The sequence below is a fragment of the Paroedura picta genome, chromosome 10, assembly GCF_049243985.1.
Source record: "Paroedura picta isolate Pp20150507F chromosome 10, Ppicta_v3.0, whole genome shotgun sequence".
Lineage (NCBI taxonomy): Eukaryota > Metazoa > Chordata > Lepidosauria > Squamata > Gekkonidae > Paroedura > Paroedura picta.
Genome location: NC_135378.1, coordinates 62,778,941 through 62,840,952, shown reverse-complemented (window position 1 = coordinate 62,840,952; position 62,012 = coordinate 62,778,941). Strand labels below are relative to the sequence as shown.

Sequence of the window (62,012 nt, the reverse complement as noted above, 5' to 3'; positions counted from 1 at the left end):
TGCCTTCAGCGCATCAAGGAACTAGAGTTATTCCTTTTATATACAGTTTTCCTTTAAAAATAGTTTGAAAAATTAAAAGTACTGGAACACTTAAAAAAAAAACAATGAGTTCTAAAGACAAAGTGAATTTTTGTGAACATTTTGCAGGGTACCCTTTCCATTTTCTTTTACTCAATACACTCGCTGTATCAAGAAAGTGAGTGCTGCCATGAGAGAAACAATAAGCCCTGCACCATTCTGTAACAGTTTTTAATAGAATATTTGTTTACCCAGTGGACGTTGATGTGTTTATTGCAGAACATCTACCATTTGGAAATCATACAATGGCCAAACAAAACTCCACAAAATAGCAAGCAAGGCAAGCTCACCATCTTTTTGGGTAGAAAGGAAAAGGTGCTCAGCTTACACACTGCTTTTAACCAGCTGGGTTCCCACCTCTCTCCAAGCAGCCTGCGTCTACACTGAGAAACATTGTTTGCTTTGGCCAGAAGACCCAGACATGATATATCTTTTCCCAGCATGTTTGTAGAGATGAGAAAGAGAGACTCTCTGTAGTATTCAGGTCATTCCTTATAGCCAACATGCTCTGACAGCATTTAATATTATAGGGTGTTTTGGACAACTCTTTACTTAATAGGCTCTGCAAATGTGAAAATAATCCTTATATGTCGAGTTGCATTGCCCCCTTTGTGGGGCTGGGAACCAGTCATAGTTTAAACATGGCCAAGGAAAGAGTATGAAATCAGTTTTCATTGCATAGTAAATGGGCAATTGGGAAGAGGAGAAAATTAAATCTGCCATGCAAAGCTGAATAACGTATACACTATTCAGGACAACCCCATCCCCTCACAAACCTTCATATTTGTGAGAAGTTGCATGTGTATTTCCAAAATGTGTATTTCCAAAATGTGTATTTCCAAAATGTGTATTTCCAAAATGAAAAACAATTGGCTTTTGTCAAAGAAACATGAGGCCACTCCGCCCTATTCAACCAATGTTGCCTCATCTCTGAATCCATTTGGCAGCTCTTTCATACTTTGTCTTCTCTCGCCTTCTTGTTTTCTGAACTTGTAGACAGAAGTCATTATCTTCTTGTTGACTGAAGTTACTGCTGCCCTTGTCATGCTGTTTTTTCCTTATGTTCTTTTTCTGGCGGAAGTTGGGAGAAAGTTCCAGAAGGCTATCTTTGAGATTCCACAAGCAGTGGCAATAAAGAAGCACTATGCACATAATTAGATGCATGGGCATTTCAACGGAGAACTGTTGATTGAAAGAAAAAATTAGCAGGCATCGCAGGCCCTTTAAAGCATGGAGAAAGGGGATTGGCTGCCTGGTTTGATTGACAGGCGGAAGAGAGTCACATATAAATCGTGTTGCTCTCTTCCGCCATTTCCATCAGCACTTGGGGAGGGGGGGAGAGAAGTATGAAATGGTGGCAGAAAAAAGACAGCAAAAAGGTGAGGAGGGGTCAGGAGGCGCGATTATATGTTATGTTACGCCACTCAGCTGGTGTAACGTTATTTTTAACGATGTGCGGAAATGCCCTTAGAATTTATAGAAGACTTCTAATTTTTCAAAATGTGTCTTATAACCTGTAACAACATGTATCCAACTATGCAGTTGGATCTATTGTATGTTAGCCTTTAATATAACAATAGTTTCTACCAATTCACCCTTCTACTGCAGACCCCTACTTTGCCTCTCGGTGCTGTCCCTGAGGGTCTCCTGACCTCCAGGAACATAATTTCAGAAGGGACCCAATGGCCTGCAAATGGATATGGAAACCATAAAGTCAGTTTTAAACCAGTTAGATACACTGCACTATCAATAGTAAACCTGCAGAGGAAATTGATTTCCCTGTATTTCAGATGGTGGAGGGAATTGTTATTATGTGCTCATTTTTACACTGTGGCCCTATGAAAGATTTGTACAATTTGCTATGTCAGAGTGGTTTATTCTCTCTGTTTACTGAAGGGGTTTACAACAACTATTCAACACACAAAATTCAAATCTCAAAACAGTTTCTAGTATCAGATTCACAAATGCGGATAGATTCAAGTCGGTAGCCGTGTTGGTCTTCCAGGTGCCCCTGGACTCTAAATTTGTTTCACAAATGCAAGTTTGGAATAAAAATTATGAACACAAGATGTCCGTAAGTATAAATATGTGGTCAAATGCAACGATTTTCTCACTATTTCTGTCTCATTATTTGAATTGTTCTGAGTTTCCATATCCAAAGTCCTTAACCATCTGGCTACTGAGCTGATTCATAACCTGTGTGGTGATGACTGTTCACTGAAAAATCTTCACATTCCCATCAGATGCTTGGCGCTTTGTCTGTTATTTAGTTTGCCACATTTGGAAGACAAGCTATACAAATAAACTCTTCATGAAATGTTGAAAGAACTTTAATGATGTGAACTATTTTTCAATCATTCTTGTACAGGACATGGATGCTGAAACACCATGTTGGCGTTTCCAGTTTCTGCAGGCAGTGGATTATGCTATCCATTGAACATGTTGGTGTTTTTCTAGTATTATTTTAGCAGATGACTTAGAATGTTCCGTTTTTATTTCTACAACAAGCCCAAGGAAATGTTAGCACACTTATGAAAGCTTAACTTATGGAAGACCCCTTTTTCAACTAGAAAGTCCAATTCTTCAATGCAAAATCCCAAAACAAAGAAGGTTGCAGATAGGTTCTACTTCATATGTGACACCTATAGGTGTGATTGCTAGCAAAAACTGTTTCCTTGTGGTAATGGCTACATGTGGAGAAATATCTAGAAGCATGTCACCCATGTCATGTCGGTCACACACAATGATGGCACAGGCACTTCAGGTCAATTATTTAAAAGGGCATAAATGCTTAAATTGACATCCCAAGCAGTTCCACTGAGAAATAAGCCCCATTTTACTGAATGGGGCATCTTCCCAGGAAAGTATACTTAGGACTCCAGCCTCCATGTGTTAAAAATCTCAGTGCAGGGAGGTATATAATTTCAGTGCCAACTGAGGAAATCTCAGAACTAAACAAAAATATGCTTGTTTTGAATGATAGCCTGTCACTCAAGTTGAAAACTTTCAAGATCACAAATGCCAGACTAACTTTTCAGTCTGGATGAGTTCATTTTAAGCAGTGATGTAAACAAAAAGGTACTGCTAAGAAGTTAATGACAGACGCCTTGACCTGTGGACTAAGAGGATCCAGTGCATTATTTTTGCTATTGTGGACATACCTTGTTCTTTACAGAACAACATAAGCCAAAATGGGTGCTGCATGTAACTTACAATAAAAACTTGAATAGATAGACCAGTGAAAGCAGTGTATAGTCTTCATTTGAACAGAAGATAAGGTTTCAGCTGAACACAGAGCTATTGGTATAGCAGATTCTTTTAAAGCTGATACCCCAGCTATGCTGCAATACAATTATGTGCACAAGCAAAACATACCCAGTTATATTGTGTTTTGATGACACATTGGCCTCTGGATGGACTGCAATGCTGGAAATCCTGCTGAGCATTTCTTTGAAAACGTTATTGCGCCAAGCACAACTGGCTGCTTGAGTGATTAATATTTCATTCTTCCTCTTTTGCATGAATGTTACATCCAGGTGCGTGCCGTGAATTAAACATTTAACTCCAGGAACATTTGGCCTCATCTTGCGTGTTAATAGCTGACACAGACATATGGCTCATAGTTGGAACAAAACACTCAAGACGCACTATTCAGAATCTACCCCAAAGCAAGAATCTGCTTTGGCAACTTTTGTGGCAACAGCATCCCGTTTGTTGAGACTTTATTGAAACGGCTGTCCATGCTTTGATTTATGGAAATGTACCATTTAATCAGGCCCATGCAAAATGAAGTGAAGCGTTAAACTGTCAGCTGAGGAATCCACTTAACCCATTACTGGTCTTATTGATTCCTTAGCTAGTTTTGAACACAGCACGGGAGAATATGTGGAAGCTGCCATTAACAAAGATCGGTCCAAGGAATTTTCCTCAACATTGTGTTGTCTTAGCTAGCAATTAATACACCAAAACAGGAAAGGATTTATGTAAATGGTGGTATGTTTTTTAATGGCTAGCATTTGAAGCACCACTGATATTCTTATAACTGCAGGGCATGTTTTTTAATCTATTTAGTCACAAACAACACAGATGCCTTTTCCCACACACCAGTACAATTTTAAAGGATGTACTGGCAGACCCATGATTGTGGCCAGCAATGGTTTGTGGGGTGGGGCTCAGCTGAAGGGGAAGGCAACATATTACCTATGGGGTCACCACTGTAGCACCATACACTATGCATTCCTGAGTGGCTGATGGAATCTGGTGTGAACTCAGGTTGATGACATCATTTGTTAGTGCTATCCACTTGGCAGCTGTGTAGTTGCAGAGTGACAAAGCCATGGACCCAGCAACTTTTCCACATGCCCTTGCCTTACAGTAAGGGCATCTCCAGTCTTATCCCAGGGTTGCCACTCACACAGCTCTGGCATGGGACCACCTGGCGATGTTCCCTGTTCCCTACCCTTGCTCAGTGAGTTGGAAGGAGGAAAATGGCAGTGGATCATACACGACATCAATTCCTGTTTCAGAACAGGAAATGTCATCATATCACTCTAGGAATTTCCACATCTCTAGGAATTGCAAAAACCATTGAGATTTGAAAACTCCTAGAGTGTTGTCATGTCACTCCCTATCTTGAAGCCAGAAGTGATATCCCAGGAATCTCCCACTTCCAGTGCTCATGGAGATTGCCAGCCTACTCTAACCGCCAACTCTATCTACCTCCCATCAATCATGCTGATTTGTGAATGTATTCCCTGTGCCCCACCCAAAAAGCCACTGCTGGACATGGCCTCTTTGAAAACAGAATTCTGCTTATTGCATTTGCTAAAAAAAAAAATTGGACAAGAAACTTCTTTTCGAACTGTTAAAGAGAATACTTCAAGAAAGGAAGCTTTATAGCATATAGAATTTTGCTGACAGAGGCATTATTTGCTGTTCATTTCCTGATGTTAATGTTCTTAAACCAAAGAAACTAAGGCAGCTGGCATGTGCAGCACAAACACAGTGATCACAGTTGCACTTTGGGTAGCCGTGAAGTAAGGCAGAAATCTACCCAGAAGACCTTTTTGAACCATCGAGAGGACAGAAGATGAGTCACTGACTTTCATTTTTATAGTAGAGCACCTGCCTTCATCTTTGCAGACACCCTGAGCCAGACATCCAGCATGCATATTCCATGCCACGATTCCATTCAGTTGAACAGGTTGCGTTGTCCCGTGCAGGATACCAGACCAAAGACCAAGCCACTAACTTTGGATTAAGTAAGTGATAACAGAGTTACAGCTCATGCAATAGACACCAGTTGAAGTATTCACAATGACCCATGCACTAGTGTGAGCTTGAATTTCTTATTGCCACTAACATCTCTGACTCACAAATTAGATAACCTGTTCGAAATACCCCATGACTATATGCTGGTGAGATATTTGTTATATACACTATGCGGTTCTCTCTACCAATTAGCTTTTTTCAATCTCAGATCAATTTACAATAATTTGTACAATCAAAATTTGTTCCCAGTCCTTTCACTCTGAAATGTGTGTCAGGGTAGTATGTATTAGGATACTATGAAAGAAATGCTAGTGTGTTTCCAAAGAAGCAAGAGGTAGCTGTTGAAAGTGTGGGAACCACTGCCCGCCTAAGGGAATTCTGCAGAGTGACCTAAAATAGGTCCTGCTGCCCTCTGACTGTAACTCTACTTTCTCAATAAGAAGCTGACCAAGAACTTACTACCTTGCTGTTCTGTTGTTCTTTTGATATTATATTTTAAAATCCCAGTAATCTTAATACAAGTTGACAAATGTGACTAGTCAATATGGACATACAATCTTGAAGACACAATGGTTGTAAGCCTAAGAACCCTGTTCTGGAATAAACTCTGTTTAAGATCATCCCCAGTGTCTCAGAAAAGTTATAACTATATTAGAGGAAAGTACAAGACAATATTGTATTCTTGTTTGGCTCCCAATGAGATTTGCACAGGATATGTTGCTGTTGGATCATACTCTTTGGGAGATTATCTTATTACTCGTCTGCCAGAATGCCAAAATTAAGCAATTTTTATTTTATTGCATACATTGACATAAACGTTGTATGCACTTAAATAGTCATCAGTGTAATCAATGGGACTTCAATGTACTTAAGTTTATTGGGACTGTATTTTCTTTTGTGAGCCCCCCCCCAAAAAAAAAAGAAAACACTGTGGCAACAGCAGCTGCTCTGTTAATTTCTTGAATGGTTCTACACTTGGCTCTTCTCACACAGTGTGTCCGTCATTCTATTCACAGACTGCTTTTATGACATGAATATGTTTGATATAGAAACAAGCTTGCTTCTTGGAAGCCACCTCATGGATTTCTAACAGCACAAAACACTTTAAAATTGAGTGAGTAAATAAATAACAGTAAGATAAACAGATGAACTGAAAAGTATACTGCACTGATTGACTTGGTTTATTCACAGGAAGTAGGTCAATACTACAGATGTAAAATTAGCAACTTCCGTGTTGGGACTGAGAACTAACTCAGCAGGCCCCATTATATAAGTTGATGCTGCTATGCCAGCAAGAACAATCATGGTTATAGGTTTGATATAGCATAAAAGTGTATAGCAAACCTGCTAAGTGGTACAACATCAGATATTTTAAAAACTGAGTGGCCTCAGGTTCTCAACTTAGTCCTAAACACATTTCATTCAACACTGAGTTAGCTATGCCAGTGTAACTCTAGGAATGCAATCATTGTTGGTAACCTTTTATAATGGGGTTGCCACTGAAATAATGGATTTGCACAGTAGGATACATTTGCTCAATTGGCCCACCATGGATATCTGCATAAATTCAATCTACACATATCTCCAGGATACTGTATAAAGAATTTCATTGTGCATATTATAGTTTGCTCTGAGATTGTAAAAATATGAAATGACAGAGGGGGAGTAGCTGCTTATGCAAATCTTCCTTTCTCAGATCCTCCTTTGAGAAGTTGTTTGAATATTGCAAAGAAGCAGAAAATGAAGACTTAAACACGATAGAAGAACTTAATTAAACACCTCATTTTTTAAAGCAACTCTTATAATTGTTAGCCATAAAAAGTTGAACTAAACCATATAATAATGTCCTATTTGGAAACAAATATCTGAAGAAACTTGAATGGTTGGTTAAGACCTCAGAAGTTTCTCTGCAGACACTTAACTTCTCTTTACAATGTAGTTGAAGAATCTGGGGAAAAATAATATTTGTTTTTTTATGCTATTGTTCTCTCAGTTGTCTATTCCTAACTCTGAAAATCAGAATACACAATGAAATCAATTAGTTTTGCCAGACAAAAAGCATGGGGAGTGGGGGGAGAGAAGGACTTCAAATGATCCTTGGGATGTGTTTTGAAACAAATTGCTTTAAGTACCCATGAAGGCTTACAATGAGAAAAGAACTGAGGAAGATCCTGCAGCTTTCCTAAATCTTTTAAGTGGCTTGTCGGATCATGGCATCCTTCAGAAACACCTCTGAATTTTGGAACAGGCCTTATGGTGACTAAACTCATTTTGGGGCCGTGGTTCCAGAAAGTGTTCTTGGTGACTGTAGTCTAACCCCATGGAAGTTATCCTTTGGGATATTTTACTGGTTAGCTTAAGGTGACCAGATTGTCCCACTTTTGGAGGGACATCTGGGGGCACTTGGCAAATTGTACTTACGTTGAAATTAAAAAATATATATTACAATACTGTTTTTGCGTTCTATGAAAAATTTTGTTGCTCCATATAGACCACATTTTTAATCAGGAGCCCCCCCCCCCCCCCGTCAATGGTGTCCCGCTTTACCAATGTTAAAATCTGGTCACCAATGTTAAAATCTGGTCACCAATGTTAAAATCTGGTCACCAATGTTAAAATCTGGTCACCTCTCTCTCTCTCTCTCTCTCTCTCTCTCTCTCTCATTCTCTCTCTCGCTCTCTCGCTCTCTCTCTCTCTCTCGCTCTCTCTCTGGAATGGGGAAGTAAGGTGAACCACAAAGGAAAAAGAGATGTGTGCCACAAAACAGAAAGGGATATGTGTGATGTGTCAAGCAGCTTCTGACTTATTGGAACCCAATTAATCAATGACTCCAAAACTCCTAGGGCCATTCCGCACCAGGATCTATGTGGCCAATTGGTTGCGAGACGAAAAAACGCCAGAACTTTCCCGCTAGTGTTGCAGATTGGTTGCAAGAGTGTAGCGCTTTCCGGAGGGTGAATCCACTTTTTGGGATTTCCCTGAAAGCGCTACAACGAGACGCTTTTTGCGGATCGGTTTCAGGAGTGTTGCAGATTGTCGATGACATTGTGCATAACAGCAAAACAGTAGCGATTTCAATTTGTAACCATTGTGCTATTTTGGATGAGTGCGGAATGGCCCTTATCATTATCAGCTTTGGTCAGGTCATGGTGGGTCTTCCTCTTTTCATCCTGCCTTCAATTTTTCCTAGCATAATTGTCTTTTTAAAGTTAGTCTCATCTTATAATGATATGACCAAAGTATGACACCATCAATTAAGTCATGTTGGCTTCTGGGGAAAATTGCCAAATTGATTTGATTTGGATAAACTTATTTGTCTTTTTGGTTGTCCCTGAAATCTACAAAATGTTCCTTCGACACCACATTTCAAATGGATCCATTTTCTTCCTGTCAGCTTCCTTCATTGTCCAGATTCCATATCCATAGATATGGGAATACTATAGTACAGACTTATTGACCTTGCTCTTCAGCGGCTTTTCATTAATTCCTAAGGATCTTTTTTAAGACAAAGAACAAGGGCTTATAATAAACATCTATATTTCCCAAAAATATATCCCACTTCAGTCTTTTTTATCATGAATGCAGAAGTTAGATAAATATTTATCCAATCAATGCAAAGCCTTACAGATACCTTAGGCTGTACAAAGTTCACTCTCTATTTCTAATGGCAGGATGTTTTTCAAGAGGGAAAACCCTGATGGTCACAGCATCATCTATAGAGAGCAATATATGCACTAGTACTAAGACATTTGAGATCTGCACTTGTTTGCCTTGCTTTCCACAGTCTCATACTTCTGATCTCTTTCTTCCTTCATTATTACCCAGGGGCTGTTGCTCAGTGGTAAAGGGCATATTTTGTGTTCAGAAGGTTCAAAGCCCCTGGCATCGCAAGTGAAATGATCCTAAGTAGCAAGCTGGAAAATGCTTCCTTTTTCCCAGTGATTCTGGAAACCTGAGTAGAAAATGTTGAACAAGAATTACTAGATGGTCCAGTGTGCTGCCTTTTCATATCTTCATCAGAATATAACATTAGCCAATGATATTATACCTTCCTTTATTACATTTTGTTCATTTTTCTATTATTCCATTTTAGTCTATTTCTACAGAATCTTGTCATGGGAAAATTATAATTATCTTCCCTAAAAAAAACTGTTTGTCCTTATTAATAGACTGTATATTATGAAAGGCATTGCTTTTACTTAAAATTATTTTGATTGACATGGCCAGTCAATAAATCGAATACTTAAAACTATTAAATTCTGTTTGCTGGATGTCAAAGGTAGCAGAGAAGTTGCTTGCATAAATGCAGCAGTTCAATCATGACAGTTGACAGCTGATGTCAATGTGAGATCTGTAGCAACAGTCTGAGGCCAACAGAATTGGTTCTTGCATGTGAAGTCTGAATTTGCATCACAAGCTGGATCAGCGCTGGATATTTATAAATCACGTTAAAGGCTGCTTTGTGAAAGTGGTTGAGGCATTTTTGTGTTGTGCGGCTCCCTGAGGCAGATATTTGCTTTTTCCCTTAACTATTAAATGCTACATAAAAGTCAGTGCTGCAGCCAAAGGAAAGTAATGAAAGGCTTTTCCCAGTCACAACCATAAACCCCAACATGCTGGAAAAAATTCCTAAGACAATTTTGCAGAAACCCAGCTGAAGATTAACATTCTGGTAGACAAGCGTGAATGGGCTGCTGGTGGTGTCCCTGGAACACAGAGTGGAACAATAGCTTGAGGAAACAAGTAAACATAATTAAATGCCCTCAAAGTGTACTTTGTGTTATTAAAGCACTTGAAAGACCCAACAAACAGACCCTCTTTCCCCCAAGATCAAGTTTTATGTTCAGTTTTTTTTTCTTTCCAGTCCTCATGTGTATCCACTGAGCATTAAGTAGCTGAGAGCTTTGTTTACATGTTAATTTATCCTGGGATGACTAAACCCTTCCTCTTCAAGAGAGACCCAGTCCAGAGAGCTGGAGATAGCATTTAATGGGGTATAATCTATAACTAGTGCTTTTTGGTAATGGAAAAACATGCCACTACTCATACATAAGGTTGTAGCAATTCCCACCAATTCCTCCCTCTGTCTCCTACCAGGCTGATGCTGAAGGTCCCCTCTTCTTGCTGAGTGACGCAGGCTGGCCCACAGCACTTGACCAAGTCCTGGAAAAGCTGCCAGAACTCAGTACCACAAAAGAAGTCCTCACCGGGAAACCAATGGAATATTTGCCTTGCATTGCCTATAGCATATGACTTATACAGGGGAAAGACTTGATTCAGTTACTCCAGCTTAATTCCCAGTCATAATCTGCCAGTTCTTATTATATCTAGCCCTACACATGGTGAAGAGGAACACAGTTCCCCACCCAGCCTGCAAGCATCAAATCCAGTGCCAGGGAGCCTCCAGATGATGGTATAATGCAGGGGTAGTCAAACTGCAGCCCTCTAGATGTCCTTGGACTACAATTCCTATGAGCCCCTGCCAGCGTTCACTGTAGTCCATGGACATCTGGAGGGCTGTAGTTTGACTACCTCTAAATGTTTGCCTAATCCGACATGCTGAAGCTGTATATCTGCTGTTGATTTCCAAAACCGAACACCAAAATAAACTGTGGATTTTATGCAGGTTGGATTCGACCAGCTTCAGATTGATGACTGCTGGTTCATGTGGTAGAATGAGGCACTCCTCCCCATCCATTCTTGTATGGATACCATCCCCATTTGGATTGTTGTGTGATGCAAACTCTGAAGAGGGGAAGGAACCCAGTAGGAATATAAGCCCATCCTGCCTATCTTCTGAAGTTGTCATTTTCTTCAGGAAGTTAAGAAGAGTGAGCTCTGGTTAGTCCTTGGAAGGGAGACCAACAAGGTCACAGCTACCCAGAGGCAAGCAATGGTAAGGCTCTTTGGAAATCTCATGTTCAGAAAATACATCTGCAGCAGACGAGACTCACCGCGGCCACCATTGAAGAAGCGGGTGGCTGCCAGGAAGGCGGTGAAGGGTTGGGGGTCTCCTTAAGAGACCAGCAGAGATACGAGCATGGCCTACCTAGCTGGGAGGTCAGGGGCTCGTAGCGAAGTGACCTAGGGGTGCCAAATTGAGGTGGACACCTGGTGGGTCCTGCTATGATTGCTTCCCGGTGAGAGATTCCAGATGCGTAGGACCTGCTCTCCCAGCTGAGATGGAGTGGTCCCAGGGCATCCTGGGACCCTCAGGTTCAGCAGCCAGATGGCTGAGGGGTCAGGCTCCTTTTCGTGCTGGGTAAACCCTTTTCTGGGAGACCTAATAAGATGGCTGTGGCCATATTTATGCCAAGAAGCGAGTTGTATATTCATTGATGCCACCCTACTAATCAATCAGATTACCTACCACCCCCTTGATCCGTCCACCTCCCACAGGGGGGTGGACTGCCCACCAAACCCCTAATCTACATGATGGAAGTGTTTTTGGTGTTAACTGTGGATGACAAAAAACAGCTAAATTGGTCCTATACGAATAAGAAATACATTCTTAAATAAATAACATGTTTCTGAGAATGTATGTCCCTATCTCCTACTTTGTTGCCCAAATTCTATCTTTGCTGCAGTTTTATCTGTCCTCAAAAGAATTCCCTGGCTGTCCCAGCATGCCTTGTGGTTAAAGAATTCCAATTTATGCTCTTGTCACTTTAAGAAAAGGTTACACCACGAAAAGAAAGGGACGGTTCAAAATTATTGTAACAGAAGAAGAAGAACCTATCCCGGGCTATATTAAACAATTTAACAATAAATACAAATAAACGTTTCTTATCTCTTCTTATATTTTTATGTGTATAAGCACAACCAGAACGGCCTCTAGATTACACCGTTTTCAATTTTGTTTTCCTCAGTGGTTGTCCTTCTTTAAATTATATTATATATATGTGGCCTTTGGCTCTCTGGTTTGGGGAGGTCTGTTCAAAAGACTCATCCCTATGATGAGTCTTTTGAACAGACCTCCCCAAACCAGAGAGCCAAAGGCCACATATATATAATATAATTTAAAGAAGGACAACCACTGAGGAAAACAAAATTGAAAACGGTGTAATCTAGAGGCCGTTCTGGTTGTGCTTATACACATAAAAATATAAGAAGAGATAAGAAACGTTTATTTGTATTTATTGTTAAATTGTTTAATATAGCCCGGGATAGGTTCTTCTTCTTCTGTTACTTTAAGAAAAGGTATCAATTATAGTCTCATTGCTAGAATGACATGTTAACCAAGATGGGAGTTCACATTCCCCAGCGTTATTTCAATATTAACCAGAGCTTAGAAACAATATTTAAAGCAATAGCAAACACTGGGAAATTAAATAAGGCATGAAAGAAGTTAATCTCCTCAAAGGTATTTCTGTATTTCTTAACTTTCCATCATGGTACACAAGCCTTTTGCAAATAGTGGCACCCTAAAGCTTATCAAATATTTTCTTTTCCAGACTCAGGAATTTCTCTGTGCATTTTAACATACCTATAAGAATGTTCCACCATAGAAATGGAACAAGAAACAGAGGAGGCAAATGGTGTTCAGTGTTTGGTTTTATTCCGTGGAAATCTACAGATGATTAGAAACAATACTGTTTAAGGATTTAATGCCTTCTTGGAAAATGCAGCATACCTTTCACACAAATCCTTTCCCATTTTCTTTAGTATAAACTGGGAGGGTGCACACAGAGATTCATATAAGCATTTATTCCTTCAAGGACACACAAATGGTGTCTAGATGTTATTGTTTTATTTTATGAAAAGCTCTGTGTATTGCAGTTGCCACGGCAGGTTAAAAAATATAACATGCATGAATGTATGAATATTCAAATCTCAGATCTGCATTGTTCAACAGCAACACATTCCAATGTGGCTAGATAACTAGATTTAGGTCGTTTGGGTGCCAGTCAAAGGTATTGGGGGCGTTCCATATACCTAATACAGAGTGCCAGCTTGGTGTAGTGGTTAGGAGCACGGACTCATAATCTGGCGAGCTGGGTTCGATTCTGCGCTATCCCACATGCAACCAGCTGGGTGACCTTAAGCTCACCACAGCACTGATAAAGCTGTTCTGACCGAGCAGTAATATCAGGGCTCTCTCAGCCTCACCTACCTCACAGGATGTCTGTTGTGGGGACAGGAAAGGGAAGGCAAATATAAGCCACTCTGAGAGTTCTTTGGGTGGAGAAAAAGCAGCATAAAAGAACCAACTCTTCTTCTTCTTCTTCTTCTTCTTCTTTTTCTTCTTCTTCTTCTTCTTCTTCACTATCACTCTATGGGTTGAATCCAATCAGCTCTTCCAGTAGTAAAAAAGGAGTACACCCCCTTTGACTAACATAAATTATTTTGGCAATCATGGAACTTGTATGAATAAAATCCATGTGGAATGGGTACTGTAGTAGGAGAGGAATTGCTTGATATTGAGTGAAAAAGCTGTCTGTATCCAATCCAGTGATATTTTGAATAGTATTCCTTTTACCTTCTTCCTCTCTGATCAGGCATGCTACAATCAGACTAAATCTTTTAGGGGTCTTGAGTAAAGAGAACTTTTCATATAGTTGAAAAGAAAATGCTTTATATTTGTTCTCCTGTAAATGTTGATATAATACCAAATATTTAAGGCTTTCTTAGGAGTAATGAATATTCAGTGTATTTATTTTCCAAAATTTATTATCAATGAAATATTAATTTCCAGGTTATAGGGGTGAAAGTAGTATTACTAGAGGAAGCATTGTTGTTTTCACTGATCTGTCTTCAGAGTGCTCTATTGCAGTGGTAGCTTGGATTCCCTCCATCAAGTGCATGGCATCTACCTAGTCTGATGAGTCTTTTATTGTTTTTACCTATGGGAATGGGATAGAAGCAGTAGAGGAATGGGTGTTTTGCCACTGATCAGCTTTGCAACAATCCATATAAGAATCAGATTCAGATTCAAACTTTATTACAGTCGTTCAGACCAAGTTATATGAAGTTAATACATAGAAAACCAAAAGAATATGGTCATTTAATATAATACAATTTAAAACAGATCATGAAATAGAACTTAAAATTATGCTACTTTAGAGCATTGGAAAACATACATCTTCCAGCTAATGCAAGTATTCTTCCATATAAGAATCACATTTGGAAGAATACTGGGCATTAGCTGGAAGATGAACATTTTCCTTTAAATTTTGTGATGTTTATTGGAAAGATACCAAAAGCAATATTTTGTGTGAGAGCATCTATGTTATAAAAACTGGAGTGTTGGAGCTAGATCAATGATTTGGACCAAAATCCATCCACTGTGTGACCCCTTGACTAACTAACCTTTAGCCTAACACCTGTAACATGAGTACTATGGGGCTAAATGCACACAGGTCTGAGCATCTTTGGAGTTCCTTGGAAGAAATTCATGATATATACATGATTAAATGGTGTGCATTAAACGGAGAGCTTGTCTTGAAATGATCTTTTTATTGCCAGCAATACTTTAGGCATCAGCCCTGCACAACAAATGGAGTTTCCTCAGAGCCAAGTATTAATAATGAATATCATTTGTTCAACTTTTGCTCTCCCACAACACTAACTACAGATATGAAGAAACGGAGACCAACAGTACTGAACTGTGGCCAGCAATATATATATAAAAGAAGCTTTCTGAAGTGTTATGCAAGAAAACGGCTGCAAAAAGTATAGTATTTTCTATCACTTAGAAACTGGAGTTAATACAAACATATACCGAACAGAACTATTTTCCCTGGACTAAGACATCATTCTGTTATTGCACTACAGCAATCTATATAAGCAATATGATTCTCTTATGCATATCCTTACAATGAATTTTATAATTTGTATGGCATGTTATTGGGTAGCATGGAATCCAAAAATGCCTGAGGAACCACAAAACTGACAGTGGACCATACATCTGCAGGCTGCATGTGGCCCCAGTCCGTGCATCCTTGGTCTAAATCAACCTTTAAATGGCCTGTTTATTGACAAACTGCCATTTATTTTCTTGCTCTCCTTGGAATTTAAGAATACAGAATGTCTCTTGCTAGGTTTTTTAAATTAAAAGAAACAATATTTCAGTTAGATTTTAATTGTCAACTTGACTTGAAGTTTGCCCTGCTCCTCACATACCTGTCCTTTCCTTTTGCAGCACTTTGTTTTGGTTTTCTCGGATGTTCTGGCATATCTTAGAGGTTGGACACTGTGGGTCCCATACTTAAGCCCAACAACATATACCTTCCCATTCCAGTGTACTTTGCCACTTGTGAACAGTCAGGACAGACAGTAAGATGCTATATTTGTGCAATAGACTTCTGCAATGCATGATGTAATAGAACTGGATTTGTCACTGCAAGAAAATGTGACATTGGAACCCCACAAAATTCTATGCCAGTGACCCTCACTGCATATAACTCAATAGCAACTGGAAACAACTGTCATTCTCACCAGTGAAAAAGCTATTGGGGGATCATAGGACCTCCGTGGACAAAAACCATGCGGTATTGGGGTTGCAGTAAGGAGCGGAATTGGCTCGGATTGAGTAAAAATGCTGGCTGGATCCCAACCTTATGTATTTTCAAATGACAGCAAAGCAAATATTAAACTGACCATATTGCTTCCTAGGAAACTGATTTGCATATGGAACAGGCATCTTAACAGTACCAGATCTGGAGCATTTTAATCAATGCAACTCAGGTTCTATGGTTTGTGAGACTATGTTTCAAGCTGTCTCAAAAATACCTTTTAGCTGAGAGATTAGATATAACTATTTCAACTAACTAAATAAAGAATATTGCAGGATTCCAAAGAGCAAGATAAATTGGTATTAAGCTACACAATATTTTCTCTTCTCTTTAGAAGTGCTCTGTAGTATTCAATGCTTTATAGAATCAATATGTCACATCCTGGCTGTAATATACATATTGAACTGGGGCCTCCTCAGACACTGTGATCCTAAAGACAGAGTCCAAGTGTAAAACATTGGCTCCATTAAAATCTATGGGAATTTTGCCACTAACTTCAAGGGAATGACATTCCATCTACATGATTCTGTATTTACACCAGATGTCACACAGGATAACCACAACAGCCAGAGATAATATTAAATGATGTGATAGAATGAAGTGCATGCTAGTTTGGCATTGAAAGTGGGTTCAGGAAAACCAAGGTATCCCTCTCACCCAATGATTTATAAAGTCTTCAGTTGAAATCAAGTGGAACTAAATTACAGGGAGGGATCTGGCAAACAACTGATTCCATGACTTTCAACAAGAGGCTCAGTTTTTGAAGACTGAAACTGTGGTGATACTGGGTTCTTTTACACATCTTCTTACAGGATTTCCATCCTTGCTGGCTATAGTAATAGAAATTAATCTTTAATTAAACTACAAAAATGTATCCCCTTATCAGGGAAAATAACTGTTATTTAAGATTCTACTTTTGTGGTTTGTTGTATGAGGATGTAGAATTATAGAATCATAGAGTTGGAAGGGGCCTCATGGGCCATCTAGTCCAACCCCCTGCACTATGCAGGACACTCACAACCCTATCACTCATCCACTGGAACCTGCCATCCCCTTGAGCCTTCACAGAATCAGCCTCTCCGTCAGATGGCTATCCAGCCTATGTTTAAAAATTTCCAAAGATGGAGAACCCACCAACTCCTGAGGAAGCCTGTTCCACTGAGAAACCGCTCTAACTGTCAGGAACTTCTTCCTGATGTTTAGACGGAATTTCTTTTGAATTAATTTCATCCCATGGGTTCTGGTCCGTCCCTCTGGGGCAAGAGAGAACAACTCTGCTCCATCATCCGTATGGCACCCCTTTAAATACTTGAAGCCCAAATCGGCTTGATTGTTGATATCCTCAGTTAAGAACATCTCAGATAATAGAAACGCCATTCTAAATAAACAAAAAAACATTCTAATAAAGTAGCTCCATATAGCTTCGCCCTTAGCTTATGGAAGAAAGAACCCCGGGCTTCTTCTCTCCCTCCCACACCACTAATACCCAAGGAAATTCCAGTCATCTCAGCGACTGAAGGGTATTTTTCTATATGCTAATGGATTTTAAACTCTAGTTCACGTTACTTTTGCAGGACAGTCATGAGGAATACTAATAGCAGTAAATGTTTATTGCATGTGGTCAAAGGAAGAAGTAATTTTGTAAGTTGGTCTAGAAAAATAACACTATTTTCAAAAGTCAGCCTCATTTCAACAAGTTGCACAGTCATTTCAACAAGTTGCACAGTATGCATGTGCCATTTAAGTTCTAAGTGATATTTTAAATGTATGTGTATTTGGCCTTTTATATTCATTTTATTTCTACCTTAAAGAGATTCATAATAAATGTCATGATCCAGCCCAAGTCCAATTATCCCAATATGACATATATATATAAAAGATATAAAAGATATTTTCCAGAATGACTGGGCTTTGTTGTTGTTTGTTTCTGCTTCCTGGAACTGTTCTTGGGGTTGTTCTTGTCAGTTTCAGACTAGTATTGTCAGTTTCAAGCTTTTTTCCTTTCTTTACCCACATTCCTTTGTGTATCATTCCCATTTTCCTATATAGAGCTTGCAAAATCCCGTTCTTCTTATTTACATTTCCTGTGACTCTGCTTTTAGATCAGTCCTTTTAAGCTTGAAATGCTTCACTGGCATTGGATTCTTCTGGGTATTTGTACACTGAACTGGCTTGCAATCCCCCAGATTATGATTCTGTGCTTGACATCAGTCCCATTAAGCAGGCTAGTGCCAGAATGGCACTAGGTTCTGCTGGGCTTACAATCCCCCCTGCTTGGATTTGTTGTGGAGCTGGTATTGCCACAGTGACACTGCATTTTCCTGGCTGGGCTCTACATTTCACTGGTTCTACTGGACATGCAAATCACCCCGCCCCAATGATACAGTGCTTGACTTCAGTCATGTTGAGCTGGCATTATGACAATGCACTGGGTTCTTCTGGACACTTTGTGATTCCACTGATACTGCCAGCTTGCAAAAATTCTCCCCACATTCAGTTTCTGCAGAGATTCTATGGGACTTTGATTCTGTTCTACTGGGCTTCTATTGCACTTGCTTTAAAAAAAATGCTATTTTTTCCTTTATTGGAAACAATGGAGGATGGAGCACCATCTTTGGAGGCCCTTATAATTAGATCCCCATGTCCAATAATTTGGAAACCTAGTGGTTCTTATGAGGAGAGGTACCAAGCTATGATGAAAATTTGATACTTCTACCTAAAACATCAGCTTCGCCAGACACCTCCCCTTCATCTGCCTTCCTGCCATTTGTGCATTGTGCATGTGTCCCCCCTTATATTGTACTTCTTTTAATATGCCAATAAAGGCCTTGTTGTTCTTGTTGTAGTATAGTGTATGTGATTTGTTCTTCAGATTGAAAATCATTAAATGAAATCCAAAACGTAATTGCAATAAATTAAATCTAATTTAAATCAGTAGAATATGTGTATTGAATTAAGCACTGGATTACACTCAAAATATTGGACCAAGCCATTATAACGAATTAATAGAAAACAGAAGAAAACCCATAACAAACCCCCAAATTTTAAAGCCTTAATAGGATTCTACAGGACAATCCTAAACTGTCATATATTTTTAAGCAAATTATCCTCAGACATTGACTTCAGAGTTATAACTCCCTTATATCTTTCTCTATCCATTGAAATCTCTCATGAAATACGTGAACCCGCATGGTGTAGTGGTTAAGAGTGGTGGCCTCTGATCTGGTGAACTGGGTATTATTCTTCACTCCTCCACATGCAGGCAGCTGGGTGACCTTGGACGAGTTATAGTTTTTCTCAGAACTCTCTCGGCCTCACCTACCTCACATGCTGTGGGGAGAAGGTAATTGTAAGACACTTTGGGACTCCTTCGAGTAGTGAAAAGTGGGGTATAAAAACCACCTCTTCTGCTTCTTTAAAAGGGCATTATTCTGTTTAGGATTTCACAGGTATTCAACTAATACTTATATGGACAGTTGATCCTATTAATTGTAAAATGTTGAAAAGTAAAAAAAAACCCTATGTTCAATGGCTTATCTATAGCGACTAAAGAGTTATTAGAAACTTAACTTTCATAAACTTTGGATATAAAATGTTGACTAATACTCCAAATGTATTCAGAGTTCTACAAATACATAGACTTATTTGGCAACATCGGGATGAAAAAGGAACATATACTCTAATATTTTAATTTTATGTACAGGAATATAACGTCTGACAATTTTGTACATGAAATACATACATTTAAAATTAACCAGACAGGAATTTACATTAGCAATAAAACTGACCCTCCCAGTCCAGTTCATATTTACTTTAGATCTGTGCCTTAACATGGAAAACTTTTAATACTTTACACTCATGAAGGACATAGACATTTCAAACAAGAATAATTTACATAATCCTCTCATCTACAAAGAGATAGAGGCTGTGTGGGAATTTGTTTGTTGGTATAGAATAACAGGGTGATTGAATGACATCTCTCTAATAAAATAATTTAGATGTACGTCATGCAATATGGAAGCAAAAAGGGCAGTTCCTTTAAAGTTTCCTGCTTGTTTGGATATCTTACTGAGCATCAAACGTGGACCACCAGGTGCATGATATGCAACTCTCTGATACCAGCAAAGATTGCCAGGCTCAGCCCCTCCACACAATCACTTTTGTAAACATAAATATAAATGTTATCTTCTCTACATAGTACCAATGCAGTTCACAACTCCTCGGCTTTATAAGTAGTCAATCTGTATGTTTAATGTTGGAAAATGTCCCACTGAACATCACTAACAGAATTTTCTTGTTTTCACCAATTTGCTCTGATACTTCACAGAGTGACCTCCATGTCCTATGACATAAACATCTAGTAGGTAAGATTTGCCAGGCTGCAGACCTTTAATTGTCTCTGTGGTAACGGCCTTCTGTAGGTTCTGGCTATGAAAATATTTACAAAGGACTTTTTCAGACTTCTTCCTCATGTCTGGCCCCAGACACTGATTTTGCTCTCTTTTCTTTTGCTCCTCATTATAATTGTCATCCACTTCTTTCCTATAAATGCAAAATTTGTTCCTTTCCTGTGTACCTAACCATGCCACTGTGACTGAAGAACAAGTGCGAAGTTTATCAAAAGCTTTAATTCTTGTGTCTTCAGGAAGAGATGGAAATGACTGCTTATTAGGCCTTGTAGTAGCCAAAATCTTCAGCATGGAAGCTCCTTTTTTATTTCCTTTCAGTCGAATGAGGTATTTAGCTTTTGGCTTATCCCTAAGTTGGAACTGACGGACACCTTCAACATTTTGAGACAAGAGAAGCTTTCCATCTCTTCTGACTTGCATCTGTACAGCATCAAGGCATGAATGAACAAAGAATGTGACCTTTTGGTGTGATGAAACTGGAGAAAACCGTAAGAACTTAGAGCCCTTTCTCTTGATGAACACATCTGTAACTTTCCCATCTTTGAGATCAATTGTCTTCTGCTTGGCCTCCTCTTTGGTTCTTGCAAAAGTGCCAACATAGGCAGTACTCATATTTGTGTTAACATTTACGGCAAATATATCAAAGTAGTATTGTGTATCTGGTTTCAGTTCAGACACAGTAAATATGTTCTTGTTTCCTATGCAGATCTTTTCCAGGTCAACTTTGGGCTTTGAGTAGATATGCCGCCCAAACTTTGATGAAGATTTTAAAAAGCTACGTTCTTTGCCAGAATTACTGTTGGAAGAAAACCCAAAATAGGCAAAGTCAAATGGGCTGAAGTCCAGACCTGGTTTGGGAGCCATCATGAAGGCATCATCAACATGCTGTTTAGCTTCCACAGCACAGAGGCTTTTGAAATTATGTTCTTTATTAATGACCACACAATACTGCACTGGCTGTTTCAGCAATGAAGCTGTAGGGCTTGGTTTCCATGCCAAAGTGACAGTTGTACGTCCAAGAGAAGTGACATCAACTCTTGGATCATAAGGTAATTCAGGATAAGGTTGATCTGATTCTGGAGTTGTGGTGGCATATATTTTGAAGTGTGTGTCTTTCTCTGTTGACAGGAGTTCCAGCTGGTACAATCCAGAGGGTGAACTAGAGGACACAAAATACTCAACATCATTTCCTCTGTATGAGAACAATTCTGTTCCTTCTTCATTGATAATCTGTTGTTTCTGCTGTTCAAGTGGCTCTGGTTCACCTAGAGGACAAAGATGTTTTTGAAAGGGAGTCTCAAAAAGAAAATAAATACAACTGAGATGTAAAATTGATTGTTCCTTGAAAGGCAATAATAAATGACTGGCTGGCATATTTACAAATCATTCAACTTTTGAATAAACAAGTTTATTTGATGACATGTCATATCAATATATTACACTTTTACAGATGTAGTAGTGTATATAAATTTATCCTTTTGCTGTACTACATTGATTTAGGGGGCATATGGCACTATAATTTTCTTTATTCCACATTTATATGATGTATTCTAAATCAGTTGCTGAAATCTCTATTACTCCCAAATGAATTACATAACAACTGAGGAAAAAACCAAACAGTCCTTGCTTCCTAATATATACTTACTCTGTATATGCTCATACTATAAACTAAGCCCGATTCACACATACAGGCATCTATGTATGGCTGTTTTTAATAAAACCACACAGCTCCACAAAATAAAACTGGGAGAGGGGAGTTGAAGTGGCTTCACACAACAACTTAACACCTGGCATTGCTTCCATATGTCTATATATTTTTATTTACTTCGTTACTTGTGTTACAAATGGCAACCAGTATGTGTTGTCAATACAAATCTGGCCTTAAAGAACAATACCATTAATATGCTGATGGAGAACGACCCTGAGCAATCACACAATTAGAAGAAGACAGTGGGACACTGGATGGCCCTTTGTGGTCTCTTCCAGCTCTGTATGATTCTGATTCTACAATACTGTTTTCTTTTTATTTCCTTTTCACCTTGCTTTGCATAAATTAGATAGAGCAACAGACTTTACAGTGCTGATACAGCGAATGCTGGCAGCGGCTCATGGGAATTGTAGTACATGAGCATCTGAAGGGCCGCAGTTTGACTACTTCTGCTATACGCCCTACTAGAATTTCCTCTGGCTTTCTGCTGTTTACCTGAGCTTTCACCACTGGATTCTTCTGGAAGTTCCTGCAGACTTAATTTCCATTCCAAAGGAGCATCGCATGGAGTTACTGTAACTGCCAAGGGTGTGTTATCTTCCTCCACCACAAAGAAAAATCTATGGAAAGATTAATGCATGCATTACATTCTTTATGGTATACTTTCACTTCCATGAAACCACATTATTTTAAAAAAGAATACAATTCAAACTTCTGCAAGAAATCAATTGAATGGTAAGTGATATTCATTTTAAATTCAGCTTACTGTGAAATTTAAGCTTTGCCATTTTTATTTTAAGTTAAATTTAACATATTTGCTTATATATCAAATTACTTAGTAGGCTTCCTGTAGCTCTTCACATGTCCTTATTCAACAGAATCCCATCACAAGAAAAGCTCCACATCACAGTTATAATGCATTATTATTATTATTATTATTATTATTATTATTATTATTATTATTATTATTATTATTATTATTATTAGGGCAACATGACGTATCGACCCGTTCGCACTTAGCGTTTCTGGAGGAAATGATAGAAAGGACTGTCGCGGACCTGGACAGAATAAGGCTCACTCTGCCAGAAACTTGGCCATGTTCTTCAATACCTCCTTCCTCATGGAGGCACAGGTCACAAGAGAAGAACAGCTGGCATTTTACCACCTTCACCAAGCCATGTTACTAGCAACCTACTTGGCCCCAGAACACCTAGCCACACTGATCCATGTAATGTTCTAGACTGCTAGATTGCTATTTCCCCAGGTTTTCTGAGAATGCCTTTGTGCTGATTTTCTCCTTGTTTTGCTCCCAAACCAAAAGCATATATATTCACTTTTGATACCCTCACAAGGTTACTCCTCCATTCACATTGATATTGTTCTGCCCACTCTGCAACTTCTGTCATCCTCTCCACCTTCATTTATATACAATCTCCATTTTCCCTTCATTGTTTTATTTTATTTTATTTTTTACAAGTGGCATGAGTCTTGCCATATGAGACTATTGCTAATCTAGGATTACTGAATTAAAAAAAAATAAACAGGGAGGGGAGTTAAAGGAGCTGTGCAAAGGCTCATTCTCTGCTCGTATTGACCCCTTTCAAGTCAATACCAGTAGGGAACCAAACTTTGATCAGAGAGGAGGCAAATGGCAGCATCTTCAGTGCAAAACAAACAAAACAAATTTCAGTGTTGTTGGCAAACAAAATTAAGAGGGGGATCATCAGCACAGAATAAGATTGAAATGAAATGTAAAGAGAGACAGAAACTAAGATAGGAAGCCTAAACCTATGAAAACATGTTTCCCGTTCATGCTTTAGTCAACAAAATTGTCGAAGGGGGCCGATTTTGGCAGTCTCCAGAAACCTAGCATTAAAATGGGAGCTGAGCCAAATAGAATTTTTGCAAACCACCAAATGTAAGGATTGCTTAGGACCAATCCATATGGAGGACAGAATACAATCAGCACAGGACAGACTTTTAAAAACTATGTAGAATCAAATGAGAGATTCACATAGACCGTTTATGCACTGGAGGTTTCATGCTGGGCTGCAGGCTAGAGTTTTAGTTGTGGCAGGTTGCCTCTCTTATTCCTGCACCGACATGGAGGAGCATTTTGTCTGGTGTGCCTCATCCAGACCCGATTTGTGCTCCTGCACAGGATCTGGGGCAGTGAAGTTCCCAGTGCATAAACGGTCATAGAGAAAATGACCCACATTTGCAAGGAAGGGCTGGAAATTCAGATTACTTTGCAGCTGCACTAGGGCATTGGTGAAAATACCCCTCCCGATATTTTTTCAATTTGGCAGCACAAGATTAAAAAAGCTCTCCAGAGTACTCCTCCCCTGTACAAATTGCAACCCTGTGCAAAGTGAGATGGAGTTGCAGCTGACTTTGCATAGGCACACCAACAGGTACACCCATGTTGCCAATGATCACAGCTTGCAATGCCAGTATCAGTGGGTTCTCCCATACATTCTATACACTCAACCTGTTCCTCCATATTATGAGATTGTGTGACTCTTTCCCATTTTTCACAGTGGTTGATAACACAGCAGAGAATGCCCTAGTGCTTGGCAGCATGGAAAATGGGGCTTGGCAGCTTCTTGTCAGTTTCAAAAAAGTCTTGTCAATTTCAACATCAGGTTCCCCCCCCCTTTGCCTGTGTTGCTTTATGTTCCCTTTCATTCAACAAACAAATGCTAAAATGCATGTGAAAACCTGAACCATGAGGATTTAAATGAAAGGTGCTTGCTGTACACTACTGAGCAGCTGGGTAGGGTAACTGTACATATTTTAATAAAAATTGTGGATATCACCCCCCACACTTCACAAGTGGCCTTCCACTGATACAGAATTGTGGGTTTTTTCTTTAATGGTAGCCCTATTTGGGAGGGAAAAGGATGTTGCGTAATGTGGGCACAGAATCCAAAGTCAAGATTAAAGGTTTGCTGCTCTGAAAATCGGCAGTAAGAATATAATCATCTTTTTTACATCATCTGAACTATTAGGTACAAAACTCCTAGTGAACTTTTTAATTTTTATTTTCAACAAAAAAACACTGTTCAGGAAGAGATACAGCCCCCATCCCTGATTGCCTGATGCCCATTCCTGACAACCTGCAGACTATTTACCTAATCACAGAGAGAAATATATTCTGATGGAACAAAAATGCTGTAGATATAAACATTAAAATGAATTAATTGAAGATGTTTTTTTTGTTTAAAATTTATCAATGTGCTAATTTTCTAATACCTGAGATTCAAATCATAGGGATTTTTTTCAAAATTAAAATTACAGTTTTATAAAGGAAGAAAACTGGTGCAATTTATTCCATATGCAAAAAGGGAAGGGCGAATCTACTCAAAAGAAGCATTTGACCTTGTCTGAAAATGTGTCTTCCAGCTCTGCTGTATGGGTGTTTTGAAACACAAAGATTACTGCTACAACAAAAATTTATTGTGGGACATTTTTACCACAAAATATACAGAAATATGGCATGAAATATGCACCGCAAAATATGAAATGTGAAATGTTTTTGCAAGTATGAGGAAATAGTTATGCAGTTCCAACAACAGTTCCTTTCACTGACAGATACCTTTTGGGTGTTTCTCTGAAGAGATAGCTGCTAATTTCGGCTCCATCTGGGATTACTGATGAATCATGAAAAAAAGTTTTATCCTGGATCTGCATCTGAAAAAGTTCTTCATCTCTAGTGGGCAACTTCTGCGTCCAGGAACTAAACGGCAGCAACAGTAGAAAGTAGGACATGGAACAATGCAGCAAGAGCATCCTAGAGTAATAATAATAAAAAAGTATTGTCAAGGACAGAACCAGCAATAAAACTGCAAAAAAATATATTACTTTGTCATCATATATTTATTTATAACATTTTTATGATGAACCTGTTAATACAATATAAATGCTGAGTAGAATACTGGTCATGGACTCATAATAAGGATAATCCCCCAGTTTATAATATTAATCTTTAACCGCTCCTAGCGGAGCGGATAAAATAATTCGTTAAGGGCACCAAAGGTGGGCCCTGTCCATGATGAGGAAGAGTGCCCATAGGCCCCTTCCCCCGGACTGACAATTGGTCCCTTGCCGCCGGACTCACTAATTGGGAGGCACAAAGCGCCTCCCGATCTGCCCCCCTTCCTCCTCGCCCGCAGTTGCCCGCCGACATAACTTGCCTCACCTCCCCAACGCAAGGTCGCCTCCTCACCGCGCGGCCTCGCCTCCTCGCCCCGCCGAAGACACCACCTCCTGACACTACGTGGCCCCAGGTAGCCAGCACTGCAGGGGGGGCCGACGAGCCACGCCACGCCCGCATCGACTCGCCGCTTGCCGACTCCCGCGGCCAGAGCCATGCCGCGGCCCCATGGAGCTCGCCTACTCCCACGGGCCAGGCAAGCCGCCCCGCGCCACCCCACGCCCACACTGGCACTGCCGACTCCTGGGCCCCGCTTGCGCCCCAACCCACGGCCACGCCGACTCTGGAGCCCCGCTAGTGCCCGCTGCATTAAGACTGCAGCAGGCTTATTTACTAGTCTAGAATAAATGTCTATCTGCCTTGCCCTGAAATGTTTACTCCAGTTTTCGTTACATGCTACTTTTTCACCTAAGCCAGTAGCCATTGTTGGTGCATGCTCACCAGATGCAAACTCCTTACATAGACTCAGTGTGAGACTTTGGATTGCTGAAGATTATTTATCATATTTATAAATGTAATTATATACACTGCCAAAGCTTCTGCCTTCTCTTTCATGAGCAGATCTATGTTGGTAAATATGGATCACGGGACAACGCATCATAGGATCACGGGACAATGCATCACGGGACAACATATATGGAAGGAGAGGGGGCCTCACATGATTTCCTAGGGAATGTAGTGCCTTCCCCTACCCACATACTACCATGCCCAAGTAGCTGTCAGTGGGAATGCTTGAAAAGCAATTCATTTTCTGGTGTCACTTGTAATGGATGACCCAGCAACAATGCAAACTGTGGGTGCTTTGTCCAGTCCAGGGTGGAATCCACCATTTATCATTAGCAAATTGATAACTTTGAAGGATTATTTTTAGGCATTCTATCAAATGCAGATAAGTTCCCTGAGAATATTCATAGTATAAGAAGACAGGATAAGAAGCTATGTATTCATATTTGTTGAAAGTGCTTTAGTGCAACTGTACATATTCAGTCTTTATAGCTTTTCATGGATTTTCAGACTTCATATTTTCAAATGCTTTTGAAGCCATTTGCTATGTACATATGATAAAAAATGTACATAACAGTAACTTAATGTTGCTTATAATGATATAATCAGGATTCTGATGTGCAAGCTATAAGTGATCAGTGACAACTCCCTCATAGCAATGATTGCACGATGTGTATGAAATGTCAAATCATTCTGTAGGTGAATTAAATAATAACAATGAATTTCTTGAAATAACTAGAGAATCTTACAAACAAAGGGGTATTTTTCACAAGTGCCAATTGGATTTTCCCCCCCCCCCGCCTAAACTTCTAGTAGATACCATAAATAATTCATTCCACTCTTTCTAATTCATATTTCTCTATGATAAGAATCCCGATAAAAGATTACAGAATTTAGAATTTGTTTTCTGTTTCCTTCATATCAGATTTCACAATTTATACTGATGAAAACAAGAAAATATTGTGATTGTCAGTTAATAGATAAGGGAAATAAATAAGCTACCTAATATACTTAAAATGTCCTGTTCATATTATGAACATGTTAGCTTTTTATTGTCATTTTAAAATTATGTCTGTGATCCTGCCAGCATAATCTCAGGAGTTCTCTAGCCACACCCCTGGAAGAGGTCTACAGTACTGACTTAATCAGATCTTGAAAGCTAAGTAATGTTGAGTGACTTTGAATAGTGTTTGGATAGGAGACTACCAAGGAATGCCAGGGTAGCTATGTAGTCTCCACCACCCTCCAAGACAGCATATTCCAACTATGAACAGCCCTCACTGTTAGAAAATGCTTTCTAATACTTAAGTGGAACTTTCTTTCCCGTAATTGAATCCATTGCTCCTAGTCAGCGGCTAGCTGATTCCTATTGTATCAAAAGCTTCAAAAAGTGGTTGGGGGGATTGATATAAGTCCATCCATTAAACCCACTCTAACATTTTTGGACAAGGGAAAGAATCCCCTCACTGAAATACAGGAATCTCACAAGGGCACCTGAATCTTCGGTGAAGGGGCTTTTGCCGCGGCGGGTCTGCGAGCGCCGGGAAGAACGCTGTTGGGGAATTTGGGACTGCAAGTCCCAGAATCCCTAGCGTAATGGCGCCCGTGCGACAGAGCAGAGGGGAGGGGCTGGGAGTGGCTCTTTAGACAGAGCCGACTCAGAGAGCCCTGCCTCTTTCCCCTCTTGGCGCGAAGGCGAACAGACGCGCGCCAAGAGAGAAGGCCGATTTGCAGCCTCGGAGTTTTGGGCCTAGGGCTTTTACCGAGGCAGCGGTGGGTCTTCTGGTATCAGCGGCAGCCCCCCCCCCCCTCACGCGGTTGTTTGTCGGGAATAGTAGTTCTGCCGCTGGTTTTTGACTGGGAAAAGGGGGAATTATGGCCCCGAAGAGGAGAGGGAAAGAGACCAGCGGGGGGCGGGCGGATCGGAGTAGCGGCCTAGCAAGGCCGCAACTTACCGCCGTCGAAGTAGGCCCTGGGGGAGGGAGTTTCGACCCGGGGGTGGGTGGAGCTCCTTCGGCAGCGGGCCCTTCACTGCCTCAAGGTGGAGTGGGACCTTATGGAACCCGATCTGCCAGGCGGCGGGCAGCGGCTGCGGCTGCAGCTGCTTCTGCGGGCCCCTCTGAGGTGACTCAAGCAAGTCAAGGGGAGTTGGGTAGGGCGAGTCCAGTGCCAGTTGCCACGTTGCAGCAGGGAGGGATGACGCCTCAGGTCCCAGGACAAACCCAGGCTTCGTTGAATGCCAACTATATGGCATCCATGGGGCTTGTGGGACAGACTTCTGGGAGTCTGAGTTCCAACTCAATGCCAGGACCTCATCCATGGTCGGGGACAGGAGCGTATATGGACAATGGGTTAGGCTTGCCTGTTGGGGGTTATGGTCAGCAGGGACTGCAGCCCCCATGGGTATCAACCCCAACGGGCTTTGCAAGTCCTTCATTGGCCAGGAGCCAAGATATGCAAGCCTGGCCTTCAGTAGGCATTTTACAACCTGGGGCTGAAATTGGATCCCAGTATGTCGGGCGCTCATTAGGGTTCCCTCAAACTGCACATGAGCCACAAGGGGGATTGCAGTTGTCAGCGGGAATTATGCAATTTAATGAGTGTCCTACAGGGCACGGACCAGTAGGTCAGGGAACCGGCGATAGAAGGGATAATGACACCCGAGGGTGGCAGCAGCCTCAGCTTCCACGGATGTGGAATGCTCCTGGTCAGGGACAATGGCAGCAGCCTGGTTTTCTGGGTGCGGGGTTTAGACAACAAGGGATGCCCCAGGGATGGTGCCAACAGGTACCTCAGGCAGGGGGAGGACAATGGGGTCACGGGTATTGGCCAGTGACAAGAGGCAATATCCAGTATATCCCTCCTGCACCAGGGAGTTACCAGGGCACTTCATCACTGGGTGGTAATCAAGGAACAGATAACAACGGGCAGCAATTAGCAGCAGCAATGCCAGCAAGTACAATGGAAGTCAGGCCTCCGGTGCATGGAGGTTCTGGACAACTGGGAGTCCGGCCAGTTTTGGAGGCAACCACCAATTCTGCGGATAACCCTGAGGCATCACAGGGAACCTCAACACAGGGAGAGGGAAATGAGCAGCAGGATGCCCAGAAGAAAAAACGAACAAGGAAAGGAGGGACGAAGCGTGCAAGGGCGAGACACGGGTCTAGCGTATCGGGTGAGTCTTCCACTTCGGAGGATGAGGCTGTGGATCAAAAACGGGATCGCGACTTTTGGTTGCATGGGGCATTGGTCCCAGGAATCCCTTCATGGTGGGTGAATCGTCGGGAATCGACCAAGGATTATTATAAAGAAAGGGGGGGGACAGCCAGGGAGCCTCCGGTTGGGGTTGTCACGGGGGAGCACCCTCCCGGGACACATCTTACCCCAAAGATTAGGGAGAGGGCCATGGATGGCTGTTATGTTGATGTTTTTAAAATGGTACCCCCGGATGATGAAACTCCCAATACAGGATCTAGTAAAGATAGGAGGCGTAAGGAGGTGGAAAAAGGGGACCACTCCTTTACAGCCTGGATGAGGGGCTATGGCCAATACATGGGGTTGGTAGTAGGTGCATACCCTGAAAGAGGATGGCACATGGTCAACCACATGAATAATGTATTGGAAGCCAAGGCACTAGCAGGTGATGCGGCCGCCATCGCCTACGACAAGCTAATGAGAGAACGGGCATCGAACAACGAGCAGACCAGGTGGGATAGGAAAGACCACGATGCTTGGATCGTTAAAGTGGGTCCATTTGTTAGGAGGTTCGAACAAGAAAAACGAAAACAATTTGGGAGGCGAGATGTTCGAGGCGTGTGCTGGGAATTTAACAGGGGCTCATGCCAAAGGCGAAAATGCCGCTATGAGCATTGCTGCGAGGCATGTGGTGGCAGTCATTCGAAACAAGACTGTGAAAAACCGGCAGGAAGTCAAACGCCCTTTCGAGGGGTCCGGCCCTCTTCCAAAAAAGGAAGTGGGTCGGGAAATGGCTCTGCTGGAAAAAGCAATTGAAATCCCTCAGGAGTTGTTAACATTGGCTCCATCGCCTATTAAGTTATCGACACTTTTGACCATGTTGAGTCGCTACCCAAATAAACAGATGGCGGCTTATCTGGCTTCCGGGTTTTCGAAAGGTTTTAGAATACCTTTTACTGGACTGAGGATACCAACGATGAGTCCCAATTTAAAATCTGCGCTTCAGTTACCGGAAGTTCTTGCTGAAAAGATTGGTAAGGAATGCGCGGCGGGGCGAATGGTGGGTCCCTATTTGAGCCCTCCGATTCCTAATCTTCGGGTATCACCTTTGGGGGTGGTGCCAAAAAAGACCCCAGGCCAGTTTCGAATGATTCAGCATTTATCATATCCTAAAGGGTCCTCAGTTAACGATGCTATTGCGCCGGAACTTTGTTCGGTAAAATATGCGTCTTTGGATCATGCTGTGTCAATCATTCGGGCGTGCGGCAGGGGTGCCTTTTTGGCCAAGTGTGATATCCAGTCTGCATTTCGTTTGCTCCCTGTTCACCCAGATGATTTTTGTTTGTTGGGGTGTCATTTTAAGGGGTGTTGGTATGTGGACAAGGCTATGCCCATGGGTTGTTCTATCTCATGTGCGGCTTTCGAAGCATTCAGTACCTTTTTGGAATGGGAGGCCAAGGAGCGGACCCAGTGCCCGCATATCACCCATTATTTGGATGATTTTTTGATTGTGGGCCCCCCGGACTCCCCAACATGCATGGATCGGTTACAAATCTTTCAGGGCTTGGCTGCTGAGCTGGGAGTTCCTTTAGCTGAAGAAAAAACAGAAGGCCCTCTAACCAGATTGACGTATTTGGGAATTCAGCTAGACTCAGTGGCGGGTTTATCACAACTCCCTATTGAAAAATTGTCTGCCCTGGGGGATTTGTTGGACACCATGTTGTTAAAAAACAAATGTACTCTTCGGGAATTACAGGTTATATTGGGACACCTAAATTTCGCATGTAAGGCAGTGTCTCCTGGAAGGGCCTTTTGTGCAAGATTGGCCAGAGCTACTGCAGGAGTGCTTTCCCCTCATCATCATATCCGACTGACCAGGGCCATTAAGGAAGATTTAAGGGTGTGGCAGGAATTCTTAAGGAGTTTTAATGGGGTTGCCATTTGGCAAACGCCAGTAACACCAGAGAATTCCTTACAGGTACATTCGGATGCAGCGGGCAGTTTGGGCTTCGGGGTTTTCTATCAAAACCGATGGTCTTCTGGTCGGTGGCCCGAACATTGGGCAGAGACAGGGATTTTGAGGGACCTCACCTTTCTCGAGCTTTTCCCGGTTGTGGTGGCAGTGGTACTTTGGAAAGATATCTTTAGGGACCATAAGGTCCTTTTTTGGTGCGACAACCAGTCGGTTGTTCGTATTATCAACAGACAGTCCAGCCGCTCCGAGAGAGTTATGAGACTGGTGAGGTACCTGGTTGGGACATGCTTAGCCTTTAACATCACCTTTGGCGCACGACACATTCCTGGGGTAAATAACGATGTTGCTGATGCGTTATCTCGATTCCAGGAACATCGTTTTCGGGAACTGGCCCCATCAGCGAATGCTGCGCCGGATCCTTTCCCGGAGGAGCTGTGGAGCCTTGGTGGCGAGACATCCAGCAGGCGGTGACGGGTTCCTTGGCGCCGGCCACGCAGAAGGCATATTCGAGTGCAGTCACAGGATATGTCAACTATATCAATTCATGGGGATGTGGCGCTCCCCTTCCCCCAAAGGAGGAAATGGTGTTGCGTTATCTGGCGCATATGCATTCTCAGGGGACGGCGCCAAGAACTTTGTCAGTGCACTTGGCTGGCTTGTCTTTCTTTTGTAAGACACAAGGCTGGTGGGATCCGGCTTTATCCTTTTTGGCCAAAAAGGCTTTGTTGGGATGGAAACGGTCAGCTCCCATTAATCCAGACTGTAGGAGACCGATATCACTTCATGTGCTCCAGGGTTTGATTAAAAAACTAAGGTTGATATGTGACTCGGACTTTGAGTCGAGTTTATTCACGGCTGCATTTGCGGTAATGTTTTACGGAGCTTTCCGATGCAGCGAGGTGGTGTCCGCCAACAAGAATGGAAAAGGTGGGAGGGCACTAGACTTGCATGACATCAGAATATATGATAAAGAGTTGCATATTCGTCTTCGCCGTTGCAAGACGGATCAATTTGGACGGGGAAACCACATAGTTCTCACAGAGGTTAGTGGAGAGTTTTCCTGCCCAGTGAAAAGTATGAGGGATTACCTTCGTTTGCGACCGTCAGTCCCAGGTCCTCTCTTTATTCATGAGGACGGAAAATGCTTGTCTTGCTTTCAATTGATGGCAGTGCTTCGTTCTGCATTGGAAGCTTTGGGGCTTCCATCAGGACAATTTGGGACACACTCTTTTCGTATCGGAGCTGCAACGCAGGCGGCAGTGGGAGGTTGCGATGAAGATCGAATCAAGTCGGTGGGTCGCTGGCGTTCTGGGGCATACCGGAGATATGTAAGGCCGGAACTTCTTCTTTCTTAATTTTGATTCCAGAATTGGCGTTGGCGGTCCCGATTGTGTGGATCCTGGGACACAGTGTCGTTTTTTGGGCCTCCCGCTATGCTTTGAATTCGGGCTGGGGAACCTGCCTCGGAATGGAGGGAAGCGTTCGTTTACTGTGGAATGGAAGACGAGGAATGCGTTGGTCAGCTCTTTTGGAGACACTCGCTGCAATGATACGTCAGAAAAGATGCCCGGATGTCCTGGTACTACAATTAGGCGAGAACGACTTACCTGAGATGTCTGGACGACTCCTGTCAAGGGCTATTATATCTGACCTGATCATGATTCAACGTTGGTTTCCAACAGTTTCCATCTTGTGGTCTGCTTTATTGGAGAGGCGCACTTGGAGGGGAGCCGTTGCTCCTGAAAAGGTTGATTTAGCCAGAAGGCGGGTTGTTAAGGCAGTAGCCAAATTTTTACAGTTGAGGTTTAGTAAGGGAGCGGTGATTTGGCATCCCGACATTTCTTACCGGCAGTGGGCACTGTACAGGCCAGATGGGGTACACCTCACAGATTGGGGTATGGATATTTGGTTGCATGACTTGCGCCATGCCATACTGCAATGGCTGCACCATTGAGAGGTGGCGGGAGCACAGGAAATTGTTTCCTGAGCTCTGTGGCGGATGGTAGCTGGAAGCGGTTTTGCCTAGGGGCGCCATGCTTGCGCGCTGGCATCCCTAGTAGGTAGGGGGCCCCCTTAAGGGGCTGTGTGGATGTTGAGCCTATTGTGGGCTCGCATTTCCGGGTGGCGAGCAAAATCCATCAGAGGCAAAAACGCCCAGAGGGTTTTGTCTTATTGGGCCACCTCCCATATTCAGCAGGCTGGATTTCCGGGAAATGAGCAGGCGTGCGAGCCAGCTGGACCCGTTGAAGGATGCCTGCTTAAAATGGGGCTTACTTGTAGTCGGATGACTGCAAGTAGGCAGGTCCGCTTCCAGTCTGAGCCACTCTCAATCAATAAAGGCTGTGGCCATTTTCTGCCAAGAAAAGGTAAGAGTCAGCGTCTTCATTATAGGTGTGAGCTTAAAACCCTGCAAGGCAAGGGCACCTGAATCTTCGGTGAAGGGGCTTTTGCCGCGGCGGGTCTGCGAGCGCCGGGAAGAACGCTGTTGGGGAATTTGGGACTGCAAGTCCCAGAATCCCTAGCGTAATGGCGCCCGTGCGACAGAGCAGAGGGGAGGGGCTGGGAGTGGCTCTTTAGACAGAGCCGACTCAGAGAGCCCTGCCTCTTTCCCCTCTTGGCGCGAAGGCGAACACCCACCCTCCCACCCATTTAAAAAAAAAAAAAAATGTTCGGAATGAGTTTTTGAATGTTGGTTTGTTAGAATATTTTGATGGTTATATTTTGTCACAGCGGGCGGATGGTAGCTGGAAGCGGTTTTGCCTAGGGGCGCCATGCTTGCGCGCTGGCATCCCTAGTAGGTAGGGGGCCCCCTTAAGGGGCTGTGTGGATGTTGAGCCTATTGTGGGCTCGCATTTCCGGGTGGCGAGCAAAATCCATCAGAGGCAAAAACGCCCAGAGGGTTTTGTCTTATTGGGCCACCTCCCATATTCAGCAGGCTGGATTTCCGGGAAATGAGCAGGCGTGCGAGCCAGCTGGACCCGTTGAAGGATGCCTGCTTAAAATGGGGCTTACTTGTAGTCGGATGACTGCAAGTAGGCAGGTCCGCTTCCAGTCTGAGCCACTCTCAATCAATAAAGGCTGTGGCCATTTTCTGCCAAGAATACAGGAATCTCACAAAGATAACCGCATTGGAATTCTACTTGCCCCAGCTTATACTTTTTAAATATTTCATATTTAGCCTATATACATAAGAATTGGGTGCTCCTGAATAACATGTTTTCTACAGATAGCCGTGAGTAGCCGTGTTGGTCCGAAGTAGCACAATAAAATCAGAGTCCGGTAGCACCTTTAAGACCAACAAAGATTTATTCAAGGTATGAGCTTTCGAGTGCAAGTCTGACGAAGGGTGCTTGCACTCGAAAGCTCACGCCTTGAATAAATCTTTGTTGGTCTTAAAGGTGCTACTGGAATCTGATTTAATTATGTTTTCTACAGGTTGTTTTTTTATCAGTAGATATTTTAATTTTGAAGAGGACCTAAATATTTTAGTGAAATGTACAGTGTCTTTAAAGTCACTTTAAAGTCAACTGCTGTTTATCCCTGTCTTTAAGCAAGATCCAGTGCAAACAACCTAAAGTGAGATAGCAAGTATAGTTTTAATTTCATTTTTAGGATTGTAAAAGTGCCCTCTAATGGTCTGTCTTTTCCTTCCTCTTGCCTGTTATTGTTCATGCTTTTCCAGTCATTGTCTGTCTAATAGTATATATTTGTGAATTAGAATGTCTAGTCACACGCACTGTATTTCTGGTCTATGGGTTCTGGATAATTAAACTGTAAGGAAAGATGATTAGGAAACAAAGCTTGTTCTTTTAATCCTGGTTAGATCAAATACAGACAAGGCATTTCCTTCTAATGTCTGAAAGAAATCTATTTGTCTACTTTAAGAGTTCCTGTGTACAGCCTGTATAATTTACAGGACAGGATTAAAATACCATTAACCATCAAGTACAAGAATATCACTCTGAAAATCTACACAAGATATACACTCAAGCACATGGCAACCTTTGCCTAGTTGTTTAATAATGAGTTCATTTTATGTTGTATATATTATTGGCCCAACTACATACACAACAAAAACAAGTAGCAAACAACATTCCACAAAATTTGGCTGCTACTTTATTTCACCCAGTTCCTTTCCTCACTGCCAACCTGATGTGGACTGCATGGATCCCACAATCCCTGGCAGACTTTAGTCAAAGGGCTTACTCATTTGCCAGTGGAAAAGGTGGCAGGAGCCAACTCATGCTAACATCATTTTTTCACAGTATTTGCATAATATATTACAGGGGCCCCCAGTCTTTTGAGCTTGTGGACATGTTTGGAATTCTGACACAGAGTAAAGAGCACAAACTTAAAATAGCTGCTGCAGGAGGTGGAGCCAACCACAAAATGTCAGGAACTGAGGCTGTACAGAACTGTAATTGTTACTCTTGCAACATTTCAAGCAGAAGCTCCATTTAACAGGATGCCTTTTTAAATAAATACATTGTTTAAAAATATTTTCTTTCATATGTCCCAAATATGCATCCATACTTAACTAGCTAAGAACCACTAATCTGCCAATATCTGTCTCCATTTTGCAGGCACCTCTCCCAGCTGCTCCCTTACCATGAACAGGATGAAAGCCTGACCTGGCACTGCCAAACACTTGACAAGGTGTCAGCAGGCACCGTGGCACCTATGGGTTACACATGAGTGACCCCTGATTTGGTGATGCAAGGACTGCTAGGTGCTCCTTCAGGTTGGCATTATCAACTCTGGCTCCTGCATCACTAACCCAATATTGGAAATAAGGCTACTTAGCTTTACAAGTTAACAGTTCTGAGTTTCTCTAATTATATTACTAAACCAAAGAATTCACTGAGTGGGACAGCAATTAGAGGCTGCTAGCCCATCTTGTGGCGCAGAGTGGTAAGTGGCAGAAATGCTGTCTGAAGCTGTCTGCCCATGAGGTTGGGAGTTCGATCCCAGCAGCCGGCTCAAGGTTGACTCAGCCTTCCATCCTTCCAAGGTCGATAAAATGAGTACCCAACTTGCTGGGGGGTAAACGGTAATGACTGGGGAAGGCACTGGCAAGGCCACCCTGCATTGAGTCTGCCATGAAAACGCTGGAGGGCGTCACCCCAAGGGTCAGACATGACTCAGTGCTTGCACAGGGGATACCTTTACCTTTGCCTTTAGCCCATTCTGAGAGTTTGTAAAGGAAAGCCTGACTAGACTTTAAAAAATAAATAAAAGCTACTCAGCAGCCACCAAAATATTAAAGGCCAAGGAAGTCTTACCCTGTATTTCACTAGGGTTGCCATCCTCCAGGTGATACCTGTAGATCTCCTACTATACAATAGCCAGATGAACAAGATCAGTTCCTCTGGAGAAAATGGCTGCTTTGGAGGGTGGACTCTAATCTATATCATGATATGCTGCTGATATCCCTTCCTATCAAGCCCTGTTCTCCCCAGGCTCCATTCCCCCAAACCCCCAGATATTACTCAACCCAGAACTGGAAACCCTAATTTTCACAAAGTATGTAATTGATAGAATTTATGAACAATTCTAGAAAAACAACAACAAAGTTATTCCACTATAGTTCAGTAATTTAAAAGTTGCCTGCAGAACATCTACTATTTTCCCTCAAAACCATGCTTCATAAGCTAGTTTGGCACAATTCCGGATGTGTGATCAATTTTAAACGACAATAGCAACAACCTAGGCTTTTTATTCCTACTATAGTCATAAACAGTATCATCTTCCCAAACAAGAAGTAAGAAGCAGTCAATAGTGGATATGTCACTAAACTAAACCTAAGGAAACAATTCACTTTATTTTCTGTCAGTTTATAGGGTACTGAGACCTGTAAATGTTCTATAAACAATGCCACCATCAGGGATCTGACTTCACTTGAAACAGATGCATCTGGAATAAATAAAACTAAATATTTAATTGCAGAGAGTCAAAAGTGCATGATTGTAATTTAGTGAGGATAATTTCAAAGAACAGTTTGCCACAGGCATTTGTGTGTTGCCTTTCTTTAACTGTAGGGGGGGAATACTTCTGCATCCCTCAAAGTCCTATTTTTAAATATGAATGAATTTAGTTTTGCAAGAGCTACACAGCACTACATTTGATATTAAATCTGTTGGGTACAATTTAATTGTAGCTTTGACAAATCAAAGGACATTGTGTGAATTAGGCAAATTATTGCTAAAATTGAACCTCTGGGGCTAGGATAAATCCCAAAGCAATCTCTGTCCTGATGGTTTCAATAAGCAACTAGTTTCATGGTCTTGAACTCAGCTCTAGAAACTGAATATATTTGCATATCTCAGATGCATCTCATTGATACATTGAATTGTGGTTATTAAATTTGATTTTAATCTAAACATATTTATATTTATAATGCAGGGAATAAAATAGTCCCACTTCCTAAATCTGAAACCATTTGTGTAATGCACCTCACAAATGCAATTTGATCCTTGTTCTTTGTATCTGTGATTTCTGATTACTAGATGGGAAGTGAAAAGATCTTCTTTCCTTGTATTCTGTTGTCTTTATCACCTTTGTATTGGTAGCCTGGCAAACCACCAAGAAGGCTTCCACATCTGACAAGAGGATTGTAGCTCACCAATTGGAAATCCTCAGTATGAATTCCTGGCCCCACACACTATTTTCACGTCGAGGTTAGAAGCTCGGATTTGTTTAATCTTTAAGGACTTGTTTAAGGGCTGCACTGGAAAAATGTCACAATATTTATGAATTCACACATAGCATATACATAAACCAGGGCATCATATCACATTTTAGTCAGGCAGGAGCAAAATTCCATACCTAGCACACAGGCCCATTTAACTACTTGAGATCTATTTTGGTGTACCAGTTAAGAGCGACAGCCTCTAATCTGGGGAACTGGGTTTGATTCCCCTCTCCTCCACATTTAGCCAGCTGAGTGACCTTGGGCCTCTCTCAGCCTCACCTACTGCATGGGGTTCTGTTGTGGGGAGAAGAAGGGTAGGACACTGTAAACTGCTTTGAGACTGATTCCACACGGGCAAAAAAGGCTGGGCTGATGCTCGTATAGCAGCAGGGCTAATCCTCACATCCATACAATGGTCCCTGTCCTAGGTCTGGCATGCTTCAAGCCCTCTGTTGACCTGCAGCAAGGGAACGTGGATGTTTCCGCATTCCCTGGTCTGCCGCAGAGACCAATGGGGCCTATCCAGGGACAATGGGGCATATCCTCCCACTCCTATGGCATTTTGGCAGAGATGAAAAATGATCCAGTCAGCTCCACAGTGCTTTGTGGTTGTGCATGGCTGAATGGAGCATTTTTTTATTTGCATGAAAGTGGGATTGCATTCTTATGCAATCCCACCTTCATGCAAATACCCCCCCCAGCTGTCCCATGCAGCAGAACCTTTCCATCCCAGCTGTGTCGTGGGGATGCAGAAATACAGGGTAGATGTTGTGTGCCGCCATAAAAGGTCCCCCATGGGGACACAGGAAGCAGTGAGACATGCTGCCCTGTCACAGTCCAACCTGCAACCTGGAGTGGTGCTGCCAGTGTGGAATCAGTATGAGACTCCTTTGGGTGGTAAAAAGCAGAATATATAAAAAACAGCTTTTTCTTTAGGCTCTTGTCCCTGGGAAAGTCAATTCTTCTGAATTTTTAAAAAGCAAATGATGTAAAAAATCTTTGGAATAAGAGTTTACACATGTGAGAGGGAAAAGTATACTTAGCTCTTACCCAACAATGTGTGTCTTTTACTAATTCAGTGTGGGGTTCAAACAGACCTCCTGCCAAGTCACAGAAATTAAAATTAACCCTCTCAAGGTGACATCAAACATGCCACAAGTTGCCAAGTAAAAACATCAGAATTTTATTATTTCTGTCATGTATAAAATGACAGAACAGCACCAAAGATAGCAAGGATAAACTAGAAGAAAAATTAAGGTCATTTAATTTTGTGAATTTTACCCTATTCAGTTACCATTTAAAATGCAATTTGAGGTAAGAATGACCTCAGAACCATCAAAGTATGTACTGCGATTTTTAAAAAAATCAAAGAGAGAAATTAAACACCACAGGGGAAATATAATTTATTAAGGTTGAGGAACACATTTGTAGGGCATTTTTAGAAGTTTGAAAACAAAGTATTATCATTGTTCCCCACTTTCTGGGTCAGTTTGATCCCACTTCTTTAAGGATTTAATCATTACAAACTGAAATAACTATTTGTTTAGTAGCAATGGTAACTGACAATTTTAGAATCTAGTATAGAAAAAATCTTATTTTATGGTTGATTTCATAAATGTTTTGCTTTTGATTATTGCAGCAAAGGAAATCAGCATATCAATGAAATCTTGTAGAGAAACAAAATACCTTGAAAACTGTGTTCATTTTTCTGTTGCATCTGAAACTTCCACCATGGGTACCCACTTACAGCTAATATGAAGTTTTGTCAAGACCTATTCTGAGAACAATTTCGATTTAGTTATACTAAACAGGCCAAAGGTTGAGGAAAATTGCATTAGAGCAACATACTAAAAAAAACTTCAGAATAAAATGAATTTTTCTCTTTTGAACATAGCATATGCTGTAATTACAACTTTAGTAGACCAGACTTGTCTATCTGCCTCTGGTCAGATGTTACATGTGCATTTTATCCTAAATGAGATGTGGCAGCCAGAGGTCCATTCATTTAAACGCAGATCTGTTTCAATTATGCAGAAACCATGGGGGGTCTGGCCTTAAAACTTAAAGAAGTCCATGCATGAGTAGTGCTAAACCCTCCCCGTTTCCCCACACACTGCTTTGTTCCCTGTAGCTACTGTTCCCAAGGTGTTTTTTTGAAACAAACTCACTTCCCACTTGGAGGCTGAGAGACATAAAGCAGTGTGTAGGCAAGGTGGGTGAGTGGCTCAGTGCCCATGTGTTTCCTTTGCTTTTACATCTGGACAGGAGCACACACAGACACATTCAGAGCCCCTTCCATCTCTGTGCGATTGCATTGTTTAACCATAGGAACCTCCATCTGTCATGCTTGCTTCGAGCATAACATTTCTTTCATACGCAGGAGTACTGGAAAGGTTTCCAATTTTAGTATGAACAAGATACTCTTTGTAGCTAAAATTAAGCTTGTAGTTCCTTGCTTATCATGGTTCAATTGCCTTGTTTACACAATCATTCATGTGAACAAATGTACCTGTTTGCTAAGTTAAAGGGGCTGAATCAACATGAATAAGGAAATGAATTCTTGATAAACAGCTGAAGTTACTGAAAATATTTCAGAGCTAGTTCAAATGGGGCATCAACTTAATGTTTTGACTGGAGGGGGGCACAAACAATAATCCCTTACAAAGCAAATAGTACCTCAGTTATGGCCTACTAACAGCTAGCCAGGAAGTCATCTGTCCATTTTTTTTTTGCATTTGTTTGAATATATTGGAAGGAAACTAGAATTAATTCTCACACATGCTCTGTTTACTCTCACAGAAGACAAGTGGCATAAAGATTGCACCTTTTCTCCTTCATAATCTCTATAAATAAAATATGCTTGTAAATTTAAAAATGACTTCTCTTTTTCCTTTGAGTTCCCCTAGGGACATACAATTTTACAATAGGTTACATATCTATGCCTCACAGCAGGGGTAGTCAACCTGTGGTCCTCCAGATGTCCATGGACTACAATTCCTACATTTGCTGGCAGGGGCTCATGGGAATTGTAGTCCATGGACATCTGGAGGACCACAGGTTGACTACCCCTGCCTTACAGCTTCTGCCAATGTTATAATATTTTTTCTCCACAAAGGGATGCTAGCTCTCCTCTCATCTTTCCTGACCTTTCTGTCAGAGGTGTGGACTATGGAATAAAAATGGAATTAATGTAACCAACCACTTATTAGTGAATATTTATCCACTTATTAGAAAACATATTTTCTCTAGCAGTTGCTTAATAAATTGAACAAAAATAAAAATAAATCCTGATATTTCACTGCTTTTATTTTGGGGTCAAAAATCTATGATCTATAATTAGGAATGAATGTGTTTTTGTTTGCTGTATTAAAAATCATAATTAATTGCTTTTTAAGAGGAAAAGGCTGATATTCTTTTTTTCCCAATCTAAAGGCCAAAATGCATGTTTGGATTTTTTAGCCAAATTTCACGAACCCAAACTGGATTCCCCATGGTTGCATCCTGTGGAGAAGAGCTTTTAAAAAATAAAGGACAGCCCAAAAAGATTTGGAATGCTGTTGTGGGGGGAGGAGAAAGGAATTCTACCTTTCCTTCCCCCAAGCCATTTTCCCATGTGGAAACTTGGCTGAGAGGGAGTTGTTTCCCCATTTTTGTTGTTCCACATGGACTACTTTGTTTGGCCTTGCATTGCCCTGACAGCTGAAATTAAGTCAATGGAGGTGTAGGTATTTAGATTTTGCTTTTTGATGAGGGACACAACTTCTGGCATGCCTTGTGAAATGGAAATGAATAAGGACATGACATCTGAAATCTCACCCAGGAAGCATGCCAGAAAATGAAGAAAGAGCTAGGCAGCCACTGCATGCCCAGAAGGGGCCAAGGCAGCGGCTGCCCCACCCCCAAGGCCTTGGGAGTGGCCACACCAGCCCCGAGGGCATACACAGCTGCTACATGACCAGTGGGGGCCTTAGCAGTGGCTGCCCTGCCTCCAAGCCTTGGCAGTGGTTGCGCCAGCCCTGGGGCTTAGGCAGCCACTGCACAACCAGTGGGGGTTGAGTTAGCAGCAGAGAAGGTAAGCAAAAAGAGGAAGGGGAGGAATGTGTGTGTATGCTTGGGAGGGAGGGAGGTTGGGAATACAACAACTAATGGAGGAAACAGGAGAGGAGAAGGGAGTCTCTGTGTGTCTGTGTTTGCGAGGAAGGGAGTGGGAAGGAGGAGGTTGAAAAACCAACAGGTAAGGAGGGAAACAGGGGTGGAAGGGAAGGGTGTCTGTGTGTATGTGTCTGTTTGCGAGGAAGGGAGGGGGACCTGATCAAGTAGCCTCAGAGTAGGTATGTGTCCCACATACCCTCTAGGAGTCAGGCTGTCAGTAGAATGAAGAATCAAAAAACATCATTCGATCTCTGCCTATGGTTGATACACATCAAATTAACCCTCTGAGTGTACAGACCCCAGTCAGTTTGGAGATGTTGAGTATATTATCAAAGGACTGCTGCCGCCACTACAAGAACAAAAGAGAGACCCCACCAAATATGATGTTGTGGAATGAAGTGAAAAAGTGGATGAATTCTGTTTTATGTATGACTTTAAATGTCAGCAGCGCATTTATTGTTAGGTGTTTTTTCATATGGTGATTTGCATAGAAAGGAGAATGAGTTATGCATCTTGTCGAGGCAACAATAACCAAAGTTGTCCTGCCATATTGGAAATCCAGTTCCAAAGTAGATATAGAAAGATGTTGGAAAGAAGGAATGTTGGACTAAAAAATAAAAGTGTGTATAGCAATTTCCTGAAGAGATGTGTACAATAAACAGGAGGACACTAGGTCAGACCTTTTGCAGCTATATGGTTTCGGTTTCTTTTCTAATGATTTTGTTATCTTTGTTATGTCCTTTACTTTAAATAAATTAAAATAAAAAAGGAAGCAGGGAAGCCTTACTGAGTTCCAGCTGTCCCAAATCTGTCTTCATCCAATCAATGTCATAGAATCGAAGAGAAGAGAAACAGCAAATTCTAGTACTTTGGTAGACTAAGAAGTGTACCAGCTGTACTGACTGCATGCCTTCTACTGTTTACTCCCTCCAGTGTGCTGTTTTTATTTCTCCAACTAGATCTTGCCATGTGTCTCAGATTTCCTTAATATCTTCACTCCTCCAAATCTCTCTCATGGGTCTCCCCATTACATTATTTCTGTATAGCCTCAGGAAATGGCTTCTGCATCCAGCTATTCTGTTCTAGCAACTTTTTCCCTGCTATTCACCCACCAATTTAAAACAGGGTTTTTCATATACAATACAAAATTGAATAAATTTTGAAAGGGAAATATTTCACATTGCCGAAGATCCTAAATCCCCTAAGCTCCTGAGTGGAACTTTGGCTAGAGACCCTAACTGTACTCTGCATATGCTTACAATACTGCAAGATTTATGCCAAATTCTTTCTTTCTTTGTACTGGCCCAGTATCGTGGACTAGAAAGATGTAAAAATATGATATCAAATCTTATATCATTTGATATTCTTGTGATGATATCCATTGTTCAGGCTGCTGTTCAAGCCACTGAATGTTCACAAGACTTTAACAAAGTTCAAATGAAGCTCAGTAGTACTGAAAGTAGAAGATAGCCTTACAATAACTTTTAGACCCTGTTACTGACTTATTCGCTATTTTGTCTGTGGGAGTTTACATAACCTGATTCCTTGCAGAAAAGCCAAACTGTCTGTAATCTCATTACCATCAGTCTTGGCACAATTATCCTGTACCTTTGATCTAAAAGGTTAAGCCAGACAGACCATGTAAATTCTTTTATTATTGCTTTGAACCTCTAAGTCTGATGAACAAATTGAACAAGCTCTTTCCAAGTGTTCTACAAAACTAAACTCTTGTCCACAAGAAATATGGAATACAAATCTCAACTCAGCACATAGGCAGGGTTTGAAGCACATGAAAATCAGCTGGGAGCCAAGGGTATTGCTTTCATCAGTTCAATCTTTGAACCCCAAATCTTCCTTTTGTGCTCCAGTGTAAATTAATTAATCCAAGACAAATATTATTTCACTTCATCTGGATTTTTTCATTATGTAGAAAAAGACTCTTGGCTATTATGCCAATAAATGTTTATAAACTAAAAAAAAAGACTCTTGGCTACTAATGATCTAAGCTACATTGATTTTGAAAAGGTTGTGATTTTGAAAAAGTACTGAGATCAGGCTTTAATATCTCTCTTTAATAAGAGCTCATTTACAGGCTGAAGAGTAGCTCTTTCTAAATTGTCACAGACAAGTATAAGGCTGTAAAAGAGTTATCAAAAGTCAAATTATCAAGGACGTTATGATTTATTGTTTATTTGTCCAATGGGGTTGGGAGAGGCTAGCCCTTTAGCTAGCTACTCTGGAATCGAAAGAGGGCATATAAACAGACACAGAGGTCAGAATGCCACTGATGAGTGACCAGGACAACAATCTGGAAGCCTTCAAAATCCTTGTGTTAACTATTCCGCTTTATACAAGGTATTTTGAAAGCAACTTAAATGAAAGAAAAGTAAAGGAAAACAAAGTTTCTTTTTTTAAAAAATCTTTTAATTAGTTCAGAGTTCAGGATCTTCATGCTTCTGGGATTGTTGAGGGATTTGGAGGACATATGTAGAGACCAGGAGGTGGGAAGTCTGTTTCAGTCGCTTTCCTGTTCTGCATTATTATTTCCAGATTAAGTGGGGGTTGGAATGTATGTCAAGGGAATTGCGTTTCTCGGAGATAGAAGATAAACTGAGTTGTGTTGAAGACCCAATAGGCTGGTCTTGAGAAGCATCATCAGGCTTAACAAAAGTTTATTAACAATCCTTAGATGAACATTAGTCATAAAGAGAATGCCTTATTAATGCACAAAGAAGTTGATAAAGAAGACATGTTTATTATAGTCCCTGATTTTATACAGAGCTGTGGAGCATATAGATGGCATTATTTCAGGTTTCTATTAAACAATATATTATGTAACTGATATCCTGCCAAAAAGAGTTTGCAAAACCAATCTTCAGAAGTACAATTAGAAAAGAATATGAGGCTCAATTATCATATAGTAACTGCTGACTCCAGTGGATTTGGACTTGATTTAAACTGGTGAACAATGGTTAATATTGGTTCTGTCAGTCTGCTGAACTACCAGTTGCTTTGGCTTATGAATGCATTTGTTAGTCAAACAAAAACATATATAGTTTTGGGTTACTGACCAAAAGGCCAGGTAGAAACTTGAAACAGAAGATAAACAGAAAGCTGGGGAATAGAATGTTAAACTAGCCCACCATGAATCAGAACCCTATTCATGAAAAGAGTTCTGATAGTTAACTACAATTTTATATTGGACTGAGGTTACATTTACTCCAAAAAATTGATTAAAACTTCCAATAAGTTTGAATAAACAACAATATGGGGCTATTTAGCATTGAACTTAATGACAAACTGCATGGATTAGGCCCTGAAAAATAAGCCCATCTGTATTTTTAAAAATAGCATTCACAAAAGGGATGAGTACCGTGTAATAAAGAAACATGTCTCTACCATTAAAGAATGTGGACTGATGCACCCTCATATTGAGATGCACATCCAACTACATATAAGCCTTTGGCACATGGAATCCATCTTGTGCCCTTTGCTCTTTAACATCTACATGAGGTCATCTGGAGGTTTTGGGTGAGGTCATTTTGGGCTGAGCTGTCACCAATAGGTAGATGACTCATCTCCCTCTTGCACTTCCATCTGATCCTAAGGAGGCTTTAGAAACCCTGAATGATTGCCTGGAGGCACTTATGGAGTGGATGCAGGCAGGTTAATAAACTGAAGCTAATCCCAGCAACATGGAAGTGCTACTGGTGTGCAGAAGGTCTGACTTGGGATTTTAAGTGCTACTAATTATGGATGGGCTTGTACTCCGCTTGAAGGAATAGGTCCTTACTCTGCTTAGTATCTTGGACCCAGGGCAACTGCTAGTTAAACAGGTGACACCTGTGTCCAGGACAGGTACCTTTTACCAACTTTTACTGATTAGCCAGCTATGACCTTGTCAGAAAATATCTGGCCACTATTATATGTGCTCTGGCTACATCATTAGATAACTGCAAAATGTTTTTCATGGGACTGCATTTGAGAGGTAGCAGATACCGACTAAAGTGAGTTGGAAGAACCATGTGACTCTAGTCATGGCCCATCTACACTGGCTTCCAATTTGTTTCTGGCCACCATTAAAGGTGCTGGCCTTGACCTTCAAAACATATGGTTTGGGACCAATATACCTGAATGACAACCTAATCCCGAAATCTGCCATACCACTACGGTCATCTTCAGAGGTGCTGTTTCAGATGCCCCACCTTCCGAAATTGGGTAGGTAAAAACCCAGGTGAGGGGCTTCTCAGTCATGACACCACGGCTTTCTCCACAGGGAGGTTGTCCCCTTCTGTTGCTATCTTCTGCTAGTGGGGGAAGCTTTTCTGATTTTGTTTGGCATTCCCTCAATGATCCCTTCTTCCTATTCAATGTTTTTTATGATTAATACCTATATGTATGTTAACTCTGCTTTTTAATTGTGCTAATGATATGTGTTTAGGAGAGGATTATTTTAATGATTTTAAAATGTAATGTTACTGTGTATTTTTAAATGGTTAGCTGCTCTGGTAGCCCTTGTAATTCTGTTACTACTACTACTACTACTACTACTACTACTAATAATAATAATAATAATAATAATAATAATAGCCTGTTGAAAGTGATATGGCATAGAGAATCAGTATCCATATTCAGATACACATTTGATTCATAATCATTGTGAATTCCCCCACCCTCATACCCCAAAATTAGATCAGGGAAATAATGGTTATGAAGTAAGCAAGCATGAAAAGGAATTATGACAGAATATAAAGAAGGTTTTAATGGACGTTTTTGTACCACTACAAAGAAAATCAAATCATGACAATTCAGGTTTGTACTAATTTATCTCCCTTCTCTATATACATCTGTTTTCTGTATCCCAGAAATTCACGTGGTTAAAAATGTTTCATATCAAATTTCAGACTAGTCAGCTTTCCCTGAAGGGTGTCACAAAAACTTGGTCCCACATCAACTCTCAATGCACATAGAATGAATGTGGGTAACTTTCACAAAGTTTGAAAGATTTCTGTCATATCTCTCTTGCCTAAATGAAGAAAATAATTTGTTTCTCTTTGTGTGCTAATGCTGTTTCCTGTCCAAGCATACTATAATTTAATCAAATGAATATTCACAAACATCATAATATTACATTATGCATATTTAAGAACAGGAAATGCCATCCAATGAAATTGCCAGATTACTACCTATGATACCATTAGATTCCACCCAATGAGTCTCAGAGGTTAGGATGATGGGAATTTACCAACCTTCAGTGTATTCCTGTCCCCTCACCATAAAATTTTAGTCTGTGTGTCTCGGGTTTAGTCTCCATGCTAAACCCTTCAGGGATGGGGCTTAGGTTTGCACTGTAAATCTTTACAGTGACCTGGTAACAGCGAGATGGGTCCACTCATCAACTGCTAGGTTTAAATGGTTGCAATCCATTAAACATGTCTACTTCATTCCCCCATAACTGGCAGGTTAAATGGCTGCTAGAGAATCCATCTCAAACAACCTCCCCTTCTCTCAGCAATGTCAAGGTATGGCCAGAGAAAGGGGGTTCTGAACTGGCCAGTTTTGGTTGGAGAAACTCTGGCTTGGTTTGGGGTTAAATTTGGGGGACACCCCAAATACCAAACCGAACTGAAATGGAATTTTTAGGTTTGTATCCATCTCTACTACTGAATTCCCAATTTAATTTTTTTAAAGTAGTGTCTCCATCCCTTTTCTTTGTAGTGATATAGGGTCAGGGGGAGAATGATGTAAGCTGGGATCCCCATTGAAGAGAAAGGCAGAGTATAAATGAAGTAAATAATAAATGATAAATACAGCTGAAGATAGGGGTCAGATAAAAGATTGGAGGGTAGGTGAGTGGGAAGGAAGGAAGGAAGGAAGGAAGGAAGGAAGGAAGGAAGGAAGGAAGGAAGGAAGGAAGGAAGGAAGGAAGGAAGGAAGGAAGGAAGGAAGGAAGGAGCAAAATGTGTGGATATGGAGCTGTCAGGAAAAAGAAAAATGGAAATGGAGTAGAGAGGGGGATACAGGGGAAACTGAGATGCCTCCTCTAAGTACATACAAGTTCCCACTGCACAACTTGCTTCATCCCAGCCTGGTGGCCAAACCCATACAGAGTATTCCAGTGTGAGGCTCCCATGGGGAGAGAAGAAGAGAAAGCTGAAGGTTCAAGGTGAGATGTCACATGCAAGTCTTTCAGAGTATTCCTGTTGTGCTCATCTAAATATGCTCTATTTTGATGCATCAAAAATTAAGTCTCAGTAGGCAGGGGCAGGCAATGGCAAATCACTTTTGCACACCTTTTGTCTTGAAAACCCAAAGGGGTTACTATAAGGTAGTTGTGATTTGATGGTACTTTCCATCATCAAACAAAAATCATAAGTGAAAATGTTGGTCTAACATGTTATTATGTTTTTAATAGGTGTAGCACTGATGTCAGAGACTCTTGTGGCGCAGAGTGGTAAGGCAGCAGACATGCAGTCTGAAAGCTCTGACCATGAGGCTGGGAGTTCAGTCCCAGCAGCCGGCTCAAGGTTGACTCAGCCTTCCATCTTCCGAGGTTGGTAAAATGAGTATCCAGCTTACTGGGGGGTAAAATGGTAATGACTGGGGAAGGCACTGGCAAACTACCCCGTATTGAGTCTGCCATGAAAACGCTAGAGGGCATCACCCCAAGGGTCAGACATGACCCAGTGCTTGCACAGGGGATACCTTTACTTTTAGCACTGATTACGATTGTTTTAATATGTGCTGTTTGCTGGTTTTTAAAATGTGGTTTTATTATGTATATTTTTAATTTTATTTTTTAGCCATCTTGGAGGTCCTTATGAGGGCAAAAAGGCAGGGAATACATTTTGTAAAAGCTAAATAAAGCAAAGAAAAATGCTCTCAGACTTCATCTCTGTGATCTGTAAGGGCTGAAAATGAAACACAGGTGCCCAGATTCTGTAGAATTCACAAAATGGGCAAATATTAATGACCCTATCATTAATGAAGTAAAAATGGTTAAGAAATAAGTATAAATTATCCCTGAATAAATATGTCCCATTTCATTTGAAAGAGGGAGACAAATTACCTGTTTATGGGATATCCACAAAAGTAACCCCATTGTATATGTTACTAATGTGCAGAAACCCACTGGAGTGCTCTGTATAAAACAGAAGCTGCTGAATGCTTGTCATGAATTTATGATTAACCCAGTGCATTTCAAATTATCAACTGAATTAAATGTTCTAAAAAATGTACTGTGGAAATCAGCAGCCTGCTTTACATTTCTGTGAACACTTTACCTGTTGCTACAAATTGATATTTTGCACCCAGCAAAAGTGCATTCAAGCAGTCAGTGGACAACATGAATTCCAATTTGTTATTATTTCATGGTCATGAATTCCAATTTGTTATTATTTGTAACCATGTACTGTCATAATAATAGTTCATTTACTAAATTTTAAAATATTTTTTTTTGTTTTCATTCTCCTCTATAGATTAATGATCAGACTTTTTCCAACTCTGTGCTATACCCATTCTTGAGTTCTGACTGCCTGGTCATCAACTTTAAAGAGCAAATATTTTCCCTTGTAGAGATACCCTCTTTGCAGTTTCTTAAAATAATAAAGTATGTCCTCAATGTTCATATTTCTGTCTAGCATCTTCGGTTGATGCTTTTTGCAAAGAGAAACTTGTTGTTTAGAACTCAATAATTGGCAGAAGTATATGTGGTTTCAAAATTGCTTAAAAATCTTGCTGCCAAGATGCTCACTTCCAATCACAAATTAACATCTTCTGATGAAAAGGTGAAGGCATTACTTTCACTTTAAAACAATACCACAGCTTACATGTTCTCCATTCTACCAGTTCTTGTTTCCATAACTGTTCTCCCAATGTATACAATGCACATATATGACACTTTTAAACAATATATTATGTAACTCAATCCAAATGCAACCTAGCCCTCCGCGTATCTCGTCAGAAATAAATTTGACTTTGGTCTCAAGTGGCACAGGCCACTGAATGTAATGAACTCTATTTCAGCATAAAAGAATGGAATGGGCTGATGATTTATTTTATGCATTAAATTATAACTTCTACACAGATTCACTTTCTTCTGTACTTCTTATACATACAATGAAAGACAGACAAAACAAACAGTAATGCATGTTTTCAAAAAGCAGCCCCAAGTAGCTTCATAGTTTTAACTGCATTAGCTAATGTAAAACATGATTTTCCTATTATATTAACTTTGATATAAAACATCAAATATCACCCCCTCCTCTCCAAGTGTGCGATGCTACATTTAAAGTATCAGTTAGAAGGTTTACATTTTTTTTAAAGAGAAAAAGACTGAGGAATGACATGATAAATACACAGCAAGTAATCAAATTAAATTCAGTTTTCATCAAACTGGTAAGATCCAAAGGCAAGACTGGAAACAGTTCTTTGAAAAAGGAGATGTTTTTATGTTACTTAAATCAGCACAGAGTTTACTGGTCTTAAATGAATGCACAGTTAAATAGGGCATACTTTGGCCCTAAAAAGCTCTACTGTAACAGAAGCTAGGACCCAGATGTTCTGTGGTTAAAGCTGTCGCTTCATTGCCTGAAAGCACCAGGGACGTGAAACATACTCCTGGTGTTCCTCTATCTAAAGATTTTTGTGGCTGATTTTTAGAATAGTTTTTAAACTGAGAAATGTAATTTTTTTGTCTCTGGTGCTTTGCAAATTGTGTGGTTTTACAAAATGGTGTTTTGATAATATGTTAATTCACTGTCTTTCATAATGTATTTGACATTTATAAAAATAAATTGCAGAATAGAGATTTAACAAATCTGTTTGAGAGACAAAAGGAAAAATCTGCTATCGTTTTCTAATTCAAGATTTTTTTTCTGTTCAGGGGACTGGTATATTTTACATAAAGCATGAGAAATTATCTTGTAGTTGTAGGTGCTGTGATAAAATGTCAGACTTTTTAAAGATGACGTAGAAGAAGAAGAAGAAGAAGAAGAAGAAGAAGAAGAAGAAGAAGAAGAAGAAGAGTTGGTTCTTATATGCCGCTTTTCCCTACCCGAAGGAGGCTTAAAGCGGCTTACAGTCGCCTTCCCATTCCTCTCCCCACAACAGACACCATGTGGGGTGGATGAGGCTGAGAGAGCCCTGATATCACTGCTCGGTCAGAACAGTTTTATCAGTGCTGTGTTGAGCCCAAGATCACCCAGCTGGTTGCATGTGGGGGAGCGCAGAATCGAACCTGGCATGCCAGATTAGATGTCTGCACTCCTAACCACTACACCAAACTGTCTCTCTCTATATACATAGACGTGTAGTGTTTCATCATGCTATAAAAAGTTCCAGGATACTTAAGAGTAAATGTATATACATATTCTTGTAAAATCACTTCCTCTGAACTCAGTGATTATGAAATTCTAACCATCAGATTCTGCAGTTGTGACAAAATACACAATTCTTTTAAATCCTTTGGAATTTAACATTGGGAAGATGCATGTAGCTATTTTAGACAATCTATCTGTAGCCACAAAGCAAGGCATTAACGCTTTATCCAGTTTTCTGAAGGGTTTCTTTTTTTAATGAGACAATAAAGGTAAAGGTATCCCCTGTGCAAGCACCGGGTCATGTCTGACCCTTGGGGTGACACCCTCTAGCGTTTTCTTGGTAGACTCAATACAGGGTGGTTTGTCATTCCCTTCCCCAGTCATTACCATTTTACCCCCCAGCAAGCTGGGTACCGATCTTGGAAGGATGGAAGGCTGAGTCAACCTTGAGCCGGCTGCTGGGATCGAACTCTGAGCCTCATGGTCAGAGCTTCAGACAGCATGTCGGCTGCCTTACCACCCTGTGCCACAAGAGGCTCTTTATGAGACAATACACGAGGCTAATAAAATATTCTTCACATACAGTGCTAGCCAAAGAATATTTTATCCACAAACATTCCCATTGTCTCTAGTGGGACTTAGTCCAAAGTAAGCATACCTACGGTGCCAGTCTAAGAATATTTTCTTGGGACTAAGAAGCCCACTGAATAGACTTCAGTGGGATACTGAGTCAAACTGCTTAGGTGTGCTCTCTTGGGACTGCATCTTAATTGGCGTACAAGATCTATTTCCATTGCTTACATTGCACCTTCCTCCCAAAAGGGACCCAGAGTATCGTTCTCATCAATATTCTGCTCATTGCAAGCATCTGAAGCAGGTTGAGCTGATAATCTATGATTGGCCCAATGTCATGCAGCCAGCTTCCATGACTGAACTGGGGCTTGAACTTGGGTCTCCCAGATCTTAATTTTTAACCACTACACCTTTCTGGCTCTCAATAGCCCTTCATGCTTTTTTTTTAAGAAAAGCAGTTTTGGGGAAGGACATCGACACTCCAATACTAACCGAGGCTAGCTGAAATCTTACCCAGGGCTATTAAGTGGGGTTTACACTAAAGTTTTCTTAGGATGGCACAGTCAAAGTAGGGAAGCAGCATAGGTTCAGGGTACTAAATGTTTTTCCTGCTTGCTGCCTCCCCTCTCTAAACATTGTGGTAAAAATGTGCCATTTATTGGGCAGGCTGTGACTTGGAGTGGATAGTAAGCATTGCAGTCAATTCTAGAACTTCTTTGTTTAAAACAATGTCACACTGCATCAGGGCTCTCTTGTGCACACTAGGACCAATTTGGTATAGTGGTTAGGAGCACAGACTTCTAATCTGGTGGGCTGGGTTAGATTCCCCACTCCCCACATGCAGCCGGCTGGGTGAACTTGGGCTCACCACAGCACTGATAAATCTATAATATCAGGGCTCTCTCAGCCTCGCCTACCTCACAGGGTGTCTGTTGTGGGGAGAGGAAAGGGAAGGCGACTGTAAGCCACTTTGAGACTCCTTCAGGTAGAGAAAAGCAGCATATAAGAATCAACTGTTCGTTCTTCTGGAGCCCCTGGAGCCCAATAGATGCTGAAAAGGTTTGTTTTGTTTGTTTTCAAAGAAAGAAGATCACACTCTGGTTTTCAGTGACAGTTTCAACAAAAGGTTTATTGTTCTAATATCAGCAATGCCAAACAGCCAACAACAAATACGGAAGGATTCCATATATTGAGAGACTTAACAACTGTACTTTCCTGGTCACTTTCTCCACACCATGACACCTGACAGCCTCTGGGTATGCCAGCATACAGAGAAACATAAAATGCCCCTTGCCATTAGCACATAGACATATTCATCAGCAATGTCATCATCATCACAGATACATGTGTCTAAATACCACCGATGTACACAATGCATTGTTCCATTCAGTGGCAGGACCAAGCAGTAACCCGTAAAATGTTGACTGTGTCACTGCAATTCACAACACAGTTGAATTCATAGTTAAGCTGGTTGCAGTTTCATTCAGCTCAATAACTATTATAACACCTAAAATCAAAACACTCTGGTTTAACTGTACATTGTTAGCAGAAGGTGAGACATAATTTCCAAATGGTTAAAATGTTGCATAAATTTTATTCAAAAATTAGTGACAAATTTTAGGTGCTTAACATCACAAAAATCATTCAAACTGAGGCTATGGGTGCCTTGCTAAATTTATTATGATCTGATTACATGTACAGATATCTAATGCACATCTGCTTTTCATCTGAATCATCTAAGCTGGCAAAAACTAAGGTTAACAACATTACACCTTGTTATACATGGGGTTTGATCTCTTCCATTCTTTCCATGGTGATTGCAAAAGCATAGCTGTGTTAGTCTGTTATAGCAAAAGAAAACAAAAGTTGTGTGGTTCCTTAAAAACTAACACTTATTTCAATATGAACATCACGAGTTAAGTCATTTATTATACGGTATGACCATCAGAAAATACCATCCAAGCAAATGGAAAATATAACATAGTGCGTCAGATAAAAGACACTTACATAAAATAAATAAAACCTCATACATACTTGCAGATGTACAAGGATACCCAGAATCTATAAATCTACAGTTTAACTATTCCTTCTGACATTTTATTATCAAACTACTGTACTTAGCCATTTTGAATGTGATCTCTTCATTCTAAAAATCTGCAAAGATAAGAACTATCTTTTCTGGGTTTTTCGGCACATAAGGCTTCTATGAGAGTATCTCGTATGTACTTATACAGTATACACTCAAATATAACTTGTTCCAAGAACTCAACCTTCCCATCCATGCACCCACATAAGTAATCTTGGTATGGAATCCTCCTAAGTTTTCCAATCAATACAGCAGTGGGTATAGCATCCAGTCTTAGGAGAGCAAAAGCTCTCTGAATGTTTGGATTGTTTTCCAAATCAGATATTGAGGTAACCCTATTAAGATTATTCCAGCCAAATAACTGCCTCTTAACCCAACTTAGATCATGCGGCTACGTTCATGAGTCAGAGCTCATTTCTTCAGACATGTGAGAAAAACCATATTGGGGATTCATAGAAGATACCAAGTATCTCCTAACCAAAAGCAAGAGTTACCAGTACAACATCCCTTCATATATCTATATGTAGAAGTGAGCTGTGACTCACAAAAGATTAAACTGCAATTTGTGCTGTTTTGATTTTAAGGTGCCACTGAAATTCTATTTTAGTTTGCCATTCTTATTGTAAACTCAAAAGCCACTATCGGACTCTAGATCATAAACATGTCCAAATGCTTGCCCACAAACAAGACAGAGATTAATATGTCTGGGAGCGATGTAAAAAGTTCATCCACCTGGGCACCAAGAATGAGGCACAAGGTTCCACACACTTTTACCCATGTGGGCAAGTCCTGTAGTGCAGGGGTAGTCAACCTGTGGTCCTCCAAATATTCATGGACTACAGTTCACATGAGCCCCTGCCAGAAAATGCTGGCAGGGGCTGTAGGAATTGTAGTCCATGGACATGTGGAGGACCACAGGTTGACTACCCCTGCTGTAGTGGGCAAGTCCTGAATTTAAAGTGACACTTCTGCTGCTTTTATTTTGGCTGTCTACAAACTGAAGTGACATGATTTAAACCCTCTGAGATATGCATATGGTGTACATCTGAAGCACAAGTTCAAGGAGTTCCGTTTCATGTCTAGTCAAGTAGGAAATATAAATGAAGGAAATCTCATCCATGTTTAGAATGTGAGGGACTATACTGAATACAATGCTTCAATTAATAGAATTTGATCCACACGGCAGGATCTTCTTTAGAAGTTCTGCTTCATGGGCCTCCTCTGTTGCCAAGAGATAGGGTTGGTGGCATGTTGTAAATCACCCTGAGCCGCAAGGGAGACTGGTATAAAAATGCAATAAATTAATATTTGTTAGGGTGCCAGGATTATGGAACTGCCTCCTTGGCAAGAGGGCAGACTGACCCTTAAGTTACTGGAAACCTCCCTGGAATGCCACTGCTAGAAAGGGCCAGCAGAGCCAGCAGCTGCTGCATGCAAGCACCTCCTGCAGTGCTTGCAAAGGCCAAATGAACTCACCTTATGGAGGTTTGCTTGAGTCCATCCTTGCTGGTATTCAGGCAGCTAAGAAAAGTATGAACTGGGGATTGCAGCTATGCTGGTGGTTTCCTTTTACTGCTGCTATGTTTATTTGGCTTCTGCTAGTTCTCTTGAATTTTATTGACAGGATTTTGGTTTATCTTTAATATGTATTGCTGTTTTAAAATACTATTTGCTGTCTTGAGGATTCAAGAAAACGAAAGGTGGATAAATATGTTTTCAGTTGATCAAATATTGTCTTTTCAAAGAACATGCTTCTTTGATGCCTTATTTTGCCCTCAGAGGCTTGTTGTAGAACTCCTTGGAGAATAAGGATGTGGTGGACATTCATTCAGCAGTTTTGCATGTGTGTCCATGTAGCAGCTGTCATGTAGAGTTTACAGCCATGGCATGCTACCCTTGTAGAGGTTTAAAAAACCTTGTAGGGTCATATAGCCATAGGATTTATAGTTAGGATCATTAAAACATGCTATCATACATCTGCCTAGCATGTGCATGACAAATTCACAGTACTCATATTAGTAAGGTCTGTTGTGATATGCTGCATGCTCAAGAAAGTGCATTTTCCTCCCCCTACCCAGAGTGATAAGAACACTGCGCCCTCCGTGTTCACAGAAACCTGACATATCTGTAAATAATGCCAAATATTTCCTCAGAATACTACGATGATTGTTCACGTTGACAATTTGAAGCATCGGAATGCCTAACTCAGAAAAATACTTTACTCTTAAAAGCAATAAAACATTGTTTACAAACAGGAATATGTGAGCAATCATTTTATAAGATTTTACAGATTTTTGAAATCAGAGTGTAGAAGACAGAAAGCTAATATTCAACTTCCTGCCACCCCCTATTTGCTTCACAATAAAAGCAATCTTGATCGTTTCAAATCTGTTCAGTTAGTCTTCAGGTTGACAAATATATTTATGACATCTTAGGCAGACTTGAGAAACAAATTAATCCAGGCAGTCAATGTGCAAGTTACTATTTGTTTAAAATAAGAGAGGAAATCTGACACTTTGGTTCTCAGTAATGTTCCTGGTACAAGACATGTTTGGTAAAATGGGCAGAATTAGTAATTGCTGCACAGGAGTATTTTGTGTAAGTAAAGCCAGTGCTGTATAGTATATGGCTAGGATATGGGAAACCTCCACTCTGTCATGGGCATGCACTAAAAAAGGATAGTAGGTATAAATGATGAAGCAGCCTTTAATGCAAGTAAAAATATATATATAATAGCAACATTTCACCTACATAACCTGCTCAAAGAATCAGAACTTCTGCTATATACAGTTCAAACAAATCTCTTTACTGAAGTTGTGATTATTACTTTTTGGAACGATTCTGCAGTGCCTCTGATCTATTTTTTCTCTAAACTACCAATGGATGCAAAACATAACAGAGCCATGAAAAACTAAGAACTATCACATACACACAATAGGTTAATTCCAAACACGCTATTCTGCTTCTAAAAGAACATTCTATTCAGTCTCCAACTTTTGATATTCATGGAAGAAATCTTCCACTAGCATGAATGGAATGAGACTTCCATGAGTAGAAGAGTTCCTCACAGGGCTGGTGAAAACTGTCCTGTCCCTTTAGTAGGGGCTTAGTGTGTAGAAATGGTGTGGCAGTAAATAGCATCACTTGGTAAATAACTTCCCATTAAGCCTCTATTAAAGGACAGACTCCCTCTCCCTCCTCCAGATAGTTGTAAACACTTTGGATCTGGGTTTTTATAGTGCTTAGCGCATTACTGAGGAATATATGGGACAAAATCTGACTAAATCCTATTCATGTTTACTTAGAAGTATATCCCATTTTATATAGTGAGGCTTACTCCACTGTAAGTGTGCACAGGACTGCGCCCTGAAGACTTCCAAGTAAATATCCACAGGACCAGAGTAGGCATTTGTTGAAAATATACTTTTAAAAATATCAAATCACCTTACTGTTGTAAAATTAAATATAGATTCTCAGTCATTAAAACAGTGGAAATCTGAATTCAACAAATGTCTGTTGACTGAAGTTTTAAAAGTTAAATTGAATTGAATTTAAATCTGCTGGTACAGAACTGGATTGCTCTGATCCCCGGATTTGATTATATATTAGCACAACCACCTCTTTGTCTAGCAGTGACTGACAAATGAACAGGTTCTATACTGAGCAGAACCTATTCTGCATTAGGGCTTTCCGCATTTTTGCATAGCACTTGGCATCCCAGCAGAGCACACTGTGATTTTTCAGGATGGTTTCAAAAGAAAGTCTTGTTATAAACATTTGTTTCGGTAGAAGTTCACTTTTTAGAATATTTCTCCCCAACAGAGGACATTAGAAGCCATAATCTTGACCCAATTTCCCTTTCATAGAGGAACCCGCAATGGTTATCTCAGAGACGGCATTCTCTCGCTCTATGTGGCATTGGCAAGGATATTGCATTTATCTATAACAATAAGCCAACCAGCTTGAGGAAGGCAGGATACTTTCCCACACAAGTGTTAAATAGGTCCAGAACAAATAAACTTGTGGCAAGAGCTTTATTTAGAGCAGGGATACCCTTCAATTATATACTCTCTGAGAGATAAAAGCTGTATCTGCTAGTGATTAAGAGATACTTTATGGTCACAGTCTCAACTGTGTTGAAATACGAGGCACACAGATTTCATACCCAATCCATTCAGTAACATCTTTCCACCTCCTCTGCTTTAATTGCTGCGAATTAAAACAGGGCAACTGCCAGACTTAATGGCTAGGCTAATCCACAGAATTTTCCAAAAGTTACAGCAGTAAAAACAAACAAACTCTCAACTGACTGTCTGGAAAAGGGAAGTTATAGGGTCGGTTTTAAACAAATTACTGGTCTAGAGATTTAGGGAAGAGTTTAAATGTCACTTTCCATAGCACAAGAATAGTGCAGCCTTAATAACAAAGCATGTTTGTTTGTTTGTTTTTAAAATAAAAGAATATTTCCATTTCTTCTTTTTTAAACCTTAAGTAGTGATGCTGGCTTAAAAATAAAACTAATACAAAAATTAAATCTCATCTTTGACATCAACTGTCATGGAAATGGGTGGTGGGAAGGACATAAAGTGAGGGAAATAAGGAGGACATTTCAAGCCCAGCACACATTCTGGCCACATTTAAAACCCCTTCCATAGTGGCTTGAAGAGCTTGCTTGTGTTTTACTTGGGCTGTGGTGGTGCTGCGGGTAGAAACAAGTGCCAAAGTCCCATTTTCTGCAAGTGGTTAGGCAGGAAAACTCTGGAGGAAACTGCAGGTCAGATCCTGGCAGCAGAAGGCAAACAAGCTGTATTTAAAGTTGCCTCTGGCAACTCCTTCCTTTTTCCATTCCCTTTCCCCCTCACTCTCCTGGCCCATCTTGTAGACAGCCCCAGCCACCCCCCACCCCCATCAAAGGCTAGACCGTGGGGTGGGGGGGGGGGCGGAGAGAGATGGGCTGCCTCATAATCTTTCCGAGAAGCAAGGAGAGCTTCCGCTCCTGTGCGCTTCTGGAAGGGGAGGCCGCCAGGAGCATGCCCTCCGGGCACGCGTCCCTCCCCTGCAGCCCTCCCAACGGAATCCGCCGCCAGCGAGCTTCCTTTTGCCCCGTCGCCTCCCGGGCTGGAAGGGGGGGGCACCACAGGGAAGGCGGGGGGGGGAGCTGGGATCGACCGGAGGAAGCCGAAGGCGCCGGAGCCTTGGACAAGGCTTGGACAAGGCCCCCCTCCGCACCCAGGGCTGAGGACCCCGGGGGACCCCAGGCGGCCCGGGTGGGCAGGCGGGGATTGAGTCGCCAAAGACCAGAGGCCAGGGGATTCGCGGGCTGGCCCTGCTCCTCCCGCCTCAGGGCTCCAGGGAGGGCGAGCCGCCCCGCGGGAGCCATCTCTGCTCGGGCCGCCCACCCCCAGGGGCTCTCTCCAGCGCCCCGCACCCGTCCCGTCGGGCTGGCCGCGGAGGCACAAGCCGAACCCGCCAGCACAGGTGTGCGCGCTCCCGCCCTGGCGCTCCGAGGGTCTGCGCGGGCACATGCCCTGCCCAAGCTTGGCCCCGGACGGCGTTCCCTCGCCCCCGGCCGGGCGGGACCGGCCTCAGCTGCCGGCGAGCCTCCTGCGGCGCTCGGGACGGGCAGCTCCGGGCGGGTCCCGCGCGCCGCTCTTCCCCCTTCGCCGCCAACGTCCGGCTTACCTGAAGGGCCCGCGGCAGCCCGGACTGGCCCGCGCCGCGACTTCCCCCGAGTGGCCGGCGCGCGAGGGCGAGGCGAAGAGGCGGGAGGCTTCGGAAGGGGGGGGGGGTCCGCCTGGCCGGTCCCGGGGCGGGGAGAAGAGTGGCTTCGCGGGCTCCCCTCAGCGAGTCGACGACTGGCAGGCTCAGCCCGGGCGGCTCCTTCCCATGCTTCGCCGAGAGGGCAGGGCGCCCGACACGGGCGGCGGGCAGGGTCCCTCCAACACAGGTGTCCCGCGACGGGGCAGGGAGCAAGGCGGCGGGCGGGCGGTGCGCTCCTTGCTCGCTCGCTCCCTCGCTCGCTCCTTGCGTGCCTGCCGGGCTGGCTGCGTCCGGAGAGTGTGTTGCTCGCGCCGACTGTCACTGGAGTGCAGCCTGGAGGCGCCGCTCCCCACCCCCTGCCCGCCACTTTCCCTCCCCGGCCCCGCTGCCAAACACGCGCGCTCTCCCGCCCGGCGCGCGGGACCCCGAGCGCCACCAACCAGGCTGCTGGGCCACGCCAGGCACAAGCCTATCGCCGCCGCTCGCCTCCGCCTCCCCGCCCCGGCTCTTGGTGGAGGCCCCGCCGGGCGGCAGCCCAGCCCCTCCCCTCCACTCCCCTCCCGCGCGCCTCGGCGGTGGGGAGCGCTCTGCCTCAGGCTGGGGCTCGCCCTGTGCTAGGGCGGACTGCGGCTCTCCAGCAGGTGCCTCGCGGGCGCTGAGCCCCCGGCAGCCTCTGAGACCCTGACGACTGGCCCGTGCCGCTCAGCGCGCCCGGCTCGGACTGGCAGCAGCTCTGCTACGGGGGGGGGGGGGGGAGGTGTTGAGTTGTGTGTCTTCTCCTCCCAGAGCCTTGGGAAGGACTGCCCTCGTCCATCTGGCCAGCGTCGGAGGAACTCGGAGTGCTTCGAACTGAAGCTGCCCCCGGGGGGGGGGGGGGGGTCTGAGACACTCCACGCATAAGCCTTCCGGAGTGTCCCACACACGTTTAGCCCTCGCTTTTAGAATGTGCTGCCAGGGCAGCTACAAGAAACAAAGAGTAGGATCTTGATGCACATTTAACTTAAGAGAAATTGACCAATTTAAGCCTTATAAGTTTTATCGTTTTTGCCAATTAACAATTGGATAATGAAAGTGTCCTGGTTTATTCATACCGAACAAACGAGCCACAAGGGTTTGTTGGGATGTTAGAACTGAGTGAAACAGTTTCTTCTCTTATCTCCCAAGCAGGATTCCAGCCTTCATCTGAATCGGAATTTGGAATCCTGGTTTGCAGGCAAGAGAGCAGACCTCAGTTTCCTGTCTTTCCTGATTCAAATATCACACTAGACTGTAGATTCTGAGGAAGTCTTCAGAATTTGAGTCACATGACAGTGGAAGAGGTCCGAGGGGAATGAGCATACATGCCCAAGGACTTCAATTCTTTTACTAAGTGCCTGAGCTGAGTCAGAGACTTTTGGGAGGAGGGGGTATTGTTCAAGAAAGAGCAAGCCCACTCCCATTAAAGTTCTGCCCACCTTGAGCAGGTACCTGGCAAGTCTCTAGAGAGGCAGCAGATATGTTAATGTAAATAACTGAATATATTAAATACACAGGATCCTAGGCTGAATTCTGGCCAAAGAA

General features: G+C 41.8%; 1 protein-coding gene across 1 annotated transcript; it reads right to left on the bottom strand.

Moving 5' to 3' along the window:
* Positions 1 to 19,523: 19,523 nt before the first annotated feature.
* NDNF (neuron derived neurotrophic factor) lies at positions 19,524 to 60,901 on the bottom strand. The gene is made up of 4 exons (XM_077300423.1): positions 60,375 to 60,901; positions 25,579 to 25,773; positions 22,476 to 22,600; positions 19,524 to 21,537 (listed from the first exon to the last, which is right to left on the bottom strand). The coding sequence occupies exons 2-4, from the start codon at positions 25,770 to 25,772 to the stop codon at positions 20,144 to 20,146; spliced, it is 1,713 nt and encodes a 570-aa protein (XP_077156538.1). The 5' UTR covers position 25,773; positions 60,375 to 60,901; the 3' UTR covers positions 19,524 to 20,143.
* Between the last annotated feature and the right edge of the window lie 1,111 nt (positions 60,902 to 62,012).

Excerpts from the sequence above, each read along its gene's own strand:
- NDNF (XM_077300423.1), bottom strand. The coding sequence starts at position 25,772 with ATGCTCTTGCTGCATTGTTCCATGTCCTACTTTCTACTGTTGCTGCCG. Across the intron at positions 22,601-25,578 it reads TTCAGAGAAACACCCAAAAG|ATTTTTCTTTGTGGTGGAGG; the intron begins GTATCTGTCAGT and ends ATCTTTCCATAG. Across the intron at positions 21,538-22,475 it reads ATCCAGTGGTGAAAGCTCAG|GTGAACCAGAGCCACTTGAA; the intron begins GTAAACAGCAGA and ends TTTGTCCTCTAG.